The sequence below is a fragment of the Carcharodon carcharias genome, chromosome 5, assembly GCF_017639515.1.
Source record: "Carcharodon carcharias isolate sCarCar2 chromosome 5, sCarCar2.pri, whole genome shotgun sequence".
Classification (NCBI taxonomy): domain Eukaryota; kingdom Metazoa; phylum Chordata; class Chondrichthyes; order Lamniformes; family Lamnidae; genus Carcharodon; species Carcharodon carcharias.
In genome coordinates, this window is record NC_054471.1 from 99051971 (window position 1) to 99124059 (window position 72089).

Genomic DNA, 72089 nt, shown 5'->3' on the forward strand with positions numbered 1-72089 from the left:
TCCACTGGAGATAATGAGTGCAGGGGTGAAAACATGCCACACTGAGAACCCATAAAGAAAGGGCTCCCACTCTCTCAATATTCAAATGGTCTGCGACAGCAGGCTGCACAAGTTACATGTGAGCACATAGTACCTGAGGGTCTGTTAAGATGCATCCGGTTATTGAGCGTGCTCAGTTTTGGGGGCCCAGTGTAGAATGGATAATGGTGTAAAGGCTGCAATGCTTGATGACACCATTTCATGTCCCATATTGACATGCTGTGGAGAGGTACAGCCAGGTACATGTGTCCACCAGACATATCAATTGAGAGGATCATTGGAGTGCTGAAGGGCCACTTTAGGCATTGGAGGGTGTCCTCCAATACTTCCCAGAAAGGGTAGCAGTATGCTGTGCCCTGAAGAATAATGATGAAAAGCCTGGATCTTGATATACCAAGGGAGGAGCCAGTGGGTGCCAGAGCCAAGGCACTGGGCAAATCCAAAGGAAACATCACTTCAAAAGGGTAGGTTATGGCCAAATGTCTACACAATAAGTCCCCACAGAGCCTACTATCAGTTATGTCAATCACTCTGATTTCTTTTTGCAATTCAGAAAATATTTCCTAATTTTAAGTATAAAAATGTTAAAAAATAAATATCAATATTGCCCAGAGAAAGATATTTTAATTGCAAACAGTGTTTAATGGCTATGCCAAACTCTTCAGAAACTTGAATAACCATTTACAGCAACAAACATTTAATGAACATTAATCAATGTTAGGAACCACTGAAAACTTGAGTTAAACTCATGTTGACTTTAGCAATTGTTATAACTTCACAAACTAACACACATGTAAAAACAAAAAATGCTGGAAATACTCAGCAGGTCAGGCAACATCTGTGGAGAAAAACAGCTCGGCGGAATCATCCCAGATTTGCAGTGTGGTAGCGGGCGGGCAAAATGAAGTTTTGCCTGCCAGCCACAATGGCGGCTTTTCATGCCGTATCAACTCAAGCCCATTGCATTAATTATGTATTCCCTGGATAAACGCCATTTCCATGGCATACGCGCTCAGATTCGCCTGCCACGCCATCACCTCGCCACTTCATCACTCCAGGCACACATTTAGAGTACAGCTGTGCTCAGTGCTTCCAGCCCAGGACTGCAGCAAAGAGGACACGGCCTCGAAAGGCAAGAAAATTACAGCCCTCAAGGGCCTTATGGACACTCTGAAGAGTTTGGCATAGCCATTAAACACTGTTTGTAATTAAAATATCTTTCTCTGGGCAATATTGATATTTATTTTTTAACATTTTTATACTTAAAATTAGGAAATATTTTCTGAATTGCAAAAAGAAATTAGAGTGATTGACATGACTGATAGTAGGCTCTGTGGGGACTTATTGTGTAGACATTTGGCCATAACCTACCCTTTTGAAGTGATGTTTCCTTTGGATTTGCCCAGTACCTTGGCTCTGGCACCCACTGGCTCCTCCCTTGGTACATCAAGATCCAGGCCTTTCATCATTATTCTTCAGGGCACAGCATACTGCTACCCTTTCTGGGAAGTATTGGAGGACACACTCCAATGCCTAAAGTGGCCCTTCAGCACCCCAATGGTCCTCTCAATTGACATGTCTGGTGGAAGGCCGCTGTGATGTCCTCTCACCCCGCTGTGGCCGCGGCATGGACAGCTACATTATCACTCCAGCTTGATAGGCGATGGCAGTGGTGATCAGTGCCAATGCTGCACAGAAAAGGTTGACCATCCAATTCAGGATGAGGATGAATGACCACATCTGTGCCACCAGGAAAAGACAACCATTTCATCACTTTAAACTCTCACACTCAAGCCCATCACACATTCACTGGCATCTCCCTCACTGCCAGCTCAAGGGTCATCACCACCCATTCTCACACACACACCCTCATGTTCATCTGGCCTCATCTCCGCAGCCGTCCTCAGCCCTCACCACCTTGAGGCCACTTGCACAGATCAACATGTGCCCCGCCCACCCCCCCACACCCTGGGATATCCCTCTTCCCCAGTACAGCTCTCATCCTGCAGCCTCTTCCCTTGCCTGAGGCCACCTCTTCCCCTTCCCCAAACAAGCCCTAACCCTATAGCCATTGAAAATCTACCCACATATGGCTGATCTGGTAGGTAGGGACCTGTCATGAGCCCCATAAAAGTGATGTGGTGCTGTCTGCGATGCCTGGCACTAATGACTGCAAGTGCCGACTGATGCAATTTAGGCAAGCAAACCTTGAAGTCCCGAGCGAAGTGCGGCCCACCAGGTGCATGCCTTATACCTGCTGTTGTGAAACACATCGGCGTGTTTTTCCATGGGACAGGACGATTCTGGCGGGCTGGCCTCATAATGATATGCAGATGTATTCCAATTAAGTTTCCGACGTCTGATGGAGGGTTGAGCAGACGATCGCAAACTGGTATCACACCGTCATGGCAGCGATCGCACCATATTGTCTGCTCTTGCCACCAAACACACCGGACCAGAGTTAACATTCAGGCCAAAGACCTTTCATTAGAACTCCAACTGGGCTCAGATGAAAGGTCATTCACCTTCAATGTTCACTTTGTTTCTCTCTCCTCAGATGCTGCCTGACTTGCTGAGTATTTCCAATAGTTTTTGTTTTTATGTCAGAATTCCAGTATCTGGAATAGTTTGCTTTTGATAAGATGTGTCTTATTCTGTTGTTTTGAATTAAAGGTATATTCCCTGTGAATCTCAGGTGGGAAATATTTGAGGCAATGAAGATTCTTAATAGAGCAATTGAAATAAATTAGTTAAAAATCTTTTCTTCTTCCATTATCGTTCTCTACCCTAACATCTTGAGGCCACATCGGTTCTGTTCCAAGCATGTTCAAACCAGGGCCGACAATTACTTGAATTACCACTTTACATTTGGTATTCTGCTCATGATGTTGGCAGATAATTTGAGTGTAACTTGACATCGGTAGAATGGGTGCAATCTTGGGATGCAAATTCTGGGATATACCAAGATGGGAAATTCCAGGCCTCCTATTTATATTTAGACAAAGAGAACAGTACGCATAAATATTTAATAATTATACATAGGGCGGAATCGTCCCAGATTTGCACAAGTGCAGTAGTGGCCGGGAAAAAGGACGCTTCACCTGCTGGTTGCAATGGCAACTTTTCATGCCATGTGGTCCCAATTCCACCTCATTAATTATGCAGCCACAGGAAACGCGCCATCCCGCTGGTGGGCAGCCTCTGAATTGCTCGCCACACTGTTACCTCACTACTTCCTCACTCAGGGTGCCATATCTAAACTGCAGCCATGCATACAGTTCTTAATGCTTGCAGCCCAGGGCTGTTCCAGTGAAGCCAAGGCCCTGAAAGCCAAGGGGAGTTTATACCTTTCACTGGAATGCCTTTCCGAGGCCCATCGTGATGTCTTCCAGCTCTGGCCAGAGAAGGTCCAGCAATCTCACTACTCAGGCTTGGGAGGCAGTGGCAGTGGTGATCAGTACCAATGCTGCACAGAAGAGGTTGATCATCCAGTGCAGTAAGAGGATGAATGATCTCACGTGTGCCTCCAGGGTAAGGCAACCATCTCATCACTCTAAAGTCACAAGCCCATCAGACATTAACTGGCATCCCCCTGACTGCCAGCTCAAGGGACATCACCAATCATTCTCTCACACACACCCTTATCTTGATCTGGCCTTATCTCCTCTGAAGATGGCCTCCACAGCCCTAACCATCTTGAGCCCACTTGCACTGATCAACGTGTGTTTCCACACACACCCTGGGATACCCTCCTTCCCCAGCACAGCCCTTGCCCTGCAACCTCTCCCCTTGCCTGACACCACTTCTCCCCCTTCTCCTAGCAAGTTCTTGCCCTGTAGCCATTGAAAAGTCACCCTCCATCTTACAGCTGGTCTGGTAGGTAGAGACCTGTGTGTGAGCCCCTCTAAAAGTGATGTGTTGCAGCCTGCAAAGCCTGGCACTGATGACCACGAGCGTTGCCTGAAGCAAGGTTGTCAAACAAACTTCAAAGTCCCGAGCAAAGTGCAGCTCGCCAGGTGCATGTTGCTAATGTACAGTTGTGAAACACGTCAATGTGATTTTGGATGATCCAGCATGGTGGGGGGAATGATTCCGGTGGGCTGGGCTCATAACTGTATACAAATGTGTTGCATTGAAGCTCCCGGTGTACGGCAGCAGGAATCGCGGCCTGTCATCGACAGGTGGAGCAGACGATTGCAATCTGATTTCATGACATTATAAAAATGATTTTTGGCCATCCTGCCATATTGTCTGCTCACGCCTGCCATGATGCCCGACGCCAGAGGCATGGAAAATTCTGCCCATAATACCTTACATTAGTATTAGTGCCCTTAGGAAGAGAAACCATATTACTTGATGAAACATTTTTCCAAGTCAAATTTGGCTTCACATCACGTCATGACATTCTAATCTTGTTTCAGTGCTGTTTCTGGTAATTTCTGAGAAGTGTACTTAAAAGATGCTGAATTCTGCATAAGCTGACTTCTTGCTTAGTGCAAAGCTGATTAAAGAAACTAATTAAACATAAGGCTTTTATTCTCATATTGTGCTAGTTTGTTGTTAGTTAATCGCTGATGCTCTTTTCTACTCTTGATGCAGCAAGCTTCGTCAAATAAATGGAATGAAATTGGTAATGTGGCCAAACTTTTTTTTTATCCTCCCATGGGATGTGGACATCGCTGGCTAGGACAACATTATTGCCCATCCCTAATTGCCCTTGAGAAGGTGGTGGTGAGCTGCCTTCTTGAACCACTGCAGTTAGAAAGGGAGTTCCAGGATTTTGACCCAGCGATAATGAAGGCACGGCAATATAGTTCCAAGTCAGAATGATGAGTGGCTTGGAGGGGAACTTCCAGGTGGTGGTGGTTCCCATGGAACTGCTGTCCTTGTCCTTCTAGGTGGTAGTGGTCATGAGTTTGGAAGCTGCCATCTAAGGAGCCTTGGTGAATTCCTGCGGTGCATTTTGTAGATGGTACACACTGCTGCCACTAAGCGTCAGTGGTAGAGGGAGTGAATATCTGTGGATGGGGTGCCAATCAAGCTGGCAGCTTTGTCCTGAATGATGTCAAGCTTCTTGAGTGTTGTTGCAGCTGCACTCATCCAGGCAAGTGGAGAGTACCCATCACATCCCTGACTTGTGCCTTATAGATGGTGGGCAGGCCCTGGGGAATCAGGAGGTTGGTTACTTGTTGCACAATTCCTAGCCTCTGACCTACTCTTGTAACAACAGTATTGATATGGCTAGTCCAGTTCAGTTTCTGGTCAATGGTACCCCCCCAGGATATTGATAGTGGGGAACTTAGTGGTGGTAATGCCCTTGAATATCAAGGGTTGATGGCTAGATTCTCACTTGTTGGTGATAGTCATTGCCTGGCATTGTGTGGTGTGAATATTACTTGCCACTTGTCAGCCCAGCCTTGATATTGTTAAGGTCTTGCATAATTTGGACATGGACTGCTTCAGTATCTGAGGAGTCTCGAATGATGCTGAACATTGTGCAATCATCAGCAAACATCCCCACTCCTGACCTTATGGTGGAAGGAAGATCATTGATGAAGCAGCTGAAGATGGTTGGACCTAGGACACAACCTTGAGAAACTCCTGCAGTGATGTCCTGGAACTGAGATGGCCTCCAACAACCACAACCATCTTCCTTTGTGCTAGGTATGACTCCAACCAGCCAAAAGTTTTTCCACTGATTCCTATTGACTCCAGTTTTGCCAGGGCACCTTGATGCCACACTCAGTCAAATGCTGCCTTGATGTCAAGGACAGTCACTCTGGAGTTCAGCTCTTTTGACCATGTTTGAACCAAGGTTGTAATAAGGTCAGGTCACTGTCATCTCATTTGCTAGTGAGATCAAGTACAGCAGCACCAAACTGATCATTGACACAGAGGGATGCAAGAGAACATGAATGCTTGTGCACAAAGCCTATCAAGAAGTAACAAAGTATGAATAGAAGCAAAAGGACAATCAAACGGCAGGCTTTGGGAACATAGTAAGATACAGGGTTGGAAAAGGCTATTGTGGTTCATCTGGCTATTCCAGGTGAAATAGCAAAAAGAGGTTTAAAGAATGTTGTTTTGTTTTACGGGAAGTTTATTCAATAGTAAAACACAGATAGGCTCTTAATTGTGGACAAAAATATTTTGGAGAATCAGGAACTGTCATATGTACTAAATTACTCTTTTCAGATATACCTTTGTAATTAAAAACATACATACTTAACCAGTTATTTTAGCACAGGAATCTGTAACCAATGCAGAGTCCAGTAATGCAGGTTATGAACAAGCTAATGGTTAGCTGTTCCTTGACTGGTCTCAATGTAGCGATTCCATGTTGTGGCTATTTAGTTCAGTTGTCTTCCTGGGTGTAGTTGTATGGAGCAGTTTTCTACAGTTTTCCCATAAGGTCTTGGTTCACAGTAGGGTTCTCTTCTGAGGATGGTTACCTTTGCAAACCTGGCAGCACTTCCAAGAGACAGAGGCAGAGATGGCACACTGCTTCAGGCAGCCTGTGTTCAGTACTGCACTGTCTTCTTTCTTTCCTGCTTGTAAGCAGTCCTTAAAGTACCTTGCTGTCTTTATATTAAAGAAAAATCCTATTGGTTCGTGCCTACTGCATTCATTGTTTCAGAATAGGTTTGTTTCCAAACTCGTGACCTCTACCACTGGAAGGACAAGGGCAGCAGATGTATGGGAACATCATCACCCACAAGTTCCCCTCCAAGCCTCACACCATCCTGACTTGGAACTTTATTGCTGTTCCTTCACTGTCACTAAGTCAAAATCCCAGGTTGCCCTCCCAAACAGCACTGTGGGTGTACCTACACAATCTGGACTGCAGCAGTTCAAGAACATGGCTCATCACCACCTTTTCAAGGTTCTACTCCTTGCCATACATCTAATCCAAGTTGATCAGATATCTTGGTATGGCAGAGGAACAGTGCATGAGGAAACCGAAACTCATCAGGGAGTTCGTGACTAAGGTGTGTCACCTGGTTCATCAAGACCTGTAAGGCTAGTCAACCACCCACAATGCATTGTCCATGTCATTGTAGGCTACCATAGCCGTCAACCTTTCTACCAATGGACATTCTGAGTGCACTCAAGAATATCTTGAATCTCTTGCATTGTCAAGTATTGCTCCTTTGAAGTGGCAACTGATGTATAATAAGGATAGGAATTTCTGCCTTTAGTTGTAAATACTTATATAGCGAGGGTATTATATGAAAAATTCAATAGCAAGTTGTGTTTCTGGGATGTCTTTATTGAATTTCCTTGATTCTGTGTGTGGGTTTGGTGAATGGCTAATCAGCTTGGCCAGATGTGACGCAAATGGGCTTTGTCATTTTAAACTGATTAACGCAGTTTTATTTTAAATATTCACTGAAGCTGCCTGTCGAGTAAGCTCATCAAATTGTTATCTCAAATACTTCTTCATTGTGGTTACTTAACCTAAATGTGTCCTTAATTAAAAGAAGAAAATATAACAAATGTCAATTAAGTGAGTGCTTTGCTGATCATCTGTGCAGAAATGTGATTCTGGCTCAGCAATTGAACCCTCCTCGTTTTCTCATTCTGACCTGTTTATCTTTGGTTTCCAACACTGTGCCAATGATGCCCAACACAAGCTCCAAGGACAGTAACTCATCTTTTTTCTGGCCAAATTGCTGCCCTTTGCTCTTCAGATTTTAGCTGTACCTTCCACACAGCAGTCGAAGTTTGCAATTTGGGGCAGGGGCCTAAGAGGCAGGGGGAAAGGATTTGAAACATCGAAGAGAATGTTTCCTGGGTAAGAGACTTTGGTTACAAGGAAAGATTGGAGAAGTTAGGGTTATTGTCCTTAGAGAAGAGAAGGTTGAGAGGAGATTTTGATAGAGGTGTTCAAAATTATGAGAGGTCAATGGACAGTGTAAATAGAAAGAAACTGCTCCCTTTGGCAGAGGGATTGAGAGCAGAAGACACAGATATAAGGTGAATGACAAGGGAAGCAAAGGTGACATGAGAAAACATTTTTTTATGCAGCGAGAGGTTAGGATCGAGAATGCACTGCCTAAGATGGTGGTGAAGGCAGATTCAAGTGTGGATTTCACGAGAGAATTAGATAATGACCTTAAAATAACAAATTTGCAGGGTTACAGGAAAAGCATTGTGGGTTTGGGTGGCTGATGGGGGAGTGGGACTAGCAGAATTTCTCTTGCAGAGAGCTAGCTGCACGTGACAGGTCAAAGTCCTACTTTTATGCCATTTCTTTCTATGCCTATTTAATCCGAGATCCTATGTCAAAGCATGGTACTTAGCAGGGTTCCGGGTCTATGAGGTGGACTAATTTCTTTCCTCATGATTGTCAAATCCACCATGCTTTGCTTGTGTTTTATTGTTAAATTTAATTTCTGCTGCACACCCAGTTTTTTTTTCATTCTTTTTTGCTCCTTGCTCACCTTTTGGGCACACGGGCCCCTATTATATCTTTACACCCCCACCACCGCAATATTTGCATTCTTTTGTCCTTTCTATAAGTCCGCATTCTCTTATTACCACCTTTCATAACACCTAACTGTTATGTACTTAGCAATTTGCAGATAATTTAGCACATTTGCTCCCTTGCAATGTTTGATATATTCAAGTCCCCTGTCCGTCAGCCTTCTTTCTGAAGAATGGTGCACATCCAAAAGGTCCAGAGCTATCATCTTACTTCATAGCAGTTGACGAGCCCAATTGAAACTTCCAGTGTTTTTTGTCGTTTGCACCACAAATTTCCAGCTTTATCGCCCTTTCTTTATTTGTCAAAAGGCATCTTTGTTTTTTGTTGACATCTGCCTGCCCCGAGCACACCCCATTGTTTGTTTCCAATTAGCGATTCTCTGTAAGACAACGATGTTATGTGATAAGAGGCTAAAAATGCAATTTCCAATTGTGGCCATGTATTAGACACAGTCTGGTTGAGGCATTTGAATGGTGTTAAAAGGAGAGACAATTTCAACCCATTATCCTGGTATTTATTACAATTTAATTTCCTTGACTGCTCCAAAAGACATTGCCTGAATTTCAATGAAGTAGATGTCCTTATTGAACAAGAATCACCTTGTGTTCATCCATTTTGAATTCATCCTTGCCACTATGGGCAGAATTTTACGGCAGTGGGATTTTACGTTCCATCTGAAGTCAATTGGGTTTATAATGGTTCACCTCATTTTATGGCTCTGTCCCCGCCGAAACGGGACCATAAAATTCTGCCCTATGTATTTGGATGGTGGACCAAGCTCTGTAAGAGTCTCTTAAATTATTACTTTCAGAAAATGCTGAGGAGGATTTGAACATGTTGTTTTCAGACAAGCTCAGCAGACTTTGGTAACTGGAGGAGGGTTGTGGTCAGGGAAACGAGGCATGACCAAAAGAAGGCCAGAGCCTGTCAGTCTTTCATTGGGCAGCACATTTGATCTGCTATGGGCTGGTGGCCACTTCTTTTACTGGGCCCAGGTGTGTTTGGGGGATATTCTGGGGCTGCTCAAGGATTCCTGGTAGGTATACCTATACCTATTGTTTATTCGAACAAATTTAGATTCCATTTTGAGCACGCAGCAAGTCACTAGAAGTCAAGAGAAATGAAAATCAGGAGAAATGTACAACAGGAGGCTGATCCAGTATTGCCTAATTTATACTAAAACCAAACGTTAAAATTACCCCCTAAGAAATTGTTTGTAACTGGACAATGCTATTAAATTAAGGAAGAACACTTGTTAAAAATAGGCCACTTTCCCATCTATTGGCTGGATTTTCATCCTTGAAGCGGCTGGCAGGAGTTGGCAAAATTCCCAGCTTGGCTCGCCTGCTTCGGGAGGAAGTGCCCCCAAGGATGAGATTTTCAGTATTGGGGGGGGGAGGCGGTGGGTGCAGACTGTGGTTGGGCTAGCCGACCAGGGAAAAAGTTCAAAGGCAGCCACAGGGACTGCCAGGTGTGGAGGCGGGCTGTTTAAAAGGCCCATCTTGGTGCCGTGGGACTTTGTCCTGGTTATAATAAAAACAGGCCCTCCAGCCCTTACCTTCACATTCCCCATGCCCCACCCATGCCACCCACCAATCCTCTATGGCCCCCCATATCCTTCATGCCAATATATGCACCTGCCTCCCCAACAATTCCTATGGCTCCTCATGCCTTGATACCAAAGTGTGCCCCTAGCCAGCCTCAGTGGCTCCTCATGCCCCCCCCATGCCAAGGTATGCCCCATAAACAACCACTATGGCCTCTAATGACACCCCCCATGAGGGGCCATAGGTGTTGTTTGGTGGGGTGGGGTATAACTTGGCATGGGAGCATGAGGGGCCATAGGGGATGGGTGGAGTGGCATACCTTTGCATGGGGGATGAGGAGGACCTTTTCAACTTACTTTTCAAAAGATTCCCTCATGCAGACTATGGTTCATGACACCTCTGAGGTGATGTGAACCACAACCCATTGAAAAGCTGGTCCAGCTCTATAAAAATTACGGAGGACTGGGACAAGCCTATCCCATCAATGGAGCCAGCCAGGTGGGGAGTGCAGGGTGTGGAACCTGAACCAGCCTGCACCCTTTAAAGGTCCTGTTAAAAATCTGAAACCCTGGGAATGGGGTCGGGAATCCTGGAGCAGGACCCGACTGCCATTTTAATGGGTTCCGAAGTTATCTTGACTCAGTCAAAATCCAGCCCTATGTCTTGACCACCCTCCAGGTGCTTCTCTGAGAATGGTGAGGGACCATTCCCAGATTGTTTTGGTGTTGATGTTGATGAGGCAAATATCCCAGCCGAATTTGGGACCAGGCCATGACAGGATAAAAATGTCAGTCTGAAATTCTGCTGTGCCACGCTTGTGGCAGTACCTTAACATAACTGGATTTTCTAGAATTGTGCCTTTTTGAAAATTTGCTCAAGAAAAACTGGATGATCTGCAGTCAAACCAGCAATGTTAGTTACTGGCTGTATGCTATAACATCTGGTCTATCTTTTTATTTAATGGTTCATGGCATTTGTAAGTATATTTCTGACTGGCAGAATAATGTGTATATAATAAAGTAACAGTGCAATATCTTCAGCTGTTTGAACTGACAGACGCAACGGGGGAATCAGTTATCAAGAGTAAGCATTATAATTAGACAACAGTCCTTCCTTTTAGATACTTGTACAATTATGGAACTTATTGCTACCCATGTTTGGTTTTTGGTGTGTACTGTACAAATATTGTAGTACAGCTTTTGGACAATTCATACTGTACCTTACTTTTCTACACAATGATGGCAAGTTATAGCAACAGTGAATTAATTTGGTTAAATGTGCAGCACTGGTGGCAAACTGTTTTTGGCTGTAATGTTAAGTCTTTGTTGCATCTCGAGATTCTTAGTGCTGGTTGTGAACCTATAATGATCCTGAGTACATCCCAGGCAGCAGGAGCAGCACCTTGTGAAATGATGCCTCATGTCACTTATGTAGGGCTGCATTATCTCACATAACTGCCATTGAATTGAGTGTCAGCCAGCTGCTTCTGTGCTATCTTCTGTATGTCGCTTCTTAAGTTCACCACCTCCTCATGCCTTCTGGTCTGTTATGAGCATCGAATCAGATGCCTTTCAGCCAGCGAGTTGATTTGGAGTTTTTGCCTCAAGTGAAGCAATGGCAGTTTTTGTAAAATATGCTTCAGTTGAGTCTAATACCTACTCAAGTGAAGTCGCCACTGTCAATGTTGTTTAGTCATGCTTATTCTCAGTGGCAGTTGGCAGTGGTAATGATTATTGTTCCATATAAAAATATGGAATACAGTGTTACAGAGTGGATTTGCTGTGAGTTTGGTGGGAAGAGAGTTCAGGGAGGAGGTGAGGGAGGTGCTCTTCTCTTTTTCTTTCCCTACCTTTCTTGGCTTGCAGGAGAGTTGAAAAGCTGCATGAGAGAGGTGAGTTTTGAAAACATCCAAAAGCGACTTCACTGGAGGAACACAAGTTCATTAGTTGGTGAAAAAGTGCTGTGAGGGAGGGCTTTCGAGTTGCTGAAAATTGGAAAAACACAATCTTAAAAGAAGGAGCTATTTTTATTTTAGTAAGAAGCACAAGCATAAGGGAAATAAGGTTAAGTCAAGGCCAGGTAAAATAAAGTAGTATAAATAAAGCAAAGTAAAATAAAGTTAAAATAAGGGAATTAAATTGAAGCAGTGGCAGGACAGCTTGGTCATGTGGAATACATGTCCTGTAATATGTAGGAAGTCATGGGGGCTACCAGTGCCCTAGGCAAACACGTGCAGGAAATGTCACCAGCTGCAAAACCTTGAGATCCAGATTTCAGAGCTTGAACAGTGGCAGGAGTTACTCTGGTGCATCTGCAAGGCAGAGAGTTACGTAGATAGCACGCTCAGAGGGGTGGTCACACCACAGCTAGGGAGCCTGGAGGCAGAAAGGGAATGGGTGACCACCAGGCAGCCCAAGAGAACTAGGCAGGTAGTGCATGAGTCCCCTTGGGTCCCGCTTACTAATTGGTGTTCCATTTTGGATGCTGGTAAGTGCATTGGTTCCTTAGAGGAGTGCAGTCAGAACCAGATTTGTGGACCACCGGGAGCTCTGCTGTACAGGAGGGAGGAAGAAGAGGAGAAGAGCAGTAGTGGTAGGGGATTCATTAGTTAGAGGAACAGACAGGCATTTCAGTGGACATCGATGTGATTCCAGGATACTATATTGCCTCCCTGGTGCCAGGGTCAAGGGTGTCACGAAGCAGCTGCGGGATATTCTTCTGGGGGAGGGTGATTAGCCAGAGGTTGTGGTCCATGTCCTGCCAATGACTTAGGTAGGAAAGGGAATGATGTCTTGAAAGCAGATATCAGATATGTCACCAAGGGACAGCGAGTAGATGAAGAGAAGTGGATTTACAGAAGATTCTTAAGGAGTCGAGGTTGTGGGGGCAAGATAAGGTGGTACCTGACAGGTGAGAGTGAATCTTGTCGGGGCTGGGGTTAAGTAAATGGTCGCACTCGGCAGGGTACAATGGGTCCTGAGGGGGTAGATTTGAAGGTTGGAGGAGGTGGTGGTATTTGACAGGTGACAGTGCAGTTGTGGGGAAAAATGCGCTTGCTGGAATGTGTAGTATTGAAGTATTCATAGCTGAAAGAGTTAATGTGTGGTACTAAAGAAATAGTACTACCCACATGATGATGTAAGAGAGAGAGATGTGACCAGGAGTTTAGAAGGGGAATGTTCATGGCTTAGACTGAGTAATACCCGTAGTCTTGCACATCTGTAAATAGTTATGTTTTTACAACAAACCAGTTATTGTTCAGACATCTCCATGTCTCCACAGCCATTCATTAGCCAGTCAAAACCAATATTTAACAGAATTCTTGAGCTAGCCATGGCAAAAATAGCGTAGCAGCAAATCATAATGCATCTGCAATTCTTCCAGCTTAATCAAAATGAGATCAGCCACTGTCACATGTTCCATATCCATTGAAATCATGCCACTCCTTGACCCCTGTTTAAGATGGGAATATAGTATTTGCAACCTTATTTAACCCAAAGTTGAGCTTCTAATCCTGTATCCCCTCCATCAGAAAGACTGCTTCTCTCTCCATGATCTCCTGCCCCTACCCCATCTGAGTGCACATTCCCCCAAAATCCTCATCCACCCTCTTTTCACTGACAGCTTTAACTATTCCAATGCATTCTCGGCCACTCACCAATCTGTTACTACAAAGTTCAGATGATCAAAAATTCTGCTGCCTCTATCCTTTGCTGCACCAAGTCCCACTTTCCCATCATCCCTGCCCTTGATGACCTATATTGACTTCCTGTTCTTCAGGACCTCAAATTTCAAATTCTCATCATTAAGTTTACATTTTTCTATGGTCCTACCTTTGCTTTTCTGTGTAACCACCTTGATTCCTGCAATCCCCATACCCACTGAACACTCTTTGTGCCTCCTTCCCCTCCTGTCATCCTTGAATTGTCAGCCATGTCTCCTACTGTCTAGGCAGCATACTATGAAATTACCTCCCTGAGTTCCTCTGTCTGTCTATCTCCCTCTCCTCATGAATGACCCTCATCAAAATGCAAGCTTTTAGGCATCCATCCTATTACCTTCTCCTTTTGAATAGCCATGTATGTGTTTTTCTTCTCTGAAGTGTCTTGGGATGTTTTTCTATGTTAACAGCACTGTTTAAATGTAAGTAATTTATTTTTGTTCAAAGATCTGTTGAAAGGACATGTGAAAGAATTGAGAAATGTCAGACTGAAAAATAACTATAAGATAACTGAACCAGATAGCTGATTCTGGAATCCTTAACCAAGTCAAAAAAAAATGTGAGAAGGTTGAAAAATGCAGCTGAGGACTGAATGATGGAACACGTTATCCTGCTAATCAACAAAGTAGTGAGGCATGAAACTGCGCATTATAGATCAGTTAGTCTAAAATTGGTAGTGTAGAAAATGCTGACGAGCATTTTTACGGATATTAAAAGTTCATCTGAAGAACATGTAGTTTATAAGGCGAATTGGGCTTGCCTCTAGAAATTATATGATTCTGCTAGAATTATTAGAGCAGATGATAATATCAATTGATAAACTTTATCTCGTCACTATAATTTACTTAGGACTTCAGAAGTTATTTGTTATAGTTCCACATGTGATTTTTATAAATAGATTTAAGGCACATAGAATCAACAACAAATTATCCAGCTGGATTGAAAGCTGGTCTGTTAAAGGGAATTTGATGTGTTGACGCATAATCAGCAATAATGTGCTGATTAGGGCGGTGGTTAATGAAACTCTCCATTCTGGGTGCACTGCTATTTGTGACATTCATAAATGATAAGGACAAGAAAAGTCTTGGAACAATATTATAATATTTGCTCAGAACAACAAGCTGCATGAACAGGTGATAACTACTACATTCAAAGACACCTGGACCAATGAAGTGGGTGGACTAAAGTTGGATTACATTGTGGGATATAAATAGCAGTTAAAGCAAATTCAAACATGATATCTGTCCATGTAATGAAGGGGTATCCATTGGCAAAAGTTGAAAAGGATTTGTAATTCTTGACCAGTCATTAAAGGTTCTATATCAATATGATGCCATATTTGTCAAGGTAATAATGTGCTTGCATACATCTCAAGGTCAAGTAACTATAAGTAGGAATAGGTAATATTATAAATTTGTATTGATCTTTGTTGAGGTCATATTTGGAACATACACCACTGCAGTATTGAATGGATGTTATTGAATTGGATAGAGTACAGGTAAAAGTGACAAAAGTGATACTGAGATCCAGAGTTCTAAATCATGAAAACATTCATGGAAGTGAACTTATTTGCCATTTTAGAAAAGAGGATGGGGAGGGTACATATTCGAGACATTCAAAGTGCTGAGGGGGATGGATGATGGAGGGGAGAAATTTCATGATTTTGTCCTGTCTCTGAGGAGCCTTGTCTGCTGGAAGAACATCACAGAAATTTGAGCACAGACTATACAAGATTCTCCAAACAGTAATTTAAGTGGTTTGCACTGCCAATGGGCAAGACTCTATATCTTCCCTGCCAAAAGTTCAAAGATGAAGAAGTGCTCCTTTCATTTCTTTTACGAGCACAGAACCAGGAGACAGCTGTATAAAATCAACAAGCCTCAGGTGTGATACAGTTTGGGATATTTTTTCCCATAAGGTAGTGACTATGTGAAACAAACTCCCAATTAAATGATGCATTGATTGGTTTTCTTTAAAATTTTGCATAAATAGGTCTTTGAGAAGGAGCATGAGCATTCTTAAATAAAATATTGACTGAGATAATGGAGCAAAATGGTTGCTTTGCTGCAGGGACCATGGAAATATCATCTTTGAAAGGCATTCAGCTAGGGTGAATGATGGAGTTGTAGGAGTAGATAAATGTTCTAGAGTCTTTTTTTGTTCAAGTGTTTCTGGAGGTTGTAGGAAGGGGGAATGTTTTAAAACATTCTCACATGAGAATAGAAAGTGTGCATGCACATGAGAGAGCAGGGTTCAGGAGAGAAATTGTACATGGTCTGTGGAAGAGGTTAGATACACAGGTCAAATTACTTGATTTGTCCCAGTTTATGATTTATGTGGCTCTGTTTTTAAAAGTGACGTTTGGTGAGATAGGCCATTCGGAATTAAAGAATTGAAAGCATTACACTTTGCAGACTCTTGGGTTTTGCAGAATGAGATCCTCCCTGGCTGACCCATGATGCACTTGACTCTCATGACCCCAGATGAGAATATAAGATGTTGAAAGTGCTCTACTTCCTTGTATGACAATCACTCATTCCCTTCTGGAGAAAAGAAGGCATAGAATTCTGACTATGGAATCAGGGAGAGGAAAGGCACTGTCTTGGAACTCCTTGGTGGCTTGTCGGGCCATCCTCTGTGTTTCTGATTACGCCCTTGGGAGAATAGACAAGTGCTAAAGAAACCCTGTCTAGATCCCCAACACATAATGAACCATGTTGGCAGTGGACAGAGAGTGAAAGACCCAGAAAACTTTAAGCAGCAACTACAGAGCTGGCAAGTCCAGAGATCCTTGAAAGAAGGACGAAAGGAACAGATTCAAAGCTCACCAAAAAGCCAGAGCATAGCGAGTGCTGCAGGTGTAAGCTGAGACGTAAATCCAGATTCCAGATAACAGTGAACATGGACCCAAAGGAGCAAATTCTACATCTGCCCCCAAGTCTTTATCCCTGTCAATATTTATATCCTCCTACAGTGTGGGAGTGGCAGATGGGTAGGTGGTGGGGTTCCCACTGGATTTAACAAGCCCCCCCGCTCTCCCCACCTTCAAAGCCATCATCCGGGGAGTGTAAAATTAAGCCTGTGGTTAGGCTGGACACCCACTCTTTCTCTGTGGCTTCCCCTGGTCTTCTGGCAGATGTTTGGTAAAAGAGCAGGAAAATTGCTGTGTTTTGCAGGATTTGGATCTCAACCAATGAGGCTAAGATACTACAAAGCAAGATGGGATTTTAGCCAACCACTGATAGAAAGTGGAATCAAAATGTAAAAATGCTTTTGTCTCACCCAAGCAGTATTGTTGAATGAATGCATTTCAGTAACACTTTTGGCTAAAAAAAATTAGGAAAAAGTCAAGAAGTGTTTTCTCAAATACTTATAGAAACAACAAACTCAACCACACTCAGTATTTTAGATCTGTGCTCCTCTACTCCTTTAGGCCAGTCATTCAGTACCAACACTCACAGTTGTGAATAACATGTCTTCTTTTACAAAATGAAGGCTAAATCCTGAATATTTTTGGGAGTTTGTCAATAAGTTGCAAGTAACAATGTCACAAAGGGATAGGTGATGTAAAACTGGCAAGATCTCAGAATGGGGTTGTGCTGTAATGCTTAGTGCCATTTCTATTGATTGAGCTGTAAGGCAAGTGTATCCGAATATGTCATTCAGTGAGCCCATGGATGTGTTGGCTCACTGCCTTAAGTACCATCACCTACTGATGTTATCCCAAATCAAATCATCACAACATCAATTTATTTAATGTCAACAGTTATCCGTCACACATTGAATATATTACACCCTTTCAGGAATTAAGGTCATTTTACTGGTAGTTGAAAGGTTACTGCAGCTTTTAAGTAAGAATAAATTGAGAACAAAATGTTTCTGTTTTTCAAACTTTCCTGTAGGTGTGGAGAAATGTTAAAAAAATAAAGTGGGAACAAAATTGAAATTTTTCCTGTTTTTAAGGAGAGTAGGATGTAATAAATTCTAGATGTTCATAAAAATGACTTGCAGCTGGAGTTTACATACATCCATGAATGCCTTTGATTCCCTTTTCTTTTCAATGGCAAGAAGAATTGGAAGCTGTATACTGAGCATGCAAAGCCTTAACATCACTTGTATTGTGTTTGGGGATCGCTCAGTTCTGAGGTGCAGCAATGAGGAAATGCACACACATTTCAAAAAAGAGACATAGATTCATTTGGAAGATGCAGTGAAGAACAATCAGAAAAGTGCATAGTGAGAAGGAGAAAAATTAGAGAAGTTTAAGTTTGTAAATCAAAAGAATGTTTAAATGGCAACTTAAGTGAGAATATTAGCCTAAAAAGTACTGACAGCATTGGGTGACACTTAAATATGTTTGCATGATGTTCCTCAGTTTTCTATTTCAAGGTATCCATAGTACTTTGCTCTTCTAAATTAAGGTATTACTTAATTGGCTTTTTAAGCGGCTGAACATCTCTGCTAAAATAGAATTGGAAGAATATATGATCTTCACCAATATGAGGCAAACAATTTTCACTCGGAGGGTCGGAGGGTCTTTGGAACTCTCTTCCTGAAAAGGTGGTGGAAGCAGAGCCTTTGAATGTTATGAAGGCAGAGGTGGATAGATTCTTGGTAAGCAAGGGAGCGATAGGTTATCAGGGGTAGGCGGGAAGCAGATTTCAGGTTACTATCAGATCAGCCATGATCTTGTTAAATGGCAAAGCAGGCTTGAGGTGCCAAATGGCCTACTCCTGCTCCTTGTTTGTATGCTCGTATAGTGTTATGATCAAATGAGACAGGGTTAAATGGTTCCCCTCTTTTCCCACTCCTCGTTTGACCACAACAGTTTTAAAGAGGTATGCTTGCCAATTCGGTGAGTGTTTAACTGTTTACATGCTGCGACTATCACACACACAAGTTTCTCTGAGCTTTTTGAAATGAAAAGGGGATGTTTTTAATTGCATTTAACCCGGTCTAAGAAAACTAATAAAAATACGCTCCGACTTTCTCATACACATACCTGCACACACTCTAAGTTCACACTCACACAAATGGATTACAGAGTGGGAGGATAGATTAAGCAATTTCAAACCCAGTAAAATTAAAAGAATGTATGGTTCTTGAAGGGTGGTGACTTGGCTGGCACCAGACTGAACTCAATCGTCCTTCTGGGCTGGTGTCAAGTTATTTAGAAGCTGTAGGTGGATGATTTATCTGTTCTTCTGAAGATAGCAGTTGCAGGTTTGAGTTCGTTTTAAAATCTCTGCGGCACATAGAGAGTCACTACAGCTCTATTGTCAGCTATAGTCAGTGGTCGCTTTCCATCTCGGAGTCAGAGGTTGCAGGTCAAGTCTCACTCCCATGATACTTGAGCTGAGACTTCAGTGCAGCACCAATTGAGTTCTGTGCCAACGACTAAGATGCCTTTCGGATGAATTGTTAGATTAAGGCCTTGTCTTCAGTGCACATAAAAGATCTCATGGCACAATTTGATGAAAAGCCAGAGGGGTTCTCCCACACTCAGCGTCACCCAACAAGGTTACCTGTTAATTTACCTTGTTCCTGTTTGTGCGCTAATTGACTTCTAAATTTCCCAATATCACAACAGTGACTACATTTAAAAATTAGCTGCTTTCATTGACTGCCTACAGTCCCGCCGTCCCCATCCCCATCCCTATGATCCAAGACCATTCTCTACTTCTCTATACCCCCTTTCCTTCTTCGCTAACTTTATATTCCAATTTTATGTTTTTTCTAGAACTCTGTACTTGAACTTTTTTTTAAGTGATAATATTAACCAGCCCTTCAAATGCTTTTGTTTTTATTTGACTTGGAATCCAAACAAGTGAAAATTATTGAAAACTAGCTTCAAAAGGGGCTGGATTGTGATAGCCCTCTGGCTGGAAGGCTGGGGGAGGGGTATCCTGTAAAATAGTGAGGGAAGGCTGGGTGTAGTGCCCATCATCTCCCTGCAGCCATCCCATTTTGTCAGCAATCAGGAAGGTGGAAGATGGCCCTTGTACCCAGAGGCCAATTGAGCCACTTAAGTGGACAATTAAAGGCCCCTGTCAGCTGCTGCTGGCATTTTACCTGTGGCAGGTGAATGCTGGCAACTTTCCTGCAGGCTTGAGGTGCGGGTGCCCTCCTATTCAGGCAATTATAGGCCCACGGAAGGGCCCACGTGTAGCAATGGCGGCCCCAAGACAATAGCGCTGTCTGTCCTCATCAATCTCAGCCTTCCCTGCTCCCTCACCAGGGCCTGCCTGACTGGTCCAGATGCCCCATAGACCCCACTGACCTAGCTTGGAGGACACCGTCCATCCATGGCACCTTCTTCTTCCAGGTGCAGTCCCCACAATGGCCATCGCTTCCGATGGCCCTACTGCGATAGCAGTGTTACCATCCTCTGATTGGCTGGCAGCTCCTGGGATCGGTGGTCATCCTTTAAAGGGATAGAAGCCCTTAAGGCATCTAATGATTTGCTCAAACCCTGTAAAATGCGGCCATGGGTCCTGCTAATGGCCAAGGAGGGGCCACCTCTAATTTTCCAGCCCATTGTCGGGATCCTTCTGCAAGAATAATATTAAGCTGAAAGTGTTTGTTTTAGACAGTAAAGAGATTGAATTTTGAAGTAACAATGACTAAACTAGGCCAACATTTTACTTTGCAGTCTACCGAGGAATCATATAGCTCGTGCAGGAGTGCTGGCTTAATAAATTATTCCTTATTAGAGCCCACATCAGCTGTGGCTCCATGGTAGCACCCTTGCCTGAGCTGGAAGGCTGTTTATTCAAGTCCTACTCTAGAAGCTTGAGCATAAAATCCAATGGGGTTGAGAGGGATGGGTCAGGTGAGGGGAAGTTTAAAAATCTAAAGAGAAAAATCAAGATGATAGAGCTGTACAGCAATTTGGGTAAAGGTATGAAGAGTGTGGCAGGAAAGGACAGAGTATTTAATGGGAATAACGGATCAGTGAATAAGGTCCAAGCAAGGAATAATGGTAAAAGATGAAAATTAGAGACTCTTTAACTGATTGCACAAAACATTCATAATGAAATTGAGGAATGAATGGATTTAAATAGGTTTGATTTAGACCATTATAAATTGATTGCAAGGTGAGGCAGGTTGAGAACTAAATATTCCAGGGTATATGATATTTTGAAATACAGGCATAATAGAAGAGGATTGGGTGCAGCCCTGATAATGACAAACATGAGAAAGGATCTTGGCTCAGAAGATAAGGAAGTAAGGAATAAGTAAGATAAGGAATAAGAATGAGTGCAGATAAGAAATAATAGTGGTCAGAACACACTGGTGGGAATAGACTGCAGGCCCCCTAACAGTAGTCATTACACTGTGCAGAATATTAATCAAGCAATAATAGGAGATCACTGAATCACAGAATCACATAGTGCAGAAAAGGCTCTTTGACCTATCGAGTCTGCACCGACATGTGAGATACAGCTGACCTACCTAATCTCATTTACCAGCACTTGGCCTTGAATGTTATGACGTGCCAAGTGCTCATCCACTTACTTTTTAAAGGATGTGAGGCAGCCAGCCTCCACCACCCTCCCAGGCAGCGCATTCCAGACCATCACCACCCTCTGGGTAAAAAGGTTTTTCCTCACATCCCCACTAAACCTCCTGCCCCTCACCTTGAACTTGTGTCCCCTCGTGACTGACCCTTCAACTAAGGGGAACAGCTTCTCCCTATCCACCCTGTCCATGCCCCTCATAATCTTGTACATCTTGATCAGGTCGCCCCTCAGTCTTCTTTGTTCCAACGAAAACAACCCAAGTCTATCCAACCTCTCTTCATAACTTGAATGTTTCATCCCAGGCAACATCCTGGTGAATCTCCTCTGCACCCCTGCCAGTGCAATCACATCCTTCCTATAATGTGGCAACCAGAACTGCACACAGTACTCCAGCTGTGGCCTCACCAATGTTCTAGACAACTCCAACACGATCTCCCTACTTTTGTAATCTATTGATTATCAATTGATAAAGGCAAGTGTCCCATATGCTTTTTTCACCACCCCACTAACATGCTCCTCCGCCTTTAGGGATCTAACAAATAGATAATAACAAAAGTAATGTAATAATCTTGGGGAAATTTTAACCTTCTTATAGATTGGACAAATCAAATTGGCACAGGAAATCCAAAGGGTGACTTCAGAGAATGCATTTGAGGCAGTTTCCTAGAACAATACATCATGGAATCATCCAGAGATAAGATTATTTCTTGAATTGTGTAATTAGATAGGGTTAATTAGCAGAGTGATCAAAATATGATAGAATCGCACAATAATATTGATAGTCATATACATTAATCTAAAACAAGCTTAAATAAAACAAATTACATAGGTATGAAAGGTGAGCTGGCTAAGGTTCACTGGGAAAATAGACTAAAAGGTATGGAGATGGATAGATAGTGGCAACTATTTAAAGAAATAATTCAATAATGAAAATATATTCCATTGAGAAACAATAAATCCATGGGAAAAGTGATCCATTTGTGGCTGACTGAAGAAGTTATGGATGGTATTAGATTAAAAGAAAAGGTTTAAAATGTTGTGAAGAATAGTAATAAACCCGAGGATTGGGAGAGTTTTAGAAACGAGCAAAGGATTGAGGGAAAAAATAGAATATGAGAGCAAGCTGGTAAGAAATATAAAAACAGATTGTAAGAGTTTTACAAATATGTAAAAGGGAAATGAGTTGCATAAGTAAATGTTGGTCATTTAGAGGCTGAGACTGGAGAAATCATAATGGGAAATGAGGAAATGGCAGAGTTGTTAAAAAAATATTTAACATCTGTCTTCACAGTAGAAGACACAAGATTGATGTCAAAGATTGTGGAGAAATATGGGACTTATGAGAGTGAGTTCTTAAAGTAAATAATATCAGTAAAGGAAAAACACTAAAGAAACTAATGGGACAAGAAGCCAGCAAAGCTCATGGACCTGGTGGCTGACATTCTAGGGTTCTAAAAGAAGTGGCTGTAGAGGTAGTGGATACATTGGTTTTAATAGTCCAAAATTGTCTAAACTCTCGAATGGTCCCAGGGGATTCAAAGGTAGCAAATGTAACATCTCTATTCACGAAAAAGGGAAAGAGAAAACAGAAGCACATGTCAGTTAGCCTGATGTCAGTCATCATAAAGCTGGAAGCTATTATTAATGAGGAGTTAATAAGACAATTAAAAATATCATCGTATGATTAGGAAAGTTAACTTTGCTTTATGCAAAGAAAATCGTGACAAATAAATTTCAGTTTTTTGAGGCTATAGCTGATAGAGATGGATAAAGGGGAAACCAGTGGGTATAGTGCACTTGGATTTCCAAAAGGCATTTGACAAGATGCCTCATAAAAACTATTACAAAAGTTAAGGGTTTATGGAATTGGGGCCTATAGATTAGCATAGATAGAGGATTGCCTAATCAACAGGAAGAAAATTAGGGATAAACAGGGCATTTTCATGTTGGCAGGTTGTAATTAGTAGGATGCCACAAGGATCAGTGCTGCGTCTCGGCTATTTACAATATACATAAATGACTTAGATCAGGCTTGTCTAACTGGTGGCCTGTGGGCCATAATGCAACACATGCAACCTCTCTATTTGGCCTGTGAAGCCATTGTTCAAAAGCCAGTAAGGCTGGCCAGTAAATTCAAAATGCAGTTAAGTGAAATTCAAAGTTTTGCAAGGGGCTGCTCCTCCAATCACAGGCCGTTCCTTTCCCACATTTGCTACTGATGGGCTCACTACTGAGCGTATCAGCAGTAAATGAGGGATAGAAACACATGCTGATTGGAGGAGTAGTGAATGCTGGCGGCGGTGAGTGTGCTGAGGGCTGCCAAGTCCAAGGGAAGCCAAGGTGCAGCAGGGCTGGAGCCCAAGGAGACAAGGTGTAGCAAGGCTTGAGCCTGGGGAGACAAGGTGTAACGGGAATTGAGACAGGGAAACAAGGCATGAGGGGCTGGAGCCCAGGGAGACAAAGTGTAGCAAGACTTGAGTTCGGGGAGACAAGGCATGAGGGGCTGGAGTCCGGGGAGACAAGGTGTGGCAAGACTTGAGCCTGGGGATACAAGGTATGAGGGGCTGGAGCCCATGGAGTAAACGCATGGTGGGGTAGGTGGTGGCGTGGGCGCTGCAGCCTAGGGAGACAAGGTACAGGGGAGCTGGACCCTGGGGATACAACATACACGGGGCTGGAGCCTGGGGAGATGAGGTGCAGCAGGGCTGGAGCCCGGAAAGGACCAAGTTTTGACCTCCATATTTAATGAAGACTTTACTTGCCTTAGAGGTGGTGCTGCAAATATTCACCAGATCAACTCTTGGGATCAGTGGGTCATCCTATGATGAGGTTGAAAAGAATGGAGGTATATGGTCTACAATTTAGAAAAATAAGAGGCGATCTCATAAAAACTTAAGATTCTGAGGGGACTTGATGGGGTAAACTGTTTTCCCTATCTGGAGAGTCTCAAACTAGGGAGCATGGTCTCAGGATAAGGGACTGATCATTTAATATTGAATTGAAGAGGAAATTCTTCACTCAGTGGGTTGTGCATCTTTGGAATTCTCTAACCCAGAGGGCTGTAGATGCTCAGTCATTGAGTCTATTCAAGGCTGAGATAGATATTTAGATTCTAGGGGAATCAAGGTCAAGGGGGGAATCAGACTGGAAAGAACGGAAGTTAAAGGTCAGCCATAATCTTATTGAATGGTAGAGCAGGCTCAAGGGCCTGAGGCCTATACCTGCTCCTATTTCTTACCTTCTTATGGAATTGGATGCAGTACTAAGGCAGAACACACTGTCAGAGGTGTTGTCTTTTGGGTGAGGTGCTCAGATGGAAGTAAAAGACTCCATGGCACCATTTCAAAGAAGAGTAGGGGAGTCCTTCCTTGTGTCCTAGCCAATCTTTATCCCTCAACCAACATCTAAAAACAGATTATCCAGTCATTATCACATTGGTGTTTGTGTAAGCTTACTGTGCACAAATTTGATGCTTTATTTCCAACATTGCAACAGTAATTATTCTTCAGAAGCACTTCATTGGCTGAAAAGCACTTGATGCTCTGAGGTTGTGAAAGGTGCTATATAAATGCAAGTCTTTCTTTGTCAGCTCTGGTGTTCAACTAGGTTAAATGAGATGCAGCAACAACAAAGAACTGGGTGTACTCGTTGGCTAAAAGTGGAAAGTAAATTATATGTTAATAATTGGCAGGACATGCAATGTGTTAGGTTATTTAATTGGATCCGTGAGGCATAAACAAGAGGTGGTTTACCTCATTATAAAACATTAGTGAAACACGCTTGAAATACTGTGAAAAAACAGCAAATTCTGGAAATACCCAGTAGGCCTTAACAGCATCTGTGGAAAGAGAAGCAAAGTTCATGTTTTAGGTAGATGACCTTTGTTAAAACTTCTGACTTTATTGACTGTTTCTCTCTCCACAGATACTGCCAGACCTTCTGGGTATTTTCAGACTTTTCTCTTTCTATTTCAGATTTTCACCAGGGTATTTAGCTTTTGTCTTGACATATTGTTTCCAGCTTTGACTGCCAGGTGGAAAGAGAGTGATTGGAAATGTTTCAAAGAGAAAAGATGGGTGACACCAGATTCTAGACGAATCAGCAAAGGAGAAAAGCATGAGAATGATCTACCTTTGCTAAGCACTAGTTGCAGCTTGACATGACCAATATCAAATATTCAATCCATGAAGAATTGTAGGGTTTAGACCCATGTTCAACCATTTTACAGCACGTGTAAAACCAACCTTTTGTGCTTTCAGGGCTAGTACATTATAATGTTCCCAGATTTTACATTGCAAACAACAGTGAGGCTAACATACTCACTGATTTTATGGAGTAAATCTGACAGAAACTTGCAAATTTTGCTCATGTGCAATTAAACGCAGAAATCTAGAAGCTGTGGTCCAAGTTACCCCATTGCTCAGTCTTTGCTACACTGGTACACACTGACAAAACTCGACATTGAAACCCATGTAAAGATATGAAGTTGCCCGCAAGTAACACAATACACAAGGAAAAGTTAGAGCCAGTGCATTCAGATATAACTGAGTCTTTAATGGTGTGATAAGTTTTAATTAGTGCCGAGCAACCTCTCTGGCACTGAAAATCTAATCTTACAAATGTGGAGTTTCATTCTTTCAGGATTTCAACAGTGTTTTAGTTTTTAAAAACTTATTTGTTTACTTTGTGTTTCTTTTATAATTTTCTCATGTCTCCTCTTTCTTTCCCTCTCATAATTTCACTTTCTATACATTATTTTACAATGAATTAAATCTAATTTATACTTCCTGGATTTTACTTCCTGGTTTAGACCAAATAGTTACTGGGCCTGGTTTTGTGAGTAGATTGACAGAGAGGTTTCTTGACCAGGAAATCTAGACACTGGCATTTTAATCTCACAGCGCATGTTTTTTTTTAAGAGATACCTTAGGAAGTATGGACCTGCTTGGGTGAATATGAGGTCCAGGTCCTGAAAAAAACTAGATTGTGTTATGATAAGAGTGAAAATCCCAAAGGCATGTAGGCACATCATTTTGGTACCAATATTCAGAGGAAAAGGAGACATTCAAGATTACAAAAACTCACAAGGAATTGAACTGTTACCATATCCCTTTGAGATATGGGAGAAACACATGGACTGGAGGCTGAGAAAAATAGTGGAAATCCATGAAAGTCAGTTCAGATTAATGCCCAGAAGAAGCATTGCCAATGCCACTTTTGTTTTGAAACAAGTGATGGAGCAATATCGGGAAGGCCAGTGCAACACAATGATTGTATTCATCAATCTAGAGCAGGTTTATGACTGGGTGCCCAGGGAGGAAGTCTGAAGATGTTTTAGAATCATGGAGTGTCAGAGAAGTAAGTACATTTCTGGACACGTATGAGGAGCCCCAGGCAAGAGTAAGAAGCAATGTGAGGGAGAGTGAGAGTTTCAAAGCCAAACTTGGATTACACCAAGGATCAATACTGAGCCCCTTCCTCTTCCTGACTGTCATGGATGTTCTAACTGTGCAGGTAAGACAGGAAGTGTTACTTTTTGCAGGAACATGTTTGCAGATGACATTGAGCTATTAGGTGGGAATGATGAGAGTGTGACTGATTATCTGGAGAAATAGAGAAAAGCACTAGAAGACAAAGGTATGAAGATCAGAAAATCAAAAATCCATTTATGGACTGTCAGTTTGAACCTAGGAAAGAGGATCAGAGTGAAGATGTAAAGATTATGGATGAAGATTTGGAGAAAGTAAGCAGTTTGAAGTGCCGGGGGTCAGTGATGGCTGAAGATGGAAGTATGGAAATAAGCAACAGATTAGCTCTGGTTGGAGTAATTGGAAGAAGTGCAGTGGAGTGTTATGGGATAGAAAGGTATTACTGAAACTGAAAGGAAGAATCTAAAGGACAGTTGTGAGACTGGCCTTGTTGTATAATGCGGAAACATGGGCAACATCAAGAACAGAGGGGCAACAGCTGGATGCTAATGAGATGCAGATACTGAGATGGATGTGTGGAGTAACGAGAAAGGACAACATAAGACACCAGTACATAAGGAGGTTGGTGAGGATTGTGGGAGCATCAAAGAAAGTAGCCGAGAAAAGATTGGAATGGTATGGTCATCTGTTGCAGAGAGAGAGGCAATGTGGTGACGTGAATGATGGAGATGAGATGGCCAGGAAGAAGGAGAAAAGGAAGGCCTAAGACCAGATGGAAAGATGTGGTGAGAGGCTTAAACGTAGAGGGATTGGAAGGGGAATGAGTAACTGATAGGAGGAGGTGGAGAAGGGTGATTAATGTGGTGACCCCAAGTAAAATGGGAGACTCCAAAAGAAGAAGATGTGGGAGAGTGTATGTCTCTCTGTGGGACATCCATTAGGAGTGGTGGCTTAGTGGGAAACCCCATTATCTGAAAAATTTAGCCTCACAGGTAGTTGCTGAAAGTGTTCAAAATGTCTGGGCAGCGGAGTGATAAATGGTGAGCGCCATTCCTTCAATCCTGACTTGAAAATCCGGGCCAGTAACTACAAATGCTACAGTTTTCTTATGGCACGGTTTTATTGCTTTGTATGACTGAACTTTTCTTTTCCATATTGCTTCATGCAATATTTATCCATTCTTGTCCTACTTTTCTTAGGCCTGGAGTTACCACTCAGTTGAGCTGTTTCTTTCTGCGCAACTTCCCTGAGATCAGCATTACTGGTGCAAAAGATCGGGCAACTGTCAGCACAAATCGGATATAGTGGAACTTGTGTTTCCATGACCTTTTGGTCAAGTTTTATAAACATGGTGCTGGAAACAAGCCCCGTCCCAAAATGGTCCCCAGGGTGAATTAATCACCAAGAGGAGTTTCTGCAAAGTCAGGAGCTCCAAAGATTAAGTTGAAACTTTTGGGCTCAAGGATACTAATCGATAAAAGGTATTGAATTTTTTTTTAAGAATTTACTAAGAACTCATTACTGTACCCCAAAATAACTAGCAAATAACTCAATACTTCTTAAAAGTCATTTTCTGTTATTTAACATTACTCCCAAGTGTTGGATTGACACAGCATTTACAAGTGCTTATGTTTTTTGTGAGAAACTCATTTTCAGTTGGTTAATCAGAATTCACCAAGTTTCCACTCTTAAATATATTAAGGAATAATTAAGAAAAACATTTATAAAAAATTATACTTTAAAATTCTGCCGAATTGCACTGCTTCATGACAGGTTTTGCATTTGGTGATGCGCAAATGAGTTTGAACAGAAACTAAGGGAAAGGAACACTTTTTAAAGTGAATGCAATTTTGATACCATTTGCACTTGTTAGCTGATTGTACCCATAGTGGGAACTCTATCCCTTCATGTTCATTTGTTCTAAAATCTAGGTGCTGATTGAATTATGTTACTCATCATCTGTACATTAATAGTCAGACTTGGGTGGAATGAGGACATGGACATCATGCCTTCAGCCATAAATGGAAAAAGCCAAATGCATAGCACGAATAATTGAATAAGGCACAGCTTATATATGAGAGCTACAATATTGTCAACAGCAGACGAAGAAAAGATGGGCAGATTGAGAAGGGATTGGGACCTTCACGTGTATTTTGTGGGTTAACTTTAAAAGTTTGTTTTTCTTTCCTTTTTCTCTCCAGCTTTTAAAGTAATTTCCTTCCCGATCTCATTAGCTTTTCTACACAGTCTTCTCTGCAGCCAGTCGTATCGTTTTTGTTTCTGCATTGCCACTTAGTCACTGTGGTTAATGACAGCGCAATCCTTAATTTCTGTCGCATTTTTAAGGATAATAATTCACCCATAGCAGACAGGAATTGAGGAGAAGGCTGTGGAGCTGTGAAATGAGTCGTGTAGTATAATTTAGAAGGCATGAATGTGAAACCTTCTGATTTAATTGGGAGAATTAGCTCAGTTGTGGCCGTGCACTTTACTTTGCATATGTAGGCTTAAAGAGGAAATATTCTTCTCTGCACTTGGTCAGTATGAAGTTACGTAATGAGTTGACAGGTTTGAAACAGCTACAAGAAATGAAAAGTACACTGATCATCATTCAGCCAAATTAGGCAAACTCTGGTTGAGTTCATGGATGAACACAGTGGAATGGGAATCGCAGTGTCTACCAGATCTATGTCATAATTTTTCTCAGGTTGGAGGCATACTTCTTGCCATGCTCCATATAATGATTTTCTGTAACAAATGGAATTTTAAACAAATTTTAAACAAACTCTGAAAGGACTGAGTACTGTGATTGATGGGAAATCGTTCCTCCTGAGCATACTTCCCACTTCAACTGATTATGATGTTAAGCTGCAATGCTGTCTTGTTCGAAAAGATCTTTATTGTTCAATACCGAATCAGTTGCACACATTTTTGAAATAGTCAAAGTACAATCATTAGTTTAAGTGCTATTATGCCATATCTCCCTTGGATTTCCTCTAAGTTCAGAAATCCGGTAAAAACTATTACATTTAAGAAGTAACCATCAGGAATGCAATTAGTGACTGGGCAGGAATTGGAATTTAATTGTTTTCACCCATTTTATTCAGTGTAGATGAAATCACTCAACACGTTGTTCTGCATTGGGGGTAGAACCATTACCAGTCAGAAAAATAGAGGATATTCTTAAAGGAGCAAGCAGAGTAGAGACATTGCAAAAGTGGGAAAAGGTTTTGAGTGTACATGCATTTTGTGGGCAAGGTAAAATATCTTAACGTTTATATCGTGTGGTTAATGTTGTAAAACAACCCAAGGCACCACAAGGGCTTCATAAAACAAAATATGGTACCAAACCACATAAGGCAATATGAGAGCAGATGACCCGGTTTTAAGGAGTATCATAAAGGAGGAAAGTGAAGTAGAGAGGTTTAGGGAGGGAATTCCAGAGCTTAGGGCCAAGGCAGCTGAAGGCAAGGCCAGCAGTGGCTCCGTGATTAAAATAGAGTATGCTCAAGAGGCCAGAATTAGAAGAGTGCATTTATCTCCAAGGTTTATAGAACTGGAGGAGATTACAGAGCTAGGAATAGTCAAGGGCACAGGCTTGAAAATGAGGATGAGAATTTTAAAATCAAGATGTTACTTAATTGGGAGCTAATATAGGTCAATAACCATAAAGTCAGTGAGTGGTGATAGCCACATAGTTGGAGGTGAAAGCCTTGAAAATCCTTGGCTTGCACATTCAAGCCAACTTGAATAGTCAATGGACAGTATGCTTAAAAAAAAAATCAATGCTCATTCCTAGATTCCTCATTCAGACTCCTTGCTTGTCACCTGTTGTTGATCAGCACTGGCTAAATCTATCCTTGGTCGAATACGTTATGCCTGTGGCACCCTGGTCTCACAGATGCAAACTGCCCAGATCAAAAGAATATATATGTGCTTGCTAAGATTGATCTCAAGCATTCAGTACTAGTTGTACGACAACAGGATCTTGGGCCTTCAGTACCAGTTGCACGACAAGGCCCTTCATTTCACAAAGCTTCAAACTCTACAAACAAGAAGAGTTAATATTTGTACCAAGTTTAGAAAATCCCTTATACAATCTACCCAATTTCAGAACTGGTTACCACCACCATGCCCAGACCAATCAAGACAACTCAGAGTTGGACAAAATTCAACACTGTAAGTAAGATGCAGATGGAAAGGTACCTATGCAGCCTTATTCCTTACATGGTTCAGATTCATAATGAGCTACTTCAATGATGTAATTTAGATGTACTTTAATGCCTGTAAGGTGAGAATGGCGTGTAGTGTTCAATTGTTGTGTGTTTGATTATGAGAGTCTCTTAACAGATGTATGCTCACTGTGCTTGATTGGTTAAGCCTGACTGTGCAATAAGAGCAAAATAAACAGGCACAACAGAAGCTATGGGAAGAATTTTCCCGTTGGCGAGTGGGGGCGGGGCCCACTCGCCAACACATAAAATGATGCGTGGTGATGTTGGGCGGGCGTCCCGATGTCACCACGTGTCATTTAGATTTTCAGTTTGGCTGAACTGTCAAAGGCCTATTAAGGCCATTTAAATAGTAATTAGTTCAATTAGCTGAGCTGTCCATCTAACCTTAAGGTTGGCGGGCAGGCAGAGGGCCCAGGCGGCCTTCGTGTTTTTCATGAAACCTCATCCACGGGCGGGGTGAGGTTTCATGAAGCGTTTTAAAATCTAATAAAAATGTATACTTTCATTCTCTGACATGCCCCAGCTCATTTGATCGTGTCACATGAAGGGACATGTTTTAAAAGCATTAAAAACCTTTGTTTAAAACTTTAGCACTGAAATAAATCTTCCTGAGGCACCTCTCTGCCTCGGGAGATCTCTGAGCTCTTCCGTGCGCATGCGTGAAAGAGCACAGGGAACCTCTCGGAATCTTCCCCCCCTGCCCGCACAGGGAGCGTTCAGCGCTTCCAGGCGAGCATCATGCTGGGTGGGCCTTAACTGGCCTGCTCACGTAAAATGGCGGCACGTCCCCGATTGGGGGTGCTAATTGGGCTCGCTCTCGCCCTCGCACAACTGCCCCAATGGGGCGAAATTTCTGGCCAATAGGAAGCTCAGCTGTAACCATGAGTGCAGACATTTTGCAATCAAGGAAATATCTTAAAGCTCATGCAAATGAACCTGTTGCACATTTAGGAACTGCTGTCTACTTTGTATTGCACTGAGATATATGAAATATACAACATGGTGTATTGGTTTATAATTTTAATATAATTGTAATTCAACATTACCCTTTTAAATCCGTCCACCACTTCTCTGATACCTGCTGAACTTGTTTGACTATTTTTCTTACTGCATGATTTTTATATGCTTGCAAGTTTCTAATCTGATTACCTAGTCTTTATCTGAATGTTTTGATGCAATGTACACTGCAATTTGACCTTTGAGCTGCAAACGTGTTCCTTGAAGAAAGTACTATTATTAAAATAGTTAAGGTGATCATCACTTTGGCAAGTGAGATATATGCAGATTGTTGCATCTGTGATTGTGTGAATGCCTCATAACATTTAACCCTAGAAACAGTGCTTCAGGCACTCCCAATGTGGCACCCCATGATGAGAATGGTGCTCGCGTAGATGTACTGTGCATTTACTGGAAGCTTCCCAACTGGTGAGATGGTAATTTCAAACAGCGGTTCAAGCAGATTTGATGCATGATTTAAAATTTAGGACGAAACACGCCTATTCCTTAAATTCGCTTGTCTCTCATATGAGTGTGCATACAGCTTCAAGAGGGATCTATCACAAGCTCTACTTTAAGGGCAAGACACCCAGCTTGTAGGTAAGGCGATTTACACTATCTGCTGTGGTTACAATACTGCTTGAAGTACTCTGGAGTGTTTTTGGAGATGCTGTGAGAGTGGCTGGATTTGGCGGAGCGTGTTACTGCATCCTCACAAGGAGGATATGTGGCAACCCAGACACACGCAAGGCTCCAAAAGACAGGGTGGCAACAGTGGCAGTGCCTCTGCTCAGCAACATGACATGGAGATAGAGCAGAGGCTGTGGAAAGGGCAACTCTGATCAATTCCATCTGCTACCTTGGAGCTGCACTCTTCCATACTCCTTGAGTCTGGCAAGAGGTTGTGTGGAAGCCCAGCTAATGCACCCTGCATCTTGGTGTGCATCCCCTTCAGTGCTTTCCTGTACCCACTCCCGCCACCACTCCCCTCCATTGAAATACTCATCTGAGACCCTGCAACAAAACTCATCTGTGACCTCACCCTCCAATAAGCTGGCAAACAAGCTATCATTTTCCCTTGGCCAATTCATGCCCTGTGACTCACCATGTGCAGATTCCAACTCTGTATGAACCTCTTAGATAGGTGCAGGGCGAATTTCTGAGCCAGTGGTTGCGAATATCAGATCAAATGATGGAGTATCTTCATCAGTGCCATGCTGCTACTCTCTTCATCCTAGAGCTGCTGTGACTGGACAGGCAGCAGTTGTTGGGTGTCAGAAAGCAAGAAATGAGAAGCGAAAGATTGGAGTGAGGGAATGGGGTGGAGGGGGTTGAAATGCAGAAGGTCCAAAGTCACACCATCAGCAGTTTGCAGTTCAGGCCAGATTGCAGGATGAGGGTGAGTTGAAAGTTGAGAAGGGGCTTCGTAGGCAGGAACATACTGTCATCTCAATGTTCTCAGCAATGTTGGATGGCACTGGCTCTGTCATAGCTAACAATATGATACTGAGAAACATCTCCTCTATAGGCCTCAGGAGATGCAGGCTTCTTTATGTCCTGCTAGTTCGACTTCCAGCAGTTTGCTCCTGCAAGATAGAGGGCAGAATGTCAGTAATTATGGGACACCGTGCTGGATTTTGCTTTTTTCGGCAGAGTGAGGGAGGCAGAAGAGAAGATGAGTGGTCTGCTCACTCCTGCCCCCGTTGTCTCAGCTTGGCGAATCAACCAGTTAATTAGCAGCCACTCAGTACAAAGAGCGGCTCCATGACCAATTGGGAGTCTAGGCTGGGGCATCATGCAGCAGAGGGATTACGCTGTGAATGGAAGTTGGTCACAGCTACAAATTTAAAGGTCCCTCTTCTCTGAAACTCTAGTCTTTTCTTATGGCAGTCTCAAAAAAGTTAATAAATGAAGTCCAAAACATGGAAATACTTCCACCTTCACCTGCAGACTCTGTTGCGACATGCAGCCATGGTCCCAGTTGCAGACCTTTTCTTCCACCTTTGTGCTGCCTCATCACACCAGCTGTAAAGCGCTCACAAACTTTTTTCCGTCAAATGCCTGTAAAATGAAGCGGGCAACGAAAAATTGCATACAATTGACTCTTTAACAAACTGAATAGCTTTTTAATTGGTTGTTTTAAAATGGTGGGCTGAATCACAGAATTTTAACGCCACAGAAGGAGGCCATTTGGCCCATCATGCCTGCACCAGTTCTCCGAATGAGCATCATGACCCAGTGCCATTGCCCTGCCTTTTCCCCATACCTTTGCACATTGTTTCTATTCAAATAATCATCTAATGCCCTCTTGAATGCCTTGAAAAAGATTTTTCTCACTTCACACTTGCTTCTTTTGCAAATCACTTTAAATCTGTGCCCTCTCGTTCATGATCTTTTTATGAGTGAAACAGCTTCTCCCTATCTACTCTGTCCAGCCCCCTCATGATTTTGAACATCTCTATCAAATCTCCTCTCAGCCTTCTTCTCTCCAAGGAGAACAATCCCAACCTCTTCAATCTTTCCTCATAACTGAAGTTTCTCATCATTGGAACCATTCTTGTAAACCTCTTCTGCACTCTCTCCAATGTGTTCACATCCTACCTATATAATGTAGTGCCCAGAATTGTACACAATATTCCAGCTGAGGTCTAATGAGTGTCTTATACAAAGTCAGCATAACCTCCTTGCTCTTGCACTCTATGCCCCTAATAATAAAGCCCAGGATACTATATGCTTTATTAACTTCTCTCTCCACCTGTCCTACCACCTTCAATGATTTATGCACATATACACCCAAGTCTTTCTGCTCCTGTACCCCCTTCAAAATTTCACCCCTTATTTTATATTGTCTGTCCATGTTCTCCCTACCAAAATGCATTACCTCACTCTTCTCCGCATTGCACTTCCTCTGCCATTTGTCTGCCCATTCCACCAACTTGCCTATGTCCTCTTGAAGTTCCACACCATCTTCCCCTAAGTTCACAACTCTCCCAAGCTTCGTATCATCCACCTATTTTGAAACCGCACACCAAGATCTAGATAATAAATATATATCAGGAACAGCAAGGGTCGCAACACTAACCCCTGGGGAACTCCACTACAAATCTTCCTCCAGACTGAAAAAGATCCATTGACCATTACTCTCTGCTTCCTATTTTTCAGCCAATTTTGTATCCGTTGGCTTCCGTAATGACTGAGATTGCTGTGATGGCGTATTGCCGACCTGTGTCAGGTCAGCAATAAAATATCATCACAGTGTACTTTACATTCACACAATGGGTGGGTGCATTGGGAGTCGAGGTGGCACACCTGATTTGCGGCCGTAAAATCCAGCCCAATGTGTTTGGATGATGTATTTGCCACAGCTGAATAGTGGAGGAATGTGGAGAGAGTGAGATATGGGTGTGAAGCTGGCAGCATTGGTGTGTCTATGTGGGTGAAGTGGAGTTCGATCGATGTCAGGTGAGAGCCCTGAGTGCCAGAAAATGCAGCTGGTTGAGCAATGAGAGTGTGGTGCGTTGAGAAACAAGAGAAGCTGGTGGTTTTGTGAGTATGAGGTCCTTTAAAGATGCATTCACTTAGCTCAATCACCCACATAAGGTCATTAAACTTCTTGTGGCACTGCTGCCAGGCTCTCAGAACTAGATTCCTTGCATTGACCTGGGTCACCTGCTCCCATTCCTTTTGGAGCGTGATCCTTGAAGGCCTTCTAGCCCCCTGCAGGAACATGGGTCCCTCTCCAGCTCCAACACTAAGGCCTGCAGTGCCACATCTTTGAACCTAGGAGCCCTCTCTCTTCCCTGGGTGCTCTGTTTGTGGAGCTACTACTTGCAGTCAGTGCAGCTGCCCTTTGAGAGAGGCAGACAGCTTTTAAGAGGAACAAGCTGGCTGCACCACATAGTATCAGCACATGCTGCTGGATCCCCTGCTTACCACTCATCAATCAGCAGCATGGGCCCTGCATAGACCCAGGCTTCAATTGGGTTAGTAAGGAGGTAGCGCCACTTTTGCATGGTGCCTGTCTCCAAAGTATTGGGCGCAGGCAGGTTGCAAACTGCAATCCCCATACTTGAAAATGGACTGTAATTAATTTTGAGTCCTGGATATTTCACTTAGGTAGCCATTCTTCCTAAGTGGCACTGAACTGGAAAACCCAGCATTACTTGTGTCATCGCTCCACCACGAGTGCACAGTTTGGGTTAACCAGGACTGACATCAGATCAGCACAGAAGTACACTGTGCCAAAGGCAAAGGCTGTGACTAATCAGCCAGTATTAGTGTGTAATATAGAGGCAGCAAACTAATTTGAGGCAACAGCAACATACTGAGTATGCTGGAAACACTCAGCAGGTTAGACAGCATCTGTGAAAAGAGAAACAGTTAAAGGGGCCAATATTAACCATCCCCTTCCCCACCACAATGGCCAGAAGGAGGTTGGTTTAAACCTAAATAAAAAATGGGAATGTGCCCTCAGCCAAAGCATATGCACCCATTGCCATTTTTATAAGGCATGTGTTTGTCCTGGTGTGGTGAGATGGGATCTTCGTTAACACATGGGTAGGAAATGGAAGGAAACGATTATCAGGAGGTTCTGCTGATTAAGCCCAGCAGGACCGTTGCATATCTGCAATTTCTGGGATCCCACCCCACTCCAAGTTGCCCCCAGGCATCCTCCTCATTTCTCCGTAAATATTGGGGTCAATGAGTTCCCATTGGAAATTTGAGGCAAGGTCTAGTAAAGCAAGTTGTATATGGCAGCTGTTAATGCAGTGATTTAGCAGTATTAGGTTGATGTTTTGTAATCAGGCAGCTTAAAAATAAATAACAATAAGGAATACAAAATTAGATGTGAGCATTATCATCTGAAATGCAACATGAGCTGCCTGTTAAAGGGAATACATCACCGAAAGTGGGAGTTTTGCTGATGGTTCAGAAATCCATGCTGTAAACCAAGTAAATCTAAAGGGAGATAAGTTTGTATAAGATTAGGCATGAACAATAGGGGAAATCATGTTATTCGTTATTATAGTGGAAGATACTGTTGTAATGATTTAGACCTGCTCCAGATACTTTTTTATCAAGTCTGCAGCTCAAAACTTTCATTTGCATGAAGCCTGAGGCCCAATAGTGAGTGCATCTCAGGCCAACCCATTAGGTATAGGGATTATGTTCTTCTACCCAGTTTGCAGCAACTTATTATAACCTCCTGGTCATGATCTCTTCAGCTGATAAACACCACACATAAATGTAATAGTTTATTGATAAAAAAGGGGTAATTGTAGCCCCCCAAAATGGGTGATTTTGGGTTGGTAAAATGTAACCATTTTAAAAATCTCAAACCCAAATGCAACCTGCCTTGAATGTGCCCTCTTCCAGTTTTATCGATGATGGGACAGGTGAGCTGACAATCAACCTACTTCCGGAAGGTGTGAATAGTTAAATGGCACTGCATGTCTCAGATTTTATCCATGTTCCAGTTTTAACATTGGCTGACCACGTTTCCTATAGCTTGGGAAATTGGCAGCTATAGGGAGGTGAGGACTACTGCATAGAATAAATAAGTGTTTTATAGCACTGCTTGTGGGCCAGGAAGAGCAAGACTGCTTCCCCCAAACCCACAAAGCTTTCCTCCAATGTGATTGTACTCCTTGTGATCACCGACTTAGTCGTCAAATCACTTTCCCACATCGCAATCATGGACCCCATCTCAATAATCACGGACCCTCCAAACGACGGTGTATCCAACCTCCCTTCACCCTACCGCATCCCCCACCCCCACCCCCCACCGCCAACCTCTGTCCTGAGGAACAGGAAACATATCTGCTCCTGGGCTACGACCTCTCCTACAGCATTCCCCTCCTGACAGAGAGGCAAGAAAGTCAATCAAGCATCCAGTTGGAGAACCCTCTTGGGGGAGAAAACTCCACAACGGTCAGCTGACCAGAATTCATTCCCCTGACTTGGAAATCCTGCCCTGGTGAATAGTGGGGCCAAAATGTCTCAGAAATTGCCATTCTTAGCAATTGTTTGTACTAAAAAGTTCAGCTTCCCCATTTGGCAGTATCACATATGAGCTCGCTGTCTTTTGGCATCAGGATCATCGTCCCATACCTCTGTACAGTAACACAGACAAGGATGTCCTGGCATTTGAAATGACAGCATCTACAATGGTAGTGAAAGTCCTTTATGGATGCTACATGCAATACCATAATGGAGGGCTTTCAGTAACTGCTCTGGCTGTTAGGTTGTCCCCTCATTCCTAAGTTTCTCTTGCTTGGTCTCCTCTTCAGCAAAAATAAGCATCACGGATGCCTCAAATACAAAAAATGGAGGGAGTAGAACAGGAAGGAATAGAATAAACAAAAGGCTAAGGATAAAGAATCCGTTAATACGACATGGTCATCACCAGTGGCCCATGTGCCAGAGGCATTTTTAGCCATATAGATGCTTTTGGTACAAGCTGAACAATGAGCTAGCATTTCTTTTCATTATCTGTAGCGTCCCCCAAGCTCCAGAAGCTGTGTTTGTATCTTTTAGGATCAGTTATGTATCGTCCAGCTGCTTTGTGACAATAAGTAAACCTAGAAATGCTACAAACCTAAAAAAGGAACCGAAATGCTGGAAATTTGTAGCAATTCACATTTTGAATGTGTAGCTTTTGTCAGAACGAAAGGTAACTGAAGATTGATACATACTGCAATATATGTCATAGTTGGAAGCATGAATGTTTGCCTTTGCAAATATTTTGTTGTTGCTGATTAGTTTTAGTGGGTATTTGATTAAATTCACCATCCTTTTAGTTGGAAATTTTACCTGTCTGCTTAGCGTTAAAAGCGAGATGATTAGGGGTCTGGATGTACAGCAGCTAAGGTAATGGTACTTTATAGATGATGAGATAAGCTTATACTCATAATAGATCTTGTAATAGAAGCAGCGTTCCCTCAAGTGCTTCGAGGACAGGCCTCATTTCTTGATACACAGCCTGGATTAGCATGCAGAAAATAGAACAGACAATATTTCTCTTGGGCTGACAGGATGAAGGTTTAAATGTGAATACCAATTAAGTCATATAGTTACAGAATGGCAGACGGATTTCAGTGTATGTTTACTTTATTTTTGTATTCGGTTCCCCTTCCCTTGCTCCTCCAAAAGCAACATTTGTACCTGGGCTATGCCACCATTTACCTGCCTACCCATTAATGAATTCTGGCTCCATTGACCTGTCCTGGTTCTGCCACCATATGCCTGTTCTTGGGTTCTGGCACTATTCACCTGTCCCTGGATTCCTATCTACCCTTAGCTTCTCCCTCCATGGGCAGAATGTTACGCCCCCACCCACTCCCCCACCAGCAAGTTTGCAGCCAAGGGTGGACTTTAAAATTCGCCAGCTGACCTTCTTGCCATCTTCCCCTGACCTGTTCACAGTTGTACAGTTTGGTGGACGGAGAGGGTGAGACAGAGACCCTGGATAGCCTGCTCACCCTCCCACCAACTGAGGCCCTTAAGTGCACAATTATTGGCCACTTAAGGGCTGCTCCCTACCCGGTCTCAATTTTGTGGCTGGTGAGAGGAGTACAAAGAAGTGGGGAAGTTCAGCAGGTCACCCTGCTTACACCTTGAATGGGAAGGGGATCCCATCCCTCAAGGATCCCTTTTCCACATCGGGCCTCTCCCCAAGATCTGCCCCTTGCAAAAGGCTTCTCTTCCCCTTGCCTCTCCATCAAACCCCCGCCCCTTCTCCACACCTATCCTTGGGCTTCACCTCCCATCCCTGCTGTGAAACTTCCTGCACTTAGCTGGTCCTGGACTCTGGGGTTTAGAATCTGGGGACTGCTTGTAACCCCAATCCTGGCCACTGCTGTCACTGGTGCTGCTGGGACTACAGAGCCACCAGCTAACCAGATTGGTCAGTATATCTCTGAGGTGGGACTTGCGTCTGGTTGAGAGGCATAAGTCCCATCTTCAGCCAGTTAACACTCCATGGAGCATTAAATAGCTGCTGGGCTGCCATGATCAGCAGGGATGCTTTCCTTGCTGACTCTTCAGGTGGTGTGGTGGGAAATCCTGCCCGGATAGACTTTATTCAGGACTGTCCTCATGGCCTTGCCATCTCACGTGGCCTTACTCATTCCACCGTGTCAACCACAGATGAGGATACCTCCAAACTCCTCCTTGAATCAGCCTCCACCCAAACCCCAATTTTTTTTCCTTCCTTCAGTTCTTTCCCTGCCACCTTGCATCTCATCCAGCCAAACTTGCTGAGATAGGTAGCTCTGTGTTTGGTAGAAGGGGCACTTCTGTGATTCATAAGTGGCCAGTTAAATATGTTACAATTTCATGGCCTTGGTTGTTTTCAGTATTTAATATTGATTAATAAGAGAAGCTTGACTTTTCCCCAGATGAATAATTGTAAATGACATTTGGACCAGTACATAGTGAGTTTTTGTTCATGGCAGGTGCAGTGGAGCTTTTATTGTTAGGTCAGTAGCTATTATCATCTTTACATATAGTGGCTCTGGAGAACAAATCTTGCTCTGCTGGAGACATAGTAAAATAGTTTTTAAAATAAGCTGGGTCTCAGTAATATGAGATTTCAAAAAAGATGATATATGTATTTAAAAAAGGATCTCAATGAAGCATGAATTGTTCCATTCGCTTGAGTGGATTGTTAAGTTTCCCTTTCAAAATTACTCTCAAGTTATAGAAGGAAAGACCTTTTTGCCATTCTGGGAGCTTTCCATAAAAATATCTCCCAAGTGATTGGTACAAAGAGCTCTTATACTCATTAATGTTCAGGAATAAGAGGCAATTAAAAAGTTAGAAATGCTGACAGCTCATTTGAAAGTTGGGCAAACTCTTCTTCATAGCTGCAGCTAAGAGACTATTGTCCAGTATTAAGAATATGGTGAGCAATTCTTCCTCAAGCACTTATATCGTTTTATTTTAATATTTCATGTCTCTTGAAAAAAGAGACATTATATATATATATAAAAAACAAAAAAAATTCAAGCAATTAAATCAGTTTTGTATGCTGCTTCCTGCTTAATTTTACATTTAGTCATACTAAAAGGAGCATGTCATTCTGTGGGGCTAACACTCCTCATTCACCTCTGAACCTGGCTTTACATCCAACCCAGAATGATACAGTGAAGGATAAGTTGACAGGGTTAAATGGAATAGAGTGGGTGAAGGAGAGTGTGGAGCATAAACACAGGCAAGGACCATTTAGGCTAATAACTTGTTCAATGCCATACATTCTATGTACCCTCTAAGAAATGAATGGCTAGAGTCAGTCTGATTCCTGATTACATAAATTATGATCAAGTTGGTCATCTGTTGCCAACGTCCCAACTTACACCAGTAGGTCATAGATTCATATCTTATGTGCTTCCCACAGGAGACTGGAGTATAATTTTGACCAAGTCAGTCTTAGATCCTATTGAACCCATGGATACCCGTGAGGGCATGTTTTTTTCACTCAAGACGATCACCTTATTAGTCTTTAAGCTTGCACAAAGGGTTTGTGTTGTTAGGCCTATCAGGGTAAAGCTTCTGCTTCAGGCTCAGTTACTGATTCAGGCACAGATTGTGCCCAAAATTGCACCCGCTTTGAGGAGTATTTTCTCTCCTGTATTTCTGCACAAATTTCTTTGCATGTTGTCGGAGGGAAGCAAAATCTGCCATGAACCAGTGCAACTGGGGGAGGGAGGTTGGGGGGGGGTGCGTTTCAGCCTTATAAATCATTTATTTTAAAATTTGCTTTATATATTTAAGAGTGGTTACCTGCAGCTGAAAATGGGTTCACCACAAAATACTTTTCGTTTTAGATCACAGTGTCAATCCTTCACCTGTAAGTAAACCAATTTTAAGTGACTGAAAATGACTTCAAAAAAATATACAAAGCTATTCCCTACTTATATACGGATACAGTAATCAATTCCTTAGTAAATTTACAGAAGGAAATAACTCAAAATCTTTCAAAATGTAGCTATTAATGTGCTGCACCCAAAAGACCCAGCTTAATTTTTGGAGCCTCCTTGAAGGCCTGCAAACAAGCGCAATTCGCAAAAATGCCCAATGGTGATTAACTCACCCAGTTTTGAGGGGTGGGTCTGCTTCGAGTGCAATGTTTTTTAAAACTAGCGCAATCGATTGTGGACGCTCGGACTGCCTTGAATGCAATTTGTGCATAAAATTCCACAATCTTTTGCACCTGTTGTCAACAGCGGGGGAATGCAACTAAAGCACCAGCACATTCAAATGCTGACTCCAGGACGTCATGGTTAGTTTGGTACACAGAGAATGCAGTTCTGAAAACCCTACCTTTCATTTTTGCCTCAATAATACTGGAGTTTCACTTGTTTTAGGATATCTGTGTCAAAAGTTTTATCCACCCACTTGTGTTTCTACCATCTTTTGAACTGATGCCTGCAAGGCATTGGTTTTATATGTGAGGGGTAGAAGGTGGTCGTTAATTGGTCAATTAAATGGCTCAAGGCATATAACCAGCTTTCTGGCCCCTCCCAGCCTGTCGCCAATGGGCCAGGAAAATCCAACCCATGTTTTCATTTCTGCAATTCGAGTGATTGCACAAGATTTTCAAAATTACAGCTTTTTTCAAAATTATAATGTTGAAACTCCTTATAATAATGACTTTTGGAGAAAATTTTTCAGCCTTTGTGGACCTTAAAAAGTTTTGAAGATCTCAACCAATTGCAGACTGTAGTTTACCCATCTTCAACGAATGGCTCTACGGGTTACTTGGAAAGACACCCTCATGAATCAGCAAAACCATGCTCATTTTTCTTTAAAAGCTAAAAATATATGATCATGACAAACTCCCCAAGTTTTATATTGAAATTTGGTATTTCTCATCAACTAGAGCAGCACTATCGGACATTATGTTACGTTCAAGGTGCTCTCTACATATAACTTGTTGCTGAACTTCCAAAGAACTTTGATAATGCAATGAGTTTATTTATTTTTTTAACCATTTTCTTGAGTGACTGTCAGAACTAAAAATACATTTACACACGTTCATATTGAAATAGAAGAAGTGAAGAAGCCATTGTCATTCCTTACAACCTCATGCATTGACATGTGGCCTGCTCTTCTGGCATTAATAAATCTTGACATAAGTCGCCTTGCCCAGGACTTATTAATTCTGGCACTGCATTCGGGGAATGTCAGTCATTGGGATAAGTAACCAAATGCTTGAAAATACCTTAAAGCAACTCAGCAACAACCTTTCAGCTCCATGGATAATTTTTTTTCCCGCAATGTATATTTATACATTGATGTGGCAACAGCTGCCTCCTGATTAATGGATGTTCAATGTACCGCTACAATTTCACCATTATCTGTACACCCTTCAGCACTTAACATCTGTTTGCTATTGTTATTCCCAAAAAAGAATGAACTCATTATCCCTACATATTTATGAGTGCAGTCAGTCAGTTTATTTTTGCTCATTTTAATAAAGGACACACAAAAATGTAAGAAGTTGCAGCAAAAGCCTTTGTCCCAACAAACCTGTCCCTTTTTCAAGGTCCTTGATCAAAAGAAAACCTGTAAAATCTCTGAAGGGGGAAAGTGGAGGGGTGGTGGGGGGTGGTGGGGGGGGGGGCGGGGGGGGGGGAGGGGGGGGGGGGGGGGGGGGAGTGGGGGGGGGTGTGCGGCGGCGGCGGCAGGGATGGTGGGATGGTGATTTTCTTCACCAGGTTACCCAGCCCCCCCATCCCAAGAGAGTCAATGCGAAAATTGACACCATTATCTCCTTTCACTCTCTCTCCCTGTGCTCCATCTTTGTGGGATTACCCCATGCTTGACTCAATGTTGCTCTCTCCCCACATCACCAACATTATCCAGCAGCAGCTTCTCCTCCCACCCTTACATGGCACTTCAAGGTTTCATATTTGATCTCCTTTATATGTTGCCACTCAGTGACAATATCCATAGGCATGTGATCAGTTTCCATATTTATGCTCCTGATATGCAAAACTCCCTCTCCTTCATCTTCATATCCAGTAACTTTTGCCCAACAGGTATAGAGTACTCAAACTAAGAAGATCAAAGCTGTATTTTTTTTAACTTGTGTCAAAACCTCCATACACATCTTCTCAATTCCATTCCCTCCATGCTTGTTCATGTGAGCTGAACCAGGTGCTATCTTGATGTCTTGTTTGATCCTGAGCTGAGCTTCAAAAGTGGTATGCCACCAATCATCAAGACCACTTACCTTCAATTCTGCAACATCACCTGTTCATGTTCTTGCTTCTCATTGTTGCTGAATTCCAGGTTCAAACTTTTATTTAACTTCCCTTGCTCCACCACATCCCTCACACATTGAATTCAAAATTCTCTTTATTTACAAATGACTTCATCTCATTCCATCCCAACTTACCTTTGGAACATCTCCAGCCATGCATCCAAGCCCTTGCCTTTAGAGTCATCTTGCACTGCCCTGGTATCTATTACCCTTTCCTTCTGATCCACTATTGGTAGCAGAGCCTTCATTCATCTCCATCCTACTCTTTGTGACTTCCTTCCTAAACATTTCTGCATTTACTCTCTCTCCCTGCATTAAAAGCATTCTTAAAAACTATCCTTTGACCACGCTTTTTGCCATCTGTCCCAACTCCTCTTCTACTATTTGGCATCTGTTTCTTTCTTGACCATGGGACATTTCTTATGTTAAATGCAGAATGTTGTTAATAATATTGATGATTATCATGGTGATCATTAATCCATTTTCTCGGCTTATTTAAATATCTTTCCCAGTGAAGTACCTGCAAATATATGTAAGCTTATGTTGCACTTTGCAACCATTTAATGCATTACAGACACACTGCTTTGTTATGGAGAGTTTATACAACTGTGTGATTTTTCCTATGGCATGTGTTGTTTTAAAGTGCTGTGTCTGCACATTATTGTGACAAATGTTGATTGTTTTTAATGGATTTAGTCAAAATAATCTCTTCAAGTTGCATGACTGCACAGTTTCTTCCCAAAGTAAGCTTGTCTTGAAAAGAAATTCTACCTTCAGTTCCCTTCAATCACTTAGATTATGATGCGCCTCTTTGCTGTATTGTCTCATGTTTAGAACTGCCACTCAACCATGTGACAGCATGGCAATGAGCATCACCAGTTCCTGGCACACTATATTTGTGGGTCCATAGTCTCGTTGTATGGCTGACTGACAGCTCTAAGTATCAATCAGAACAAATCACATATTTGCAGAAATGTAGGCATTTGGATATGGACTTTCATTATTTCAGTCACATTTTGGAAAATGTTTGAGAATATACTAAAGAATGTAATGAAGGCATCCAACTTGAAACACTTATGACTATTTCTTGGGTTTATGTCTTTGAAGACTCAAAATTAAACCAAACTCAAAAGGTTTTTCTTTAAGCTTTTAATTATTTGTCATCTCTCCTTGTATGGTACGCTGCAGTGCTTTCAATAAAAGGGCAGAAGCTTTTTGAGGCTGAGGCAGTTGAAGTGAAGCAGGAATTATGGATCAGTACAAGGAAGCTGGCTCAAAGGGTGGCTACCTTGTAAGGGTTGAATTGATTCAAACTGTTATGCAAGAACTTTAAAGCATTTAATAATCAAGCAATTTCTTTCATTCTACTTTACGGCAGCATGTTATAAAAAGGACATGTAGGCCCTTTATCACAATGCCAACGACAGTAAATGGAGCAATTAAGGCGACTCAGTGCAAATACCATCTGAAGGTCTAATTGGCTTTTTTCTTCATTCAGTCTTTATGATAGATCATTACCAGTCACTTAAATCACATTATAAGTACTTAAAAACTGAATTACCAATAATTTTATTTGGCTAGAATACCAGAGCCAGTTGTGTTAAGCATTTTATGAATAACAGATTTTAGAAACATAGAATGGTTACAGCACAGAACGAAAACATTCAGCTAAACAACTATACATCTTACCTCATCTCTCAACTTGATTCATGCCATGATTGTGCAGTTTCTTATTTCAGGTAGGAACCTAATTAACATTTTGGCTTTACCTGTGTTGAATCATTTTGAGTGCAGTTTGTACACAGGATTAAGTGTGTTCTCTGCCCAATTATATCTGTTTTCCCCAACAATATTATTATTCAAAAATATCTCAACTGCATCTAAGAATTGTGTTTCTTGAAAATGAGTAATGTTGATTCTCATCTCTTCGGCTGTCATGTGCTAATGTGAAGCATTTTTACTTCCCTTGGTCCTAACTACAATGTTTTCTAACAATGTCTAAAGCTTGATTTTTTTTTTTAAATCAACTTCATACGCATGTCATAATTAAGCTGCATAATGATGGGGCATGAAAAATAAACCAGAGATCTCCTATGAGGGATTGACTAGTAACTGAATCTGTGTGGCATAATACTGAGCCTTATAGATCAGCAAGCTCATAACTTGGAGTTACACAGTGAGAAACTATCTTGGGCAGCATTGCAAAATGGGTGGTATCTCCTTGGTCACCCACTATACACGCTTCCCAATATGGACTGTATTGACTTCAATAGAACTTATCATCAGGTGGCACTGTGGTGCTGCTACACAAGACAACTTTTTATCTGTTGCTCTTTGCAGTTTTAGCTGATCTGAGATAATACGATGTTTGGAATGCTGTGAAGATGAAAGAAAGGGTTGCATTTACAAAGCACCTTTCACAACCTCAGGATATCCCAAAGCATTTTACAGCTTGTGGCAGCCAATTTGCACACAGCAAGTTCCAACAAACAGCAATGTGATAATGACCAGATAATCTGTTCTAGCAATGTTATTGAGGGATAAATATTGAGTAGTGCATCAATGATAGCTCCCCTGTTCCACTTCAAAATTGTGGTCTGGGATCACTTAAACCCACCCAAGGAGGCAGACAGGGCTTTAGTTTAATATCTCATCTGAAAGATGGCATCTCCAACACTGAAACGCTCCCTCAGTGCTGCAGTGACTTTTGGACTAAATTCTTTAGAATAGGGCTTGAACCCACAATCTTTTTGACTTGGAGATGTGTGCGCTACCATCTGAGCCACGGCTGACTTGCTCCCAGTTAATTTGGATCATCTCTTGCAATAAATTGCTTTAATTAACAGAACATGACCAGAGTTTTAGAATATGAATCCCAATTTATGAATTTCATTAGTATCTTTTCAAAAGCCTGATCACACCTTATTGGGAAACATTATGATAACATTATCTGTCAACGCACAAAGCCGGTTGATAAGATTCTAAGCCCTTAATGCTCTTAGGCAGTTTCTCGAAAATCAACCACTAGCAGATCAAAAATGTTGTCTCAGAGCATATAACTCCTGACTAGCTGGTGATCATTGTTCACATTTGGCCCCACTGAGTTCCATTTCCTGTCTCAGGACAGAGTGGAAGGCACTCTGTAGGGGATAATGTTTACAGATTAATGCCTTAATGTTTATGCAAACCTTAAGTATAGAAGGGCAATGGAAAATGTAGCAACAATTAGGAATGCATATGCTAATACTGTTAGCCTCACATTCATCTTGGATTCAACAAAAAAAATTCTAAAAATACTGACTGCTTACCTGTTGAAAAATCAAAATATTTTACAGTCAGTATCATAGAAATTATGATATAGATGGAGGTCATTCAGCCCTTGTGCCTTTGAAGGCACAGTAGACCTAATATGGTGGGCATTTCGTGTGCTGAAGGGGAGGCCTCATTATAGACAACAGTTCCTGCTTGCTCGTGCCTCCGCAAAATTATTGGTTCACTGCTCCCCTGCCTGTGTGCCCCTTGATTCTCACAGTCTTTTTCTCCCACCACCCCATACTGGCAATTGACTAGTCCAAAGAGGCAGTCAGTAGTCCTTCATTGGCTGTTGGTGCCTGACCACGTAGCCTTGTTGTTCCCAGAACCTCATGAGTAACACACTGGAATATAATGCGAAGGAGTTGACCTGCTTTATCTCGTGTGGTGTGGAGGTACACACAGCATGGATGTGAAGGTGTTGCGGGTGTTCAAGGCCTCATTGTCTCAGCCACAGTAGCTACCTGCATTAAACTGTTGCTTAACTGCGTGAAAATCTGTGTCCCCTAACTTTCCGCTTCATCCTTCTGGTGATAGTTCTAAGTCTATGCACCCTTGCTGCTAATTCACCAACCAGTGGAAACAATCTTTCACTACTTATCTTATAACCTTCATATTCTTTGAAGCTTTTATTAAATCTTCAATAACCTCTGTTTCAATGAAAAAGTCCCAACTTTTCAAGTCTTTCTTCATTGCTATTGCCTCATCTTTGTAGCTGTAGCCTTCCCATGGCTTCATTATCTTCTTTAAAATGCTCAAAACAACATACATTAATCCAGCTGTGGCAGCCAATGTTGTGTATAAAATTTAACATTTGTTTAACATACTCCTTGGCTTTTATATCAATTTATTGAAGTTTAAAACCCTAATTCCTTTTTATAATTTTTTTTGTCATTATTGATATCAGCATCTCTGGATCTCTGGGTTCAATTTTAAACTGTTATTACAAAAATGTCTTGCTTCACGTTTGCATTGAGCTACATCTGCCCACACCACTAACATATCTGTGTCTTCTTGCATTCTTCCTCAGTTTGCCATAACCCCTGAATTGGTATCATTTAGTAAACGTTAGCATCATTCCATTAGGCTTACATCCAAATATACATAATATTCAGAACCGGATGCTCTACAATCGACATAATCTTCTCAATCCGGCAGCTGCAAGAAAATTCCATGAACAAAGGAGAGCAATATACATTGCCTTCATCAATTCTCACTAAGACATTCAACCATGTGAGCAGAGGTGGCCTATCTAAGCTGCTGGAGAAAATTGCCTGCCAGCAGAAGCTGCTCAACATGATCTCCACTTTGCATGACAATGGGCTGGACTTATGGTGGGGCAGGTCTTTGGTGGTTGCGGGGGTGGGGGAGCATGTATAATATGGCAAGTTGGTAGCACACCGCCTTTCTGCTCACCCTTGATCCGGTTCCCATAAAACGGTAGGTAGGTGGGTGGGTCCCAAAATTGGCAGTCCACGCACCATTTTTAAATAAATAAATAATAGGCAATTGATCTTGACAACAAGCCAATTGACCTGAATATTACATTGTCCATGCCATAATATGATTGGGGAGGGCATGCGAGTGGGAGTGAGAAGGCTGTTTTTTTAACTTTGTGGAAAAAGCAGGAAGGAAGGGGTCACTTTATTCGGAGGGTCCCCTTTACGCCTCAGGGACACCAGTTCAAGATGTTACACCACCTTTGTTTCTCTCGCATGGCCTACAAGACCTGCCCCGCTCCATCCCCTTCACACACGCCACCACCCCCACCCCTCCCCTTAGGCTGCCTGATTTCCCCCAGTCCAAAACCCTGGACTTACCTGGGCCTAGACACCATGTCTGGCTTCATGCCGGGACCTACTTGCAGTCCCAGCAATGCCTATTGCTCAATTCTGGTGCTGCCCAGATTGCTGGAACTGTTGGCCTATCAGATTGGCCAGCAGCTCTCGAGGATGGGACTTGCTCCCACTGAGGGACAGAAGTCCCACTCTGTTCATTTAGCCTGTTGGCAACATGTTCTCGCTGTGGAGTGTGTTTCAGTCGTCTGATGTTCCACTTTTACAAAGGTGGGGTTGAGGGGGGAGCAGTTGTAATATGCATCCCTGTGAAATTCAGTCTAATATGTTGGATAAGGTCAGCCATGATGGGGCAACGTCACAACGTTAGTGGCAGTGTTGCCATGGAGAATGCAGCATGGAACAGTTAACTGCCCAGCTTTGTTCAAATTCAAATCAGGCTGGCCGACTCTGGTCAAACCATTGCCCTGGGGAATGAACCAGGGAATGATTCTTCCCTAAGCCTTTGCTTAGTTGAAAAGGGCACAACATGTGGACATGTTCCTTCAGTCTGCAAAGGACAAGGCCCCGTGTGTGAACATTTGTGGCACCTAGCATACGTAAGTGAGCTACACTGTGAGCCCAACTGACGATCTTAAATTGGTTATCGGTGTAATTCTTAGCGTAATCAGGATTGTTTAGCAGTTATTGTCCAATCCAATGTGAACAAAGCTGGGCAGTTACTTGTTCCATGATGCATTCTTCATGACAACACCTCCACCAATCAGAGTCCACTTGCCAACCAATCAGCACTCTTCTCATGCAGTATAAATTGTTGCTCCTCTTTTATTGATGGTAATTTCATGAAAGCTATCCTGATGAGTGCAAAATGAAAAGCTTTGATAGCATGTCTCTTTTTCAAGTAATACTCAAGTTCTGTACTACCAAATAACTACTTATTAGTTTGTCAATTAGTTGAAATCTGAGGTTCCTACAAGTTGCAAAGTTTAGTATTATAGCCCATACTTTGGGGAGTTGGGCTACAAATGTGCCTGAAAGTGCTACATACCTCAAAGTGGACTGCAGTGTTACAATGTCATGTACCCGACACATGCTGGTAGTGGACGCATCTGTACCAATAGCCATGGGTTCTTCAGCAGGTGTCCCAAGCAATCTGTCATGCTCTGAAACCTTTTTTTTCTGTAAAAGCTGAGGAACTGAGGTCAGGTTATCTGCAGCATCCGCTGTGGAGCAGGCCTCACCAGTTAACTCATTCCTGATCTTCTTATACCACATCTATCAACCCTGTCTGCTTTTCTCGCAGTGCTGCTGACTTGATAGAGGAATCTGGCCTGTTACTTGCCAAAATGAGACTGAGTGACGCAGTGTCGCGTGAGGCAGTGGATATCCTCATTGAACTGGATACCTAGCTCAAGTTGTTCCATATCTGCAAAAACATTTAGAGTTGTTCATTTCCATTTGCTTTCAAAGAGCTTTCCTTAAGTGTTTCTAGTGGAGGCCACCTTTTTAGTGAGTACCAGCAGCAATGCAAAGTACCCACTCACCTGGCTAAGTTATGAAGACCTTATACAAATGGCACTGAGGAACATATGCAGAAGCCTTCATGGAAGAAGAATGTACATAAAGGAAGGGAGATTATGCAATTAAGCTAAACAGAGACTGAAAGGCATTTTTGCACAAATCCTGAACTGGGACCAGGCCACCAGCTTCCTATTTCCTACCTATTAATCAAAATCACAGCCCAAAATTTACTGGGCCAGCTCTCCTACCATGTGGCGAGGGTGTGTGTTGCCAAGCCTCCTCATCTCCCCCTCTTAATGCACATGCTTCTTCCATGGAAGCTTATAAGAGCATAAGAAATAGGAGCAGGAGTAGCCCATTCAGCCCTTCGAGCCTGCTCCACCATTCAATGAGATCATGGCTGATTTTCTACTTCAATACCATTACCTTCCCCATATCCCTTGATGTTCATACACTTAGGCGTGTAATCCTTAGTTGTCATTTGTATAATGTCTCCATAATTTAGCCAGTTGATTGGGTGCTTTGCATTGCTATTGTGTTACAGAATCATGTAGAACGTAGATGCTAGACATTGAGGGAAGTGGAATGGGCTGATGATCCTAACTGAAAATGAGGGTGGGGAAATGGTTGCGTGCAGTATGTTCACCATCTAGGGCAATCTAAACACTTTGGGAGAGAATGTGAGGTAGAAGAGAATGCTGCTTCAGTTATTTGTGGATGCCACGTTTTATTTGGATGTTGAAATGCCAACCCCGACCTTGCCTTTCCTGAAAGATTATTGAATATTTTGTGGCACTGTACACAGGTCTTCTGAACACAGCCCTACTTACACTGATTGCCTTGATCACCTCCACCCAACCTATTGACTCTCCTACCATTCTTAGAGGGCAGAATCTCTCACTTGCACTTCCCACTGTAGCATTACTTCAGTAGGTTCTTCATTAAACCTGGGGGGCTCTCTATCCTGCTGCTACTGATGGTCATTTTAATACATAGAATATATGGCACAGAAACGTATGGCTCATTGATCCAATGAGTCCGTTTCAGTGTTCATGCGCCACTTGAGCCTCCTCCCATCTTTTCTCATCTTAATCTACCATTGTAACCCTTTATTCCCTTCTCCCTCAAATATTTGTCTAGTTTCCCCTTAAATGCCAGTTGCTTCAACCATTCCACATGGAAGCGAGTTTCACATTCTTACCACTTTTTGGATGAAGAAGTTTCCTCTGAATTCCCTATTAGATTTCTTCGTGACTGCCTTATATTTATGGTTTCGCAACCACTTCCGGCAGCCATAATGACAAAATTAATAAATTAGGTCTGTCAGCTGCTGCAGAGCTTTGTTTTGCAGCAGCTTTTGAAATTCCTGTCCTCTACTGGAGACTACTTGGGTAATTCTGGGGTTGGGAGAGGGTGGGGGTGGGGGAGCGGTGGTGGAAGGAAAATTGGGACAAATGGGTTTATGCAGGAAAAAGTGTTAAGAACTGGTGATTAGATTGGGGCAACATTCAGGAAAATGATGGGGAGTTTAGATCCTTGTAATTCCAGGGCGATGAGATTTTGAGAGTTCCAATTCCTGCGTGGTTTCTTTATTTGTCACCTTCATAATGATGCATATGTCACAATGGAGAACAGTGAAGTACAGGATTGAGTGTCTGCCAGTGGCCTTTTACTTTCAGTAGTAATGTAACTAAATATTCTAGGGAAGGTTGGTGAACCGGGGGGAAAGTTGTAACAGGTCATACGTGTAGAGAATGTAAATACAGCAAAGTGTATTAAACCTCCTTGGGAGCTTCAGATTTCCACTTTAACGCCTTGGTTGCTGAAATCGAACGACAGGGGGGTGGGGGGAAATTGACGGGCCTGTCACAGTTTCTGTTATTTAGTTTGCTGATGGAGAGGAAGAAAAACAACATATAAGAGACAGCTGCAAAGCAAAACTTTAATTTTTTTACTATTCTCGGATTTTGGCTGGGAACTAGCTATTATAAATTGGAGGTGTTTAAGTCGCATTGCTTTCATGCAAGATATAAAAACCTACTCACATGTATCACATGGCTACCAAAGATACACTCCCAATTTAGGCAGCTTAAAACAAACCTACAAGTTGTGACTGCCAATCCATCTTCCTGAGGTCCTTTTGGGTGTGTATGAAAAGATTACCTGCCTTGGAAGGTGAAGGTAAATTGATGAAAGTGGTCATATGATCCTTCTTGCTGGCTACTGTTTCCAGCTAAATCTCACCATTTTCAGCCCCAGCATCCGATTTGACCCTGGGCCGAGCTTTAATTCCCATATCCATCACAAAGACCACCTACTTCCACTGACATAATATCACCCATCTCTGTCCTCCCCTCAATCCATCTGCTGCTGAAATCCTCATTCATGCTTTTGTTCCCAACAAATTTAGCTATTCCTTTGCTATTCATTTATTCATCCTCCACCCTCCATAAACGAGCTTATTCAAAACTCTGCTGCCTGTATCTGAACTCATGCGAAACCCCATTCATCCATCATCAGCATGCTCGCTGACCTACATTGGCTCCAGTTTCACCAACACTTTGATTTAAAAATTCTCATCCTCTTGTTTAATTCCTTCTATGGCCTCCCTGCTCCTCCAACACAACTGAGACTTCGACAGTACCGTCCTCCAACTTTTGTCTCATGCATCCCCTACTTCCTGCATCCCACCATTGGCAGCTATGCCTTCGGCCATTTAGGCCCTAAGCTCTCACCTCAATTGGAATTCCCTCACCAAAAACCTTCAGCTCACCTCTTCCTAGAACCTATATTTTTAACAACACATTTGGCCTCCTATCCAAATGTCTCCTCCTTTGGGAGATTTTACTGCATTAAAAAGACACCACATAAATTCAAGATGCTGTTGTTGTAAAGCACTCCATTGTTCTATCGGGAATGGATGCCGTTGTTTCAGTTTAATAATCTTGATTATTGTCCACTCTGCAATGCAATCAAAGTCCAATGTGACAATTTCAAGTCTTTTTGCATTTTCTGCTGAATTACACTTCACTCTGCCTAATTTTTTTCAATTATTTTTGGCAGCAGGGTGATGCAGCATTTGCTTGCAACACAAATCATAGTTTAGTGATGCATTTGACACAATTGCCATCCCATTACATTATTTTTACATGAGAAAGTACATCATGAACTTGTAAGTAGTGGTTGGGTGTTGGAGATGCTGAACATTTGCACCACTATTAGTCTTTGAAAGAGGTTTGCAAAGGCCCCTTTTCCCCTGACCCCCTCTTTGGATAAAAAAGAATCATGCATCGGGGCGGTTCAAACAGCACACACCAATTTTTTTAACATTAAAGATGTAAATTAAATAACTGAAATAAATCTGTTCTGCTTTAAGATGATATATAATGTTTGCACATGCATCTACAAATTAGCTTGAGATTTTATGCAGCAGTGTAAACCTCTGACGCGCCATTAAAAAAATGCTTTAGTAGCTAAAGTAGACCCCTGTTAATTCCTTACTTTAAACTTCTCAAAATGAGCTGAAGAATAGGAGTTAAGAGCAAACTGCTCTTTAAGAAAACCTTGATTCTGAGGTACGAGCAGCATTTGCAGAAGGTACGAAGGATAATTTTGACTCTGCAACAGAATAAAATGAGCAACAGTGAATCAGCAGCCCATTTTACTTCTCCCTGGACTTTGAAAGTGAAACTTAGGAGAGATATAAAAATGTGGCTGCCAATTCATTATCACCAGTTTTACACAATGGCAAAGGTCAACATCAACCTACCCAACAGTGTTGAAGCTGTTAAATTTGTGATGAAAATTAATATGTTGTAGCATCTACTTTTTGCTGCTAAAGGCAATGTTGTTATTCACAGAGTTGGTTGAATGCTTCTATTAAAGCAATAAATTCACAAACAATCCAAGACGTGCATATTTTTTGGCTTTCCTAAAAAAGTGTAACAAATTTTAGCTCAGAGAAAAATTAGCAGAAGTATACATTTGTATATTTGCAAGCATTTGAAGTTGGGTCTTCCAAACAAAACAGCGTGGGGCATGAAAACCTGCAGATGTTTTCAAGACAGAAGTCTGCCTCCTTTCAATGTGGATGCAACCATTCCCTCTGCAGTGCTGGTGGGGGGTTGATGAGAGAGAGAGCAAGCAAGAGCTACAAAGAAACCAAAGGAAAGAAACCCAGGTATTGTCAGTGAACACGGAAAGATCCCCCGCACCTCACATGCACCTAACGGCTCACAAGCCACAATGCTGTTCTTCACCACCAGGTGGAAGGATTAAGACCCAGAGAACACAGATTTAAGGTGCTGGTAAAATGGTGAGATGAGGATTTTTTTTTTGCATATATAGCTTAGTAATTAGAATCTGGAATGCACTGCCTGTATGTGCGGTGGAGGCAGATTCAATTATGGCTTAAGGGAGTTGGATTAATATCTAAAAATGAAAAATTCACAGGGCTATGGGGGCAAGACAGGAGAGTGACACTAGGTGAGGTGGTCTTGCCAAGAACCAGCACAAACATGATGGGCCAAATGGCCCCCTTCTGTGCTGTGACCATTATATTATTCTATGATTCAATGATCCAGAAAACAATACTGGCATGTTAATCCAGTCAGGAGAGCTTCATAATTGACAAATAGGCTGCATATTTCATACTTATGGCAAACTCTTCAGTGATGCCAACAACTCAAGTTTCTTTGTTGTGCAGACTGATAGAAATTTCCCCGTGTTCTGCTGACACATACAGGCAATTGGAGAACAAAACCATGGGGGGAATTGGAGAGCAAATGCAAAGTTCATGCCTCTGTACAGCCACAAAGTAAGGAAGAGATAAAGTCGAGGACTCCTTCCATCCCCGGATGTAAGATCTCTTGCTTCCTTGGATTCATTTCCATTTTTGTGCCAATGCCAAGGGGCTCGGGTTGGGTAATGGAGGTTCATTCAGAGTGTATTGGGGTAGCATTTGCTGCTCTAAATTGAACTTTCTGAGATGTTAACCTACCACTGGTATTGGTTCTTTTTCCTCTTTCAGCTTGTTCAGATGATTAAGTTATTTATTACAAATCACTGTTAACCTCCAGCAGCCATATATGATAGGGCTCTACAAGTGAACAAAATGCATGCCTTTTGTTGTTTGCCCTTCAGGCTTCGGAAACAGTATTATTTTCTTCTGTTGTATTTGGCTTTATAACTGGTGCCGTAGTTTTATACAGACAGATTTCAGTGCAATTGGAAGGCTGGTGCCTATGCAGCTGGGAGATCAATATTTTTATCTTGCATAGGCACGCTCTGTATGTTTTCTATCATTGCTGGGATTTATTCTGCTAGTTAATAAGTTATTTCAACACAGTTATGAAAATGCCCTTGCATCCCAGAGATCCATGTTTTATTTACTGGGGTTAGAAGGATGTTCAACTTTAAGTAAAATAGTGCAACTATTCAACTGACCTTCAACAGAAAATAATGCATTCAAGTAGTAAGCATAGTTTCCAAATGTAACGTGTGTGTAACTGGCACAGATCAGTTTTCCTTCACACATTAGTCCTCAGTTTTCATCACTCTTGGCAAAGCTCTGAGATGATGCAGTGATCGTAAAATTCAGCAACATAGTCTGATCTGCATCATATCTGTCCAGTTGCTTTTGTACGTGATGCGATTGTGTGGTCAGGTATCGAGTAGGACTGGCTGTGCTATGCAATGCAGTATTGCCTAACCTCTGTAATATATTGGTGCTTTGCTCATAAGGCTGCCCAGGGCCTGAACTGTGCAAACAGTAGTAAATGATCAAAAAGTGAATTGGTAGCAGGTAGTCAGTGTGATGTACTTTAGAGCTCCAGGTGCCAGAGGGAAGACTGGTCTGTCTTCTTAATAATATTATTTTCCTGTCTCTAAAAATTCTGCTATCGGGCTTAGTGTCAGTGCTTTTTCAGAGATCAATCCCATTTTATCCCTCAGTCCCATCTCAGAAACACATCTAATTGCTGAATCCATTTGTACTGCTCACTTCAATAGTTTTCTCTGGTTCATTTTTCACAACCTTTGGGTAAAAAGAGATCATACTGACTCCTATTTTTACTCTTAATTTCCTAATTATTGACTTTTTAACACACTCTTAATACCATATTTTCTCTCCCTCCCTATTAAAGATGCCAGATCTTTATTGTAATATTATCTATGAGGCTTAAATGTCAGAGCTAATTCATTATGGAAGCCTCACAGCAGAACCTGATCTCTCTCTCTCTCATGCGCATGCACAGTGTACACACATGCATACCACACACAGACACACATGCGCACACACACACACACACACACACACACACAGAGTAGGAATATTGTACAGTGATCAACAGTGGGCTTCCTGGGAGATTTTCCTAACCCAGCAGCATTGAGGCTTATTGTAACATTACAGCGCTGTTGTGATTGTGCAGCTCAGTTTGTAGATGCATGGGAGTCTCCTGCATCTGTAACTATACCCACTGTTAACTTATTTCACATGATACTTGCAGCTTTAAGGATAGAAAACAATTTCCTTTGGTCACTTGTGTCAAATCCTAACAGAATCTTCAATACTTTCAAGGGCACGTTGTATCTTGTGATCCGAACTGCACAAGTGATTAAAAAAAGTCACCTCAATAATGTCATATGCTACAAATATACAGTGCTTTTTGATCTGTGCACTATTTCTTTACAATTGCAGCCCAGTCCCTGACTTACCTCTTCTACTGCAGCTAAGTACTGTGTTGTTTCATCAATTGATCTGCTGTAACCTCTGTGTCACAGTCCTGATCACCATATGAACATACAAAATTGACGGACAGGCAAAGACTGGCCTGTTATAAATGCCCCATACCTCATGATGACCTGAACATCATGACAAAATAGTTCTACCCCATTCCTCTCACCCCTGCCCCCACTGCAGTTCCCTCTTCCCTGTCTCTATGTAATCTGGTTAATAACGGAGCATATATTCTGGATAATTTTTCTCTGGCACTCCCTCCCCACCTCCGCCCTCAGGCAATTAAAACCAATCCAGAAGGTCACATGGGCCAAATATAATCGAGAAAGACACTTACCTTCTATATGATGTAATCTCTGCCCCAGTCAAGATCTGGTCCAGCTTCCTCTTCTGTTTACAATGCCCCACTCCAAGTTATTTATCTGTAATAACTTACTAAGGTACTTGGACCGACCCTTGAGATACTCAACTTTTAACTTCTTTGCAGTCTGGAAAGGTCCCATCTACAGTTAGGCTCTGTTTTCCATTTTAAACCAATTTTCCATCTGACACCTTACTATTCCACGAATCCCTAGTTATTAATTGTTGCACTGGAACATTGCCAAAGGCTTTCAGAAACTCATAATGTACAATATCTATAGCCAGGCAAATTATTATCTTGAAACTGCTCCCAGCAGCCTGAGATATATATTTCCAGGATGCTAACTGTGGTACAGGCTGATCAATCATTACTTTCTTTTAATCATGTTCATATAGGTGTAACACCAACCATCGTGGGCCTGACGACAGTAAATGAACAATGATGCTATGCTGTTCTTTTTGAAAAGCAACTAAAGATTTTAGCGAGGGAGCAATGTTTTTTCAAAAAAGCCCAGCAACTTGATTTAGCACATCCTCCCTTGCTTCAGTCATGTTTACAGTCCTTTAAAAAGTTACCTTTTCAAGATGTTCACTCTACATCGTTTCTCTCAATTTATTGGCATATAATTTCTAGATATGTCTCTTGACCCTATTTAAATGACGCAGTTAAGATAACTACTCCTCGAGTGTATCTCTCAAATTTAGCAAAGTTAAAAAACACACTTACTTGCAATTTTTTTAATATGGAGATTTTCAAGAATGTAAGAAACAGGGGCAGGAGTGGGGATGTCAGCTGATACAAGGAACTTGATCTTAATTTGCCAAAGCAGCAACTCCGCCAGGAAAGATTCACAGAAATGTGATCTGCCAAGTAATTTTCCTGTAAGGATACCTCCTTTTTGTTTGACAAGGCTATTAAGTGATATGGAAGCAAGGCAGGTAAATGGAGCTAAGGTAAAGATTGTTACAAATGAGGAGCTTTACAAGTGTTATGTATTGGGACTGTGTCTTTAGTTTTGAGTAAAACGGAGTAATAAAGGGGCTCCTGTGACCTGTTCTGAATCCTGCCTGAAAACAAGCTTGGGTGGCTTGGTTGTTAAAGGTTAAAAGGGGGCCCAGGTTATTTAACTGAAGGTGCAAGATATGCACACCTGCAAACAATGGCCAGAGCAGTTGTGCTGGCGGGCCTGAATTGGGACAATTTCCAGCTTCACAAACCTGACCTGGGACAAAGTTCCCTGAATGGTTAGATTTTAATTCCGGGGGTCTGAGTTTTAATGGAGTCTGGCCCACCGCCCAAAGAAGAAGTTTGGGAACAGCACAATGGCTGTCGGGTGCTGAGGTGGGCTGAATGAAAAGGCCCCCCCTTGGTGCTCCAGCACTGTGAAAAAATAATAAAACAAAAAGCAGCCCTCCAGCTTCCACCCCCCACCCCACACACACTCCATATGCCCCATCATGCCAACATATGCCACCTCATATCCCTCACCCAGCCCCCATGGCCCTTTATAGCCCCATGCCAACTTAGTGCTAACTGATGCCAACCCACACCCCTCACCCATCACACTTTGTCTGCACACCCTCAATGTCAACTTACCCAATGTCTACCATGGAAACACCTTAGAACCCATGGTGAGATTAAATAGTTCTTAAGTGTGTATTGATGAATTCATTGTTTTAAAGAACACTCTTGTTGATTAAAAAATGCTCACTACATTTAACTTATATTAATTCCTTATAAGAACAAGCATTTGTATTCATAGACCCCTTCAAAGGCTTTTTAAGCACTTGGAATTGTTAATCAAACAGTGATAATGATAGATTGAGAATTAAGTCATGCAGCATTTATCCTATAATGGCAGCTCATGGGCTTATGACAACAGATGGAGTGAAATAGCAAGTACTGATTTTTTTCAAAATTGGAGACAGTTTTTTTTCATATATTTAAAGGACAGGAGATTTAAATTCCTTGACAACTTGACAGCTCCCTTAGACAGCTCCCTTAGACAGTTCCAATGAGTTTATCCATTTTTATGCACATTCATGTCCACTTTCAACAATCCAAAAGGGCACCTTAGCCCTCCCAAAGGCACCTGACTTGCATCAAAGGACACCAAATGTTCCCCAGGGCCATATCCAAAAGGGTACCCTTACCTCTCCAAAAGGATACACTATCTCTACAAAGAATGAGCTAAGTTTAGACCATTTTTCTATTCGTTCATGAGACGTGGGTATCACTGGCTAGGCCAGCATTAATTGCCCATCCCTAATTGCACTTTAGAAGGTGGTGGTGAATGTTGTTGGAGCTGCACTCATCCAGGCAAGTGGAGATTATTTCATCACACTCCTGACTTGTGCCTTGTAGATGGTGGACAGGCTTTGGGGAATCAGGAGGTGAGTTACTCACCACAAGATTCCTAGCCACTGACCTGCTCTTGAAGCCACAGTGTGGTTATGTGGTTAGTCCAGTTCAATTTCTGGTCAATGGTAATCATACAAACATATGAATTAGGAGCAGGAGTAGGCCACTTGGCCCCTTGAACCTGCTCTACCATTCAATCAGACCACGGCTTATATGAATATAACCTCAACAGCACATTCCTGCCTATCCCTGATAGCCTTTTCCCCTTTGTTAATCAAGAACTTAGTCCATCGGATGTTGACTGTGGGGGATTCAGTGAAAATGATGCCATTGAATGTCAAGGGGTGATGGTTAGATTCTCTCTTGTTGGAGATAGTCATTGCTTGACACTTGTGTGGTGTGAATGTTACTTGCTACTTGTCAGCCCAAGTCTAGATATTGTCCTGGTCTTGCTGCATTTGGACATGGATTGTTTCAGCATCTGAGGAGTTGTTAATGATGCTGAACATTGTACAATCCTCAGCGAACATCCTCACTTCTGGCCTTATGATGGAAGGAAGGTCATTGATGAAACAGCTGAAGATGGCTGGGCCAAGGACACTATCCTGAGGGACCTCTGCAGTGATGTCCTGGAACTGAGATGACTGACCAACAACCATCTTCCTTTGTGCTCGGTATGACTCCAACCAGCGAAGAGTTTTCCTCTTATTTTTGCTAGGGCTCCTTGAAGGCACATTTGGTCAAATGCTGCCTCGATGTCAAGAGCAGTCACTCTCACCTCACCTTCACCTTACCTCACCTCCCCCTACCAGGTCTAATGTGCACAAGTCATATTTTGTACTCCGTCCTTGCAAAAATCAGAATAAAATGAAGGGAAGCTCCACTTTCATATGTGCAACTGTGTCTGTGAATCATGGATATGCAAAGTTCGACCCACCCTCATTCCACCCCCTGCAAAAATGGTAGTGGCCGGTTCAGGGGAAAGACTTCTGGATTTAAGCCTACAGAACCATTTTCACAAAGACAAAGAACCTCTCAGCCTGTGTGAAAATACAGGCCTTAGTCTCCAAGTCCTGAGCGATGTTAAGAATGTCAGGTTTTGTAAAAGATAGCACTTGAAACTGTCCATTTAATTCCAAATGGAATAGAGTCTGGAGATCTAGAGGATGGGTAGCTAGCATTTCTACTTGGATACAAGACCCCTGTGATTTACATTGCCATAGAGATGGGCTTTGAGAGGGGAAGAGTCCACAGAAAACCATTGTAAGATTTTCCTAAAATATCACTTAACAGACAGAGTCAATCTGCAAGAATTCAAGAGAGAGCGCAAGCAGAGAGTTAGAGGCAACAAGTCTCTATTGTTCACCATGCAAAATCTGGTTGGATTGGATTGAAGACAGCAAGATTCTGAGGGTTAAAATGAAGCTGGAAGATTTGTCTAGCTTTGGCTAGAGGGAAGGATCTCCAGGGTAAGCCACACCATGAAAGACAGTTCGAGGAACTGTCTAGAAAAGTAAAAGGGAGCTGAGAATCACTTAGGACTTGTTGCTGGAGAATGACATGTTTCCTTAAGGGACAGGGGAAAGCATAGCCGTGGAGGGAGATTTTCTGTAGCTTAGAGTATAAGTTGCCTTAGTGCTTAGTCAATGTTGCTTTTAGTTTGTGTGTTACTGTAATAGACTTCAAACGTGAAATCTTGTCATATGATCCATTCGGCCATTCACTGGAAGTCCGAATTTCTTCTGAAACTTATTTTGGTCTCTACAGGGATCGCAACAAGATCAGGCATGATCTAATAGAATTGAGAAACAGACCTGAGGGTGGAATAGCGTACTCCTGATCCCACGTACCAAGCTCTTTCAGTTCAACACATTCAGTTCCTCATCTCAAAAAGTGAAAAGCTATAGCTGGCTATGTGACAATTACTTGAAAAGCTGGTGCAAGATTGTTGATTCTCAAGAAAGCTCACAGTCATCATCATTAGTGTTTTACAAAGCTACACATAGAGCTGACCTGTAATTAACACTGAGAAACACTTGTTCCTCAAAACTATTCAAAGCCATTAAGACCAGAGGACAGGACAGGAAAGGCCGGAACTCGTGTTTCAAGGCATTTGAGAGTAGTCGCTGGCCTATCAATCCTCTGAGGCTGCAAGTGCAACAGTAGTTGTTGGTTCATGCAGGTGCATAAGAGCTAATAACAGCTACATCTCAGCAGCCTGTATCAGTCTAAAAATCTATATAAATGGTATCATCTGCAAAATGTCACCTCTTTACCTAAGCATTTCTATCCCAGATAGATGGTGCTATTGTGTCAGCTAACACATGTTTATAAAACTGGAGTAAGATTGCTGACTATGTAGAGGTTCTCAGCTTGCATGCAATTTAATGTTTTACACTTCCAATATAATAAGAGATCAGCTTCAATGTCTTTACCAGGACATCAATTCCTGTCCTGTGCACACTTGACAAATATCCTCCAAAGATAAGTAATTTCATCTTGTGTGCTGTCAGCAAGAGATAAGCATTCAAAGGCCTCATCCTGATCTGTGTATCAGTGGCAAAGCACAAAACCATGTTGCATATAATGGGAACAACAATGCAGCTGTACCTATACTCAAAGGAAATATTGCACTTGCTTGCATCTAGCATTCTTGGTTATTGCATGGGATGTCAAGCCTAAGGAGATCATACCACATGTTAAAAATGAGGCTCATGTGCCTAAAGCTGACCAGCTTGAGCAAAATATGTTTGAAATCTATGATCAAAGAGTGGAATGCTAGATATCAATGAATGAAGTAACTATATTGTTGTAACAGAAATCTTATTTGGCACTTGAAGCTATCGATTAACTTGTTGATGTAAAACAGAAAATAAATTGATTACATTTTGTAGAAGAAGTGAATAGTTACCAATACATGGTTTGAAGAAAGCTTAAAGGAAAACAAAAATCTTGAGACACAAAATGATACCAGATAGACTACACATTGAGAAAATAGGGATACTACAGTAGTGTAAAGAATCCTTCTAGTTTCCAGAGAGTAGTTGCCAATTCAGCTCACAATTTGCTAGTGATGGTTACTGCTTTGAAATTAAGGAAAGTAAAGAATAGTACATAAGGAGAAAGTGGAATCTGGGAGAGTTGAGAGCTCAATCTGGTGTAAAGTTCAGAGAAGAGACTTGTAACAAATTGAAGGAAACTAAGGAAAAACATATTAAACAAAAGATGGCATGGGCTGGAAGACGCATTCAGAGAATGCTGAGAAAACCGTGTCTATAAAAGGAAAAGGGCGAAGTAGTTATAGGTGACCAATGAAATGCTGTTTACAAGGAGTGAATGCAGTAAATGGAAAAATGTGATGTAGACAAGGGCCAAGATGTGTCCAGCAGGATAAACAACAAGCTCAGGAGGGAGGCTGATAAGTCTAGAGAAATCTGACTGAAGACATACTGAAGGGTTGGAGAAAAAGGCAGATTTGATTTGTTATGTGAGAGCAAAAACACATTGGATGATTTAAACATCAAATAATCAGATAGGAAGAATCAGGTATTGAAGTAGGAAATTCAGATGACAAGAATGTGTTGAAGAGCTTTGCATTAAAGAGCAAAAGGCATTGATAATGAAATAGAGAATGGAGAGAAGATGGCAATTGTGTAAAGGTCACAAAGTTCATGAATGTAAGGTGAGAGTTACAATAAGTGAACTCAGGTGTTGTACGAGTCCAACAGAATTAAACAAATGGGGAAGGAAGCAACAAGCATACTTATTGTTTTGTGTAAAACCGTGTACTTCTTAGAGGAACGACCAGATGGTTCCATCAACACAGTCATGATACCTCAAGATAAAAAAATCTAAATGATAGAAAATATGGTGAGTCTATGCCATCAGCTTGATTCCACATGCCTTAAAGATTATGCTCAGATTACTTACAAGATAGTTCAGAGCAAAAGTGGAACAAGACCCTGAAAAAGATGTCATTTAGTTTTACAGAGGATATGGAAAAAGAGAAGCAATAAGGATAGCGAGAGTTGTGTGCGAGAGGATTATAGAACATAAGAGGTGTTTATTTACTCTACATTTGGAAAACCTTTGACAAAGTGAACAAGATCAAACTAATGGTGGTACTAAAAATATTTGCATGGATTGAACTGATACAGGCTTTGTTTTTGGGGCAAACTGCAAGTGTCAGCACAGCAGATGGAAAATCAACCAGTGTAATGTGTGTTGTTCAATATATATACGGAAGCAATGTTAAGAGAAATGTTTCATCGAGTGGAAGAAGGAGTGAAAATTGGAATTGCTAAAAAAGCTGTCACGTAGGTTGATTACAAAGGGTTGGTAGTGAGCACCATGAATTGTCTACATTTTTAGTAGAATGCTGAATGGATTGCCCGACTTCGTATGTCCCAATATTCACTGGACAACAGAATAGGGAACTAAAGAATATTGAAGAGTTTAATATTGAGTGTGTTGCAATTGGGAGCTGAAACATCAATACTGAAGAAAGGCAGGCCAGGCTTTAGGGAGTTTTATGAGATGCATTTGGAGATTCATCGAGAAGTAAACAGACAGGAACAGCAATGACAAAATATTGCAAATTATATAAGAACATATTTAATTGGTGTAATCAATAAAAGGAAAATATAATTGTATTGGGCACGCGATGAGAAGGCATGGGATATTGAAAGTGGTATTAGAAGGACTGACGGAAGCAAAGAGATCCAGAGGGAAGAAAAGAGAGATGCTTGCAAACCATCTAAAGAGTGGGAGATAGTTTGAAGGATTGAAGAGAGAAGCACACGACAATGGTTTAGAGAAGAGTGAATTATGTCAGGGCCTGACTTAGGCAGACCACTGTTGATGTATTTCATTTTCTTTTGGTCAAAAATAGTTACAGTAATACAACAAGCCCAATCAACACTTGCCATATTGGGACATGAGGGTGTTTAATGCAACAGAATATACAAGGAGACTGCGGAGATAGTGGATACACTGGTTGTAATTTTCCAAAAGTCCCTCGATTCTAGAATGACGCCAGCATTTTGGAAGCTAGCAAATGTAAGATTGCTATTCAGGAATGGGGGGAGAGAGAAAACGGGAAACTACAGGCCAGTTAGCCTGACATCAATTGTTGGGAAAATGCTGGAACCTATTATTAAGGAAAGCTTAACAACGCACTTAGAAAATCATCTTACGATCAGAAAAAGTCAACATGATTTTACAAAAGGAATATTGTGTTTGACAAATTTATTAGCGATTTTTAAGGATATAACTAGTTGGGTAGACAAAGGGAGCTAGTAGATGCGGTATGCTTGAAGTTCCATAAGGTGCCACATACAAGATATGGGCTGATTAAGTTGATGGTATTATTAGCATCAATGGAACTGTTGTTAATGGACAGGAATTAGAGAACAGGAATAGACAAGGCATTTGCAAATTGACAGGCTGTGACTAATGCTGCAAGGATCAGTGTTGGAACCTCAATTATTTACAATATGTATTATTGACATAAACAAAGAAACCGGGAGTAATGTATCTAAGTTTGCTGACAGTGTAAAGTTAGGTGTGGATGTTAAGCTGTGAGGCAGGCACAAAGAGGCTGTAAAGAGATATAGAAAGGTTAAATGAGTGGGCAGCAAGGTGACAGATGGGTGGACTAAAATGTGGGGAAGTGTGAGGTTACCTCCCTGAACACACACACACACACACACACACACACACACACAAAAACACACACCACCAACACCCCTCTCCGCATCCGCCCCCCGCCCCCCCACCGCCCAAACCCCCACCACTGGTCTGTGCTGCCATACTGAGATCGAGACTGGGATAAACTGCAATTTCCTCCAGGTAAACATTGGAAAGGTTGAAGCAATTGTCTATAGCCATTGTCACAAACACTTAGCACAGATTCCAGCCCCCTCACTGGCACCTGTCAGAGACTGAACCAGTTTTTTCACAAGCTTGGCATCCTACTTGGCCTTCAACAGAGATTTCAGTCCCATTCCTTCTCCATCACAAAGACTGTCTACTTATATCTGCCTGACATTGCATGTCTCACTCCTGCCTTAGACTATCTGCTGCTGAAATCTTCACCTATGCTTTTGATGCTTCCACTTTGACTATCCCGATGTTCTCCTGGCTGACGTCATATTCTCCACCCTCCTTAAGCTTCAGTTCTTTGAAAACTCTATTTGCCCATGCCCTATTTCCCAGCAAGTCCCACTTTTTCATCATCCCAACCCTCATTGACCTTCATAGGCTCATGGTCCAGCAACACACAAAGTTCTCATCCTTGTTTTTAAATCAATTAATGGCCTCACTCCTTATCCCTGTAATTTCTTCCAGTCCTGGAGGCTCTCTGAGCCCTCTGTTTCTCTGACTCAAGCCTTGTGTGCACCTCACCCTTCCCTCCATTCACTCTCCAATGGCAGCCCTGTTTTCAGCCAACTAAACTCCAACACTGGAGCTCACTCTCTAATCCCCTCCAATTTTCCACTACAAAGCGATGGCCTGTGGGTAAAGTGGTGGCATAGTGATAATGCCACTGGACTAATATTCCAGAGACCCAGGGTAATGCTGTGGGGACCTGGGTTCAAATCCTACCATGGCAGATAGTGAAATTTGAATTCAATAAAAATCTGGAATTAAGGGTCAGATGATGACCATGAAACCATTGCTGATTGTTGTTGAAAACCAACCTGGTTCACTAATGGCTTTTAGGGAAGGAAATCTGCTGGCCTGGCCTACATGTGACTCCAGATACATATTTATTGCCCATCCCTACTTGCCCTTGAGAAGGTGGTGAGCTGCCTTCTTGAACCGCTGCAGTCCATGTGGTGTAGGTACACCCGCAGTGCTGTTAGGAATATATGCACCTTTTTAGTATTGAGACTGGTTAAAGGCTGCCCTTATCAAAAAATGAAAAATTCTGTCGGCTTTCACCTGTACTGACTTGACCCTACATGGTTGATTGTTTGGGAGTTGAGCATTGCAAGTGCAGAAGTAAAGTAAAAACTGCATCTGTGTGAGGATGTTTGGAAAGCAGATCATTTTAAATTTATTCACTAGACTTATGATGGTATTATTGAGAAGTAAGAAAATGGATCAGGCACTGTCTCCTGAAAGGACACTTATGTTAGCTTTTTGTTCTGACCAAGTTTTTAGAGAACAGATAATTGGGGCTTAATTTATGGGTAATAAAAAGTCTTCGTGAGAAGCTTTCGTTCCATCTTAACCTTTCAAATATGTACATTTTGATGCACAGATGATTTTTGAGCCTGAAAGTAAGTACATTTTATAATTAAAATCTTCAAGTCACAGTTATGCAAAACATCTTGACAGATAAAATACAACTTAACTAGAGTAATTCACTTCTGCGGTCAGATTGTAGTGTTGCAGTGCATTCATTTGAAATTCTGATTTATTTCAATATAGTATAGATTACTGCTCAATGGATTGCTTGTGGAAGGTAGCTGCTTGGCAATTTTTACACATTAATAGGGCAGAGGCAGTAAAATACAAGTATTACTCTCTGAAGGGACTCACTACTGTGATGCGCTGCCTGTCTTTGTTACTTGGAGCCTGAGTACATGTGGTGCCTTGTGAAGCAATGGGGATTTTCTCTGCTGGTGTTCATCACATTTCCCTGATAATTGGACACTCCACAGCTAGCTCACTGAACTGTAGGAGATTTATACCACTTAAAGTCACTTGTTTATGCTTGAAAATGATTTAAAAAATCATTAGTACAATTGCACCACAATTGCTTGACATTTGAGTATTACAGCAATAGGATTTCGATTGTTCCAGTACATTGATGGACTGTTTTACATGGTCTAAAACTTGACCTTGCTCACATTTTTCACAAAGATTTTATGCCCCTGCTGCCCACTCCCCCCCACCACCCCCCCCCCCCCCCCCACCCACCGCACCACCCCCACTCCCACCCCCATCCGCATCCCCAAGATCTTTTGTTAACAGTTGGTATCCCATAAATTCTAATCTTGGGAAGAATCAATGGCCTTCACTCTCTGTTGAGAAAAGTTTGTATTATCAGTAAACCAACCCAGAGCAGATACTATTAGAAAAGAGAACGCCTACTTGTCTGTAGGGGATTCTACCTAATCAAAAAGAGCATTTGTTTAGCATTTAGAAAGTTGCAATTCTACTTTGGACAACACCGACCTGAACATAGATGATTACTTTTGAGTATATAAATCCTCTATTTCTCCTCAGTGCTGAGGGTGTTGGATGTGTACATAAATCACTGACATGCTAACTTAAGCCAGTCACTGGGAGACAATATTGTCTAGAAAATGGCACATTATGAAGCTCTCTTGACCCTTGGCCCAAACATTTTTCCCTCTTGTTTTCTGGACAGACAAAATAAATTATGAAAGTATTCTCCATCTCTGTTCTCTTTCCAACTGATCTTTCTCACTTGTTCTGGACCAAGTGGGTGCAACTACCTGTTCATTGAGTTTGGCAAGATTTCCTTTTCTGAATGTCTCGTCCAAGCAACATGCAAGCTGAACCTTGGATGTCCATATTTTTGTCCATTAGGTTTAAGCTGCTAACATTGAGGTTGTTGCAGAAACTTAAAGAACATCAAACTTTGTGATGGGGGTGAGTCGAGGTGCTGAGGGCAGGGAGCTTGAAGCTCTTTTTTTTGAGGAGTTTTTAATTGTACTCTACCTTGACTTTCTTTCCAGATTGTCCAAGGATAGAGCAAGGTGTACAGGTACAGATCTTACCTCAGATTTGAGCAGTTAAATTTTTTAAAAATCAGTTCCTCAATATAAGTTTTGCAAAGTCAAAGTCCATTGACATATATAGAAAAATTGTTCGAACTGACCCGTGAAGCTGAATAAACTAGCTGGAAATAAATTTTGTCCCAACTGACATACGTATGGTCAATGGTCCTCTACCTTTGCATGCTTTAAGCAGACAATCAGCATTTCAACCCATTTGCCAGTGTAAGTTAGATCAAGGAAGCTCAACTCTTTTCTTATTGGGATTGGAGGTTGTCCATCCAAACCTGTCAAGTTACATGGAAGGTATGTCTAGATCCATTAAGAACTAAGCAGGTTGGTTAGATGGAAGACCTGAATGATGTCACCGTCAATTAACCAAATGTTAGTTTCCCCCAATGTGGGCTGCATGAAAACTTCTGGCAGAATTAAACCTAAGTTAGTTTCTACAAGTCATACTTACAATGGTCCTTAATTTTGTGTTTGTCTCCAAGAGAAAAGTGTGTAATTGTGATTTGTCTCTGTGCACTGCTGTACCTATCTATATGTATATATTTATTTGTGTGCACACACATCTCCAAGGTTGCCTGGAGCAGAGTTAACTATTGTCCTAGCTGAAAGTCTATTTTATTCAAAATTGACTATTCCTTTTCTTGAGGTGTGGTTGCGTTAAGTGACTTTATTTAATCATTCTTTTCATTCCTGTCATTGACTCCAAAAGGCAAAAAAATGGATGAAATCAAGTATCAGTTTTTTGGGGGTAAGGGTGGGTCAGTGGAGTTGGGAGTGTATTGTGTTTTCCTACGAAAATAAATCTCATACCTTAGGTGCTCCTATCCTTCAGGAATTTCTAACTCTGCTTTTACTGGAAATTCTCCATTTGTGTAATGCAAGCTTTTAAAAGCTAGCATCTAGTAGGAGGGAGTTAGAAGAATATATCTGTAGTTTAAGTTGTGACAAGCCTGTGTCACACAACCTTTTGTCTGTCAGTCCAACTTGCCTTTTCGTATCATAATGCCTGAATCCAGAACTGTTTTTGAGGGTTGACTCTGGCCTTATTGAAATTAATTTTTGTCTATTTTGTTTATTTTCTTAATTGAAATGGTTTTATTGAAAAGAAAAGCCTCTGAACCCGGCTGCTACCTTTCTGGAATGGGAATGAGAAAGAGTCAGATCATGGCTAGGTCTTTGAAATTCATTCACGGTTTTATTGTCTAACTTATCAAAGGAAATCAGGAAAGGAATGCTTGTGGAGATAGTAAAGTCTCAGAGAGAATACAGGTTGAAGAAAATTAATGAAAATTGAGTGTGTTCAGAATCACTTTTGCAAAATAACCTAAAAAGAAAACCTTTAGCAAAAATAATCTGATCTCAGGTATTGCACAGAAGTTCTATTGGGATCCCCATAATTGGATTTTGGATAGATTTTTGATAAATCTCAGTACCACCCAACAATCTAATTCTTGCCCAGAGGGGAAAAAGAGTAAAAACTGGGAAATAAGAGTACTGGTCTGAACTGTTTTTTTGCCTTCTGCACCATTCAATCTCCTCTTCCTTCAAAAATATATCCATTCCAAAGTTGATTCCACAGTCGAGTGGGAAGCTTCTGCCTGACTGAATTGAACTTTGAGTTCTGAAATAAGTGATACTTGGACAGGGAAAAACAACTTGAAAGGTGAATTCAGATATTGAAATTCAATTTCAAAGATGGAAACTAAGACAATGTCTCTCAATGAATGTTTTCAATGAAATCATATTAGAACCTTCAATAGTGTCAAGCATACTGAGTGGGTTAAATCAGATGGGAATTAAATCCTTTGATGGGGTTGTGATCAACCTGTAGGAACAGTTGCTTGTTTACTGTAGAGTATCCTAAAGTATTGGAATTCTGAAAGGGACCAGATATTTAGCGCTTCCTGGAAACATTTAGAAATATGGACCCAGCTATTTATGTTGAGTAACCTAGCTCCTCTTTGTTGGATCAGATGACAGAAGCAAGTTGGTTTCACTGGATTATAGTGATTGCAGGAAATTCTTTAGGTTTGTACAAAGGTGCAGATGTAACCAAGCAGTCCGTGTTGTCAAGAGTTCTATTAAGTGCAACAGATCCAGGGGTGGCAGGAAGATTTAGGAAAGCAAGGATTGGGAGGGGGTGTGGTGGGAAATGAACAGTACATGGTTATGGCATCTGTAGCATGTAAATGAGAAAAGAGTGTGGGTTGAGGGACACGTGGGATGTGAAAAGGAACATTAGGTATAGGAGGGCTGAGCTCTTAGTTTCAGCCCCACTACAGGCTGTGACATGGTCACATCAATAATGGTGAGCACCATTGCCTCTATGGAATGAAGGATATTCACTTGTGTTTGCCCCTAGCCATTGAGCATCTGCACCACCTTGTTCTGTGAGAGAGAGTGAACTGTGTCATTGAGTGTGGTGTTCTGTGCTTGAGTGATTTAGCTGTCATGGTTGAAAAGCTGGCAGTGTGTGCAAGCTGTGAGATGTAATGTGAGGCTTGCAGCAGTGCTAAGTGTGTGAAGGTGAAGTGAAGATAAGAATATTAGGCATGTGTTTTGTTTGATAGAGATTATTGCTAGATGAGTGATGGGAGAGTGGTGCATTGAGCAGTGGCTGAGGCCAGTGATGCCATTGGTGAGATATGGCATTTGAAAATGCATTCAATGACCTCTTGCACTGAACATTTTATGGTATTGCATCCAGGTCCTTGGGCCCTGTCACCTGGCACAGATCGCCACAGATAACTGCTTCCATTACCTTCTGAGACCTCCTGGTCCCCTGTGGAGAAAGCATATCTCTTCTCCTCTGCTCATCTTTGACCCAGGCCTCCAATGTACCATTGAAGAATCTTGGGGCCTATCCTTTTCCAGGTTGCACTATTATTGAGTGTTTCCCAGTTGTAGAATGACTTCTAGCACCAGCTCCAGCCACAATACACCTCACCTTTAAGAACAGCAGGCTTGCTTCAAGTTGCACAGGCTAACTTT